The 63,350-nt window shown below is 43.3% G+C and overlaps 2 protein-coding genes and 1 long non-coding RNA gene across 5 annotated transcripts in view; 1 reads left to right on the top strand and 2 right to left on the bottom strand.

Moving 5' to 3' along the window:
- Positions 1-6,512: 6,512 nt before the first annotated feature.
- Positions 6,513-22,518, bottom strand: PABPC1 (poly(A) binding protein cytoplasmic 1). Its single transcript, XM_064647500.1, has 15 exons — positions 21,835-22,518; positions 17,116-17,309; positions 16,908-17,023; positions 14,948-15,087; positions 13,578-13,672; positions 12,080-12,217; positions 11,888-11,983; positions 11,202-11,474; positions 10,926-11,019; positions 10,659-10,769; positions 9,496-9,650; positions 8,972-9,056; positions 8,662-8,792; positions 8,288-8,383; positions 6,513-6,952 (listed from the first exon to the last, which is right to left on the bottom strand). Exons 1-14 carry the CDS (start codon positions 22,025-22,027, stop codon positions 8,291-8,293), a joined length of 1,914 nt encoding a protein of 637 aa, XP_064503570.1. The 5' UTR covers positions 22,028-22,518; the 3' UTR covers positions 6,513-6,952; positions 8,288-8,290.
- A 407-nt stretch (positions 22,519-22,925) lies between these two features.
- Positions 22,926-47,108, top strand: LOC135410745 (uncharacterized). Of its 2 annotated transcripts, none has more exons than XR_010428848.1 (6): positions 22,926-27,469; positions 28,077-28,170; positions 28,251-31,213; positions 33,278-33,437; positions 36,378-36,608; positions 41,351-47,108. It is a non-coding gene; the product is annotated as an uncharacterized LOC135410745 (long non-coding RNA). The 2 variants fall into 2 exon arrangements; XR_010428851.1 differs by having other exon boundaries at positions 22,930-27,469; positions 30,958-31,213.
- A 10,227-nt stretch (positions 47,109-57,335) lies between these two features.
- YWHAZ (tyrosine 3-monooxygenase/tryptophan 5-monooxygenase activation protein zeta) overlaps positions 57,336-63,350 on the bottom strand; it is a 25,553-nt gene continuing 19,538 nt past the window's right edge. For both annotated transcript variants that reach the window (XM_064647455.1, XM_064647465.1), the window contains exons 4-6: positions 62,026-62,189; positions 61,842-61,937; positions 57,336-58,392 (exon numbers count right to left, since the gene is read on the bottom strand). In XM_064647455.1, the coding sequence (XP_064503525.1) occupies positions 58,333-58,392; positions 61,842-61,937; positions 62,026-62,189 (320 nt within the window). In that variant the 3' untranslated portion in view covers positions 57,336-58,332. The remainder of the gene's footprint in view (positions 58,393-61,841; positions 61,938-62,025; positions 62,190-63,350) is intronic.

The raw sequence follows: 63,350 nt of genomic DNA, 5'->3' as shown, positions 1-63,350 counted from the left end.
GGAGTTTTCTACTGCTGTCATTCTAGGTTGGTGGTCTCATCTCATCTTATCTTCCCAAAACTGTTTCCTGAAACTGCAGGAGGGGCAACTGAGCTACTTTTGGTGGCAAATCTCTAATAGTGGCAAGAGACAGGATTAAGGAAGCTTCCAGTTACAGATGTGACAATGTAATATGCTGGGGCCCCACTTCTTGAAGTGCAATCTCTGTTTTATGTCATCTGCTGACTTCAAGTTTAACCTAGAACACATGTAGCCCAAGGTCCCAGTTACTGCAATGTGACACAACTGGTTAGCCTGCCCAGGGCATCAGTTTTGTATTTTGACTGCTTAGATATTACATGGAACATTTTTAAATGTGCTCAGAGCTATAAGAAAGTATGTATCTCTGGACAGCTATAGCCAGTTGGAACACAACTCAACTAGGGATGTTTCTTTAGCAGGTTACATGGGAAAGAGGAGACTGGCATAGATGTACTGCTCTTAGTTCTTAATGCGTGACAGAACCATTATGTCGGCCTAGCTTGTCAGTTCTTTTTTTTCTTAATGATTACATACAATTCAAATACAAGTGAGAAATCTAAGCTTCGAATTACTTCTTTCAAAATAATTTTTAAAAAAATATTCTTCCTTTGTTCCTGTTGCCCAAGTCCTTCAAAGGGAGTTACAACTACATACACACCTTGCGGTCTTGGTGTAGCTGAAAATATTTGTTTCAAATTATTCACTTCAAATGCCACATCCTAAGGATTTGTAACCCTGCCAGCTGTATTTTCATTTGGATATGGCTACTATTCTTCATTATTGACCACATCCTACAGCAGGTAAGTGAACTTTGCTTCACAGAGGTGGTCACACCACGTGGACTCACAGCAGGAATAAGGCGTACAAGGATTTCCCATGTTTCAAGTCTTTATATGAGAATAGTAAATAGCTCAACTTCTCCAGGAGCTGAGCTACAGACTCTCAGGTCAGCACTCTGTCAGAGAAGACCTGAAGCGTTTCCCAGCCAGACCTGGTCACCTTCCCATGTGTCATGGTTTGAGATAGTCCCCAAATCCAATTCCCTAGTTCCATCCCCCCTCCCACATCTCAACCTAATGTGAGATGGGCTTTTCCAGACAAAACACACCAGACTCAAAGTGGGGGAAAGGGAATATATTACAATGACTGTACAAATAAATACCATATCACATTATATACATGATCACAGCTATCTCTACCATGACATATAGTATTTACAATGGACTGGATCTCTTCTCCCCTCCAAATAAAAGTCCAGGAGGGAAAGAAGGACAGATCTCTTCCAGTCTTTATGCAGCAGCATCTTCTAAGGCAGCAGGTTCTGTCTGTCTTCTCCACATGCAGCAGCTGATTGCTGGCTTTCTGCCAGCACTCAACGAGGGAGATATCCAACTTCCCTCGGCCCCATCGCCTCAACCGAGGGGTCTTCCGTGGGCTTCGTAACCCCAGACAAGGTCGTATCACCACGTCATATCACGAAGACGCAGGGGGGTCTTCGTGACGGTCTGGTATCTTCAGGAGACTCAAGCTCCTTGCTTGCAGGGCCTCTGTGCCCTGTCTCTCAGGCTGCCACCAGGGCAGCAGTGCAAGGGGGGGGAGCCAAGGTCAACTCCCCCTGCATTCCATCTGGCCGTCCCGGTCCAGCTCCGGGACACCCTGAGCTTCTCAGCTTCTCTCTCTCTCGTGCTGCATACTCCAAGGCTCCTCTAAAATAGGAGTCCATGTCCCTCTTCTCCAAGAGGGTCTCCAAGGGAGTTTTGGGGGATCTGGTACAGTCTCTTACCCCAAACTCTGTCTCTCTGCTGCTCTCTTCTTCTCCTCCCTTTCCAGGAGTCTTCTCTCCGGTGCTGCATGTTGTTTCTGCTGCTTCTTCAGTTCAGGTCTTATCTCTGGCTCTCTGCCACTGTTTCTCTGGTCAGTCCCGGCTGCTGTTCTGTGCCCATGGAGAAAACATTCTCCCGGCATAACTACAGGCACCCAGCCCAGCTTTATGCTGTTCCAGGCCCCTGCAGCCCCCCAGCCAGGGGCTGGGAGGCCCCAGAGGGCCCAAGGGGCACAGAGCCCCTTCCTCGTGGCTCACAACATGGCCACCTCTTCTACAACAACCAAAACTACAACTCTTCTCTTCCGGTGAGTTTGTGAGATGTTGACATTTCTGCAGGAGCGCCCATTGGGTAGAATTTCAAAACTTCTAGGGGTTTCCACCCCTTGGGGTCTACCACTTCTCTTAGCCTCTGGGGGAAAACAAGATTCAAACCACGACACCATGGCTTTCCATTACAAAGGTGGTATAGGGCTCTTAGTATCACTTGCCATGGTATTGATGGGGCACCTACCTAACTGATGTAATGGGACATAGGATGTGGTATTTCTCTTTGAAAGGACCAGTTGATCAAAGGGAAAACGGGAAGGAGGCAAGAGAGAGAGAACAGTTTAATTCACAGTGCCCACTTACATTGTAAAAAGTAATTGAGAGAACTGAGACATTTTAAGAGTAGCCTCTGATTCCAGTAAATCCAAGCTTGTGCTGAATTTACTCAGGAGGCATTTCTAGCCTGAATCACCTCTCAGGGAGTCATTCATGGGAAGCCATGAAGAGATCACAAGTAGTTTTAACTACACCAGCAGGGAGTGAAACTGTTGCTTGTGTATGGATATAGACTCCAACAGAAGAATCAATCATGGAAATGGAAGTTCCTACCTAATCCCAAGTAGGATAGCCAAAACCATGTAACTATGAAAGTCTAGTGAAAACTGTGGTCCCAAGGACTGTGGCTGTCTCTCTCATGTCAGTTTGGACCACGACTCCTAGACCTGTTGAGGATAAATCTTGGTTGTTTTGGGTGGAAGTTTTGGGTTGTGTTTTCTGTTTTGATTTGTTTTCTTTTCCCCCAGTTATCCCAAGCAGAAATATGTCTATTAGAGGTAGATTTCAGAAAACCTTTTTGCCCAGACTCCTAACCCGAAATGGTAAGTGGCTACCTTTGAACATCCAGTCCATAGCAATCATTACCAATATTACCAAGAAGGAATTGCAAGGTGCAAGAACTGAAGATACTGTTTATTCAAGGGTAGACAACTAATTAGCATAAACTGGCAATATGACATTGCTGGACTCAGGAACATCTTAATTTCCACCACATTGCCCCCTCCTCCCCTAGGACCCAGTGAAATCTGAATTCCCTGGACTTCAGAAGAAAAGCAATGAAAATGTCTGCAATTCAGATCACCTCTGCCCCAAACCTTTGATTTAGTTGCTCATAAAGCCACATTCTGCTTGGGAAAGCGGATGGAGAATATAATACCATTCATTCATTCAAATTGCCAGTTATTCCAGGAGCACACTTTTGGCTGCTGCTACACTCTGAAGTGTTTGCTGTGGTTAGGATGGAAGACAGGGGAGGACTGAAGGAATGGAATACCAGAGGATCCAGCAAAATCAGCTTAGCACTGGCTGGCTGCAGGGTGCAGAGGATCAGTGTAAGCCTCTGACACATGCTAGAGGGAACGTGTGGCAGCAGGAAGTGACTGCCAGGCTGCCTATTAACCCAAGGGAACAGTACTCTACTGCTATTGCATAAATCGATTTTTCTGCATTGTCCATTGTTTTACAGTAGCACTCCAAAGATACATTAACAGAGGCACTAACAAATGCCTTGTTTACTATCTTTAAGATTTAAATATAAAATAAAAGACATTCATTAAATAGGCATCTGTGGTATAACAGTGGGGAATTACCATGTAATCAACAATGGGAAGAAATAAACCCAACCAGCTCAGTTTTGCTTTCTTAAGCCATCATAATCACCTCAGCAGAATTGCCTTACTGTTTCCTTCCATTACAGAAGTTACCCAGTATTTCAGGCTGGTACTTGACACACCCACAAAAGTCTTGTACAAACTGGAAGACCTTCTCTTTTCTTCCTTTTTCAGTTTCCCCATAGGCAAGACATTAAATAACTTGCTCATTCTTACAGAACAAAAATTAGTTTGGTTAACTCCAGCAGACTCACTGAAGAGAAAGCTTACCTAGGGAAACAAGCAGAAGTGAAATGGTCTCTTGCTTTCCTGTTAGGGCTCTAAGACTCCTGAAAATAAGTAGGTCTTTTTATCATCCTTTAGATAGACCTAAAATGTTTAACATCATCTGATTCTTCAGCGTTTCTATTATGGTATTAAATATTTTTAGGTCTTTAAAACTGTCTCCAAAGTTTTAATGTTTTTATAGTTGATATTACATAAAATTAAGGTTGTACGTTCAACCTTTTAACATGTGTATCTTGTTTTAACTGCCTTTTTTGTAGGATTTACCATCCAATTTCAAAAATTCTTAATTCTAGTCATACACCTCACAAAGATTGCAAATTAAAGGCTATGCCAGTCTGCCTCCATCAGGACAAGACTGAATGTAAGAATTATACAAGCTTAACGTAATGCTTTTATAGTGAAACGAGGGATTTTAAAGAGGATTCATTTACACCAGACCAATTTCACCTCTCTGCTAGGCTTATTTCTCAAATTCACTTAACAGAAAAAAGTCTGAAAACCTTTGCACAAGGGGGTGTCATCTCAGGGGAAAAATTAGGGGCCTCTTGAGCTGTCTTTTGGGGGGACTTCAGAAAGACTTGACTGCAACAGATCTGGAGAACACTGGCATACCCCCACCCAACACAACATGGATTTCAGAGAGACTTCCAGAATGAACTAACACCTTCCTATGAATTCCATATAATCTGTATTATTTACATACAGCAACTGGAGCCCCACTGGATTGCAGTGGCTAAGGGTCATGCCTTCCTCCATGACTAACAGATGTTTGTGCCTTTCCCCAGCCCAGCCTGCCAAGTTTTTATCTTTTCTCTGTAAGAGGAGAACATCTCATTTTCATTACCTCCTTTCTCCCTCTGCATTATCAATTTTGAATAAGCAGCTTATAGAGCAAATTACGGGCTAAACTGGGCAGAAAACACCTATTCCACAAGCCTACAGTAAGTAGTCCCTCCTTGAAGGGAAAAAAAAGAGGCAAGGCAGCAACAACAGGATAGCTTATCTGTGGATGGGCAACTTCTATGTATCTGCTAACTTAAGTGAAAGTTTGTTTTACGAGAAAAGTTCTTGCTACTGTGTCTTGGTTATGCACGTAACACATGCTTAGTTACACATTTAGGCGTTAAACCTGCAAAACTTTCAAACTCAGTAAGGTCCTGTAACAAATGAACAGCTCATGTGCTAGAGCTGGGTTTTCTTGCCTTTGCTCCCATGTGCCATTTGTCTGGACACTGTTTCCAGTGACTAACACACAAACCCCTGAAGATCCTATCAGCCCCAAGTGGAGACAAAATTACTTCTGTGTTATTGTACTCTAGATCAGAGTTAGTGCAAAAGGCAATTTATTTTAAAAAAACCACTTCCCTCTCCTGCCACCTTGTTTTTTATGACAGTCATGTGTAAGAATGAACAAGGTCACCTTTTGCAGGATGCAGCAGGTTCCTGGAGCCAGTAAAGCTGCTAGAATTATTTTACCATTCAGAAATTTGATAAAAAGCTTCACCCAGTTTTGTGTAAGCTCACTGTATGCAGAGCTCTGTGACACATCTCAAGTTCATGAAAAGATATTTGTAGTGAGTATTAAGAATTTAGGAACAGCACTGAATTTGAGATCCATTTTCAAAGCTGCTGATTTAAAGTACCCTAACTGCATTCTTTCTCAGGAATAATTCAATAATTTAGCTGCCAAAGAGGTAGCTGAGATTTTCAAAGTTGCCTGTTAAGAAGGATTTTTCACATTAAAAAACCCTGAAATATAGAAAAACTAAAACCAACTGGTTTCTTAATAACAGAGCAAAAAGACAGAAGCCATTTGCTTGCTAGGGAACACAGGATTAGAAATACACATGAAGAAGTCCTATTCACAGGATTTTTACTATGCAAAAAGTATGATCTTTTGGTTTCTGTGCCAAGTGCATTAGTTTTAGCGCATTATCACCTGAAGCCTCACTTTTTTTTTGTTCTAGGAATGCCTTGTCTTCATATGTTCACAGTAATAGAATTTTGCAACACTGTCTATTGCAGCCAATCCTCGCTCATTCATCTACGTCCCTCCGACTGCCTCCACCTCAGGGCTTGTTGGTCATCTAAAGACACAGCTGGAGATCTTTGTAGAGATTGTTCCTTCCACCAAAACCTGTGAGAACAAGCACCATGTGTACATTTCCTCCTGGTCATCTCAAAGCAGGGTATTTTAAAGGTCTATTTCTAATTAGATAATTAAAAAATCTCAGACACTGTTCCTATTACAGATCTAAAAGCCAGATCTCACTGCTCTTTTAATTGGTTTTAATGCCTAAGTTTATATTATCAGTAACAGGTGCCTATATGGAGGCTAATCTTCTTTATAAACCACTAAAACATACCATGGAGTGGGATTTAACTTGGCATTCTGAATAACATTATGAGAAGTTCACTGTACAAAAGAGACCATCACAAGTAAGTCAGTGTTTAAGGAATTTTTATTAAACCAAGAATTTTATAATCCAAATTATGTTTCTTTGCTCAGCTATCAATTCCCACTGTCAACTAAAACAGTGGTGATATTCTGAGCTTTTACACAGTAAAGAATTACAAAATTAAAGAAAGGAATGCTTTAAATTTTTGTACTGTGCTGAAAATTCTTTTCCCCGGGTTTATAAAACATTAATTTGTATTTTTTATTTTACTATTTTTTTAAAAATTTTAAATCCATAAGTAATCTAGGACTAGCATTTGTTTTGCTAGCCCCGGCGTTGCTCTGTACGTAAGCTTCAAAGTTTCCTTTCCTTTTTTTATTTCTTTTATATTTTGCAATGTTTTTCTCAATATTTAATAGTTTTTCCATGTTTAGATTTTTTTTTCTTCGGTGAAGCGAAGTTCTAGATTGTAGTCCCGGATCTTTCTGCAAACAAAAACAACGCTGTTAGGTTCTAAAATTAAAGCAGCATCTTATGTTTCCAGATATGCTTTCTGCAGTTGTGTGCCAGGCAGCATCCTGGGCTTTCATGGAATCGATCATACCACAGGTCTTTGCAAGCAGAGTATCAGGAAGTAAAGTATGCAAAGTCTGTGATCCTTGGTAAGACAAAACTGACTCTAGAACTGAATTGTACTTCACATGTCACAGCTTCAGACAATGCCTACGCACAATGTTTGTTACTGTGACTAACTTGACTGCAGGTCACCTCAACTCTTAAGGCCAGCAGACTGAGGCTCATTGGATAACTCCCCTAGTAGTATTTTCAATTTCCAGTTACTAAAACATAATGGAGCAGGTGGAGTAGTGGTCTCAAAGTCTGGGCACTTTAGTTTAGGAGAAACAACTGATTCAGCACTTGGTATCTCCAGTGTGAAACTGTCACTAGCAAAAAAAAAAAAAGAATATGTAAAAAACATGACTCAAATTCTGCCTTCGAAAGGAAAATTGCAGAAATTAAAATATCAATAAAAAAGAAAATTCTACATGATCAAACGTTGAATTCATCTTCAAATGATAGCTACAAATGTGAATAAGTTCACAGACAGGCAAAACTTAACTAGACTGAATAGATAATAGGTTCTTTTTTATCCTCAACATTTGAGGATATCGATTATTAGAAATTATTTTAAATATTGATTTATTATTATTCACATTTTCCCCTGTCAAAATTGTAAAGGTACCACCTTTTGGCTCTTTCTGTTGTGCACAACTAAGATATCAACCCCACAGAAGGCAATAAAGACAAATCAGTATTTTAATTGACATCAAAGTTAAATTCATGCAACTGTGAGGTCAAGACAATATATAGTTTAGTTTTCAATTAATGTATAACTTTAGATTTTGGCAAGTATATACAAATTATAATGTAAATAAGCTATTTTATTTTTAAGAAACAATGGGGTTGGACTACCACTTTAAGCTTACTTCAATTCCACAAGTTCCTCTCAAACAACAGTATGAATAGTAACATTTGACAGAACTGCCCATTTTTGCACACATGCCTAGAACTAATTCCAGCTAATTATGCTGTTAAAACTAATGCTCTAGTACTAGCTAAATACACAAGACACGTCAGTAGCTTTTACTGAGAGCTACAGAACTGGACAACCGGAGTGAGCACAGAAGTTTGTTTACCAAAGCTGCTACTTTCTGTGGCTGCAAATGATACAGGGCCTGGACACATGCTGCTTATAAGGCCATAGAACACAGGCTATTGCCCCAGTCAACCTATGAAACTACAGCGCTCAGAAGACTTACCTATTAAACACTTGGAACCCCAGTGGGATTATTAACTGCCTTTTGAGCAGCCTCTTTAGCTTGGTGGGCTTGTAGTACGGCTACAGCTTCATCAACCTTTTAAGTAAAAAAAGAAAAATTAATAAAGGGAAGCTTAGCAATTTCTGTCTATTTAAGTTAATGACGCAGTGTAAATTTTACACATAACAATGTTAAAAAAAAACAAAGAAGGATAACATTACAGTTCCAGTCACTGCCACCCTGTGAAGGAGGATACTCTTGCCCTGAGCCACTGTTGCATTGCACTGCTGCTCCACTGTGCCAGCATAAACACTTGTTAGATCAGTGTAGATTTAACCACTGACCAAATTAGTGTAAGACAAAAGTCCACCTACCTTCGAACGAAGAGACTCAGGAGACTCGAGCATGTGGAGGAGTTCAGAGTTGTCAATCTCCAACAACATCCCAGTGATCTTACCCGCCAGAGTAGGGTGCATGCTTTGAATGAGAGGGAATAGACGTTCACCTAGAGAGAAAAAAAAGTTAATCAGGGACAAATCTCACCTGACAAACGCAGATTAGATTTAAGGGAAAAGGGAAACAAATACCTTGTTCTACTGCTAAAACCATTTACTCAGCATTTTAAGACTGATAAAAGAGTACTTTGGTTGTCCTTCTGCATAGAGAAAGGCATGGTATACATACCTAACATCTGCTTTTGTTCTTGTGGAGGGGCAGAAGCCAACATGGAAGCAGTCAAGGGTTCCTGACCTTGCACATGGACAGCAGGCTGCAAATTAATTTGACACCATTTGAAAATTAAATTCTAGTTCATAGTTAGGTACAGCTTCAAATATCCAACAACTCAGCATAAACAAGGCCTACACTGTCAGAAGCATGGAAGAAATTACAACTAAGTCAATTTAATCAAATAGTACTGGTTAGAGTTGAGTGATGCTAAAGATTATTATCAATCACTCCATTGAGGAGCGAACACAGGAATTTAGGCTAATGTATCAAGCAACTAGAAAATATGAAGTAACACGGGATCACATCCTTTCCCAGATGAACTTGAAATATACTTAATCACCAACACTTTTACTCTGCTGCCACAATGCAGAACCTGAATTCTAGAATGACAACTCTTAATTACAAGTGCCTCCCTCCCCTCCACCTTCCTCTGCAAAAAACATCAGTAAAAGCACAGAGCAGTTCCTAAAATTCCATACCTGCTGCATAGCAACCTGTGGCTGTGTGTTAAGATGCTGCTGAGGATTACGGACACCTGCAGCATATTTGTACTGTGGTACTGTGCGTACAGCAGGAGTAGCTGCAGTAGCTGCTGCTGCAGGACGTGGACCCATTGTTTGTGTTGATGTATTAGCTGAAAAAAGAGTAACAATTCTGTATGTAAATAATAATTATTATTTTAATTTAGTCTAAACTGTACAAGTTAAAAGCATAACAAGCCAACTCGAACTGAATACCTAGTTTAGGTATTGTATTATAGATTCATCTCAGTGATATTGTCAACTGTTGTACCAGCAGTCATATCTGAAACTTCAGAGCTCAAAATTTACTGGATGCTACTTTCACTTCAGTCATGAATTGCTTTTCACACATGCTATTGAAAAAAGAACTGTAAGAAAACACCCACTTTGGTTGAGTATTAATTTAATTTCATTCTAACCTAAAGGATACTTGATTTCCTGAGCACATTATGTCAGTCATTCTAAAAAAAAAAAACAACAAACCTTTCAGGAAGCAAATAGCTGTCTAATACATTCTGAGAAAATTATGCCTCCAGAGAGGTTGCAGACTCCCCATCCCTGGAGGTGTTCAAGACCAAGCTGCATGGGGCTTCGATTATCTTGGTCTAGTGGAAAGTGTCCCTGCCCATGGTAGGGGGGTTGGAACTAGATGATGGTTAAGGTCCCTTCCAATCCAAACCCCTCTACGATTAAAATCAATTCTGGTTCATTCATTGATGTCCAGATTTTGCATATATGATACTGACTCACAGTATTCTATGGTAAAATAATAAGAGCTAAAATTCTATCATCTCAGTAATTCTACATGTGACCTATTAAAATTGCCACAGTGATGTTTAGAAATTACAGAAGGCATCATACAGTACTACTAAAGCACATATAATAAGAAAAAAATGCTTCATCCTAAAGAGGTGGGATCACAGCTAGAGTCTTCGCTGGGACAGTTTTTAAGAGCAACTACTAGAAGGTGATACTAGCTTTTTCATTTAGTAAGAGCTGGAAAAGGAGGGAAGTGTTACCACATGTGATACTGAACTTAAGAATGCTTTTGAGAGATCATCCTGATCCAGCAAAATTAAAAGAGAAGTTTAATACTTAAAGTTTGCATAAATCAAACTCACCAACACGCTGTGTTGACATGACTCGTGGAACTTGTGAAGAAGCTGGTCTCATGGTACTGAACGGTGGTCTGGGTGCTGCTGGGCGGATAGCACCAGGCATGTTTTGGAATGCTACAGTTTAGAAAATATATTTGTTACACGCTGAAACACTGAATGGTGACAGTATGACAAAGAAAAGACTGATACGTGAAAATATACTTAAAAGTGCAAAGATAAACACTATGGAGCTTACTGCAATCACTAGAAAGAAGTAAAGAAGTGACTTACGATGAGGTCTGGCACCCTGAGCAGTCCAGCGAGGACTAGGTCTAGCAAGCTGAGCGAGCTGATTAGTAGGATAGTATGCAGCACGGTTCTGAGTCTGCCAAATAGAAAAAACATTGCATAACTCTGTGGTCTGTGAAGGCCTCGTTGAACAGTCATCACCCTTCTGCTATGAGATTAGACTACTGAAATTATGGACACATGCTACTAGTTTTATTTACTGTTAAATCTGAACAGATTTTATACACGGTACAAAAAATTCAGTTTCTCTACACGTACCTGTGGGATAGCTGCCATGAAGTAACCTGAAGGAGGTGCTGGCTGGTAGGGATTGATTACAGGATTAGGTACTGCTCTTACACTCGCCATTCTCTGCATGTACTGGTTCGTGAGATGAGCTTGGCGCTCCTCTTTACGCTGGGCTAGAGCTACATATAATGGTTTAGTAGCCACAATTCTACCATTCATTTCTGTGACTGCTTTGGTGGCTTCCTCTGGTGACGAAAAGCATACAAATCCAAATCCTTTGCTGCGGCCACCTTCCATCATGACCTGTGAGTACAAAATTTAGTTTTAAAACTAAATATCCTGTGGCATACCTACTCAACTTGTATGAGTCTCTCATTTCAGCTTATTAGAAGTGAGATCACAGGTTTGTTTTACTGAATTATTTACAGAAAGGAGTATTATCGCTTAATTAATAGGTAGCTGTTAACTAAATATAGATGAAAATTTCAGTGAAATAATAATGAGCACATTATTGCACTGAAAAGATAATTTCTTACATTAATATCAGTACGAGAAAGGATGATCATACAGTTTTTAATCTGAGATGTACAATAATCAAGAAAGCAGATGCCCACGTACATAGTGGGTCACATCTGTTAGTCAACGTAATAATTTTCTCTGGTGAAGGATCATTGCTCATTTTCAGAGAACAGATGAGCACAATCTAAGAACTTTACCTTTGCACTAGTAATTGTACCAAATGGGGAGAATTCTTTTCGGAGACGCTCATCATCAATCCCATCATCAAGATTTTTCACATAAAGGTTTACACCCTGAGAAAACAGGCAAGTTATTTTTGAAAGCAAGTGTTCTGTGTAAGTCTCAAAATACCACACAATAAAGTTAGTTCTCTTGAATTAAAACTGAACCTGGTATCTGGTGATCCTGTCCTGCTTCATTTGTTCAAACTTGCGCTTCAGCTCCGTCTGTCTTTCCACCTTTTTCTGAGCCCGGCCAACATAAATTTGTTTCCCATTGAGCTCTTTCCCATTCATCTCATCTACAGCCTTCATTAAAAAACAACACATTAGCAATGCTTTGTACTCCAGTGTTTTTCAGAAATACAAAAAAATGCAATTCAAATATAAAAAGTTAAATACAAATTCCAGAAAAAGAGCCAATCTATCTTGAAATATCCCGAACTGAAACAAAATACCCTAAGATTTCCCTGCTTAAGGTAACATGGAAATTGCTTTCCGAGTATACTTCTGTCCTGTTAAAGACAAGTCACAAGGATGCAAAACTTTTTTATATGAAGTTGGAAGAAAAACTCAAGTCACACAAGAAAAACTACTTCTCCAACCTTATCTTGCTAAAGGCAGAGAAAAGTAGGCAAATTAAACTGAAAATCTCTAATTCACTTAGTTCTGTTTTTAAATACTTTTAAATAAATCTGAAACTGTAATATCTATCAGATTGTTTATACTATATGTTAAGCTACAGATGGCATATATGGCTTTTTCTTAAAATTTTTAGTCTTTCATTAAGGAAATATTTTTACAGAGATACTAGAATTTTGTTATGTAAAACCCCCAACATGTGATTTTATGTACTGTAAGAGAAACAATTCATCAATCAATGTAAGACTGAAATGTGTATATATAAGACAGGATTTATTCTAATCTCTCACTTGTACACATCCAGTACTGACAAATCACCAAAATGCCTTTTGAAAAGCAAACTTTGTCGCCATTTGCTCTGTGCTGAGTTTCTCTCCTGATGCTATGCCCTTACTGCCACAGTCAACTGACGTATCAAAGCAACCAGCTGACAAAGTTATACAGCATACTGGCATGTTATAGGCAAATACATGAATAAAGGACCCTTCTTCCAAAGTTATCCTTCAGAGTAAAAGCAACATCACAGGGCTGTATAACTATTTTCTTACAGCTGTGCCAAACATGCCCTATAAAACTAATGGTTTTCCTGCTGACTTTGCAGAGCTGAAGTTTGAAAACACAATCCTTTCTGCCTTGCACAAACATTTTGTGCAACCAAATTGGATCCAATGATTCATCTCAGTTTTGCAGAGATGTAGTAATTTACTGTGCTTGTATGCTGCCCAGCATGAGTGAGTCCAAATATCATTGAGACCTTTAAGCCCAAGTAAACCTGGCTATTAAATTATTCAAGATTCCCCATTTCTACACTAGTTCCAGCTGTCTCAGGGCATCTTGACTTAATAGGCTCCTCAGATCAACGAACATTTGCTCATAGGAAATCACTCTAAATGACAGAAACTGTGCTAAGTCATTTAGGAAGTGAACACCCACTTTTGCAGTATCCTTGACCAATTAAAAAACCTTAACGAATTTGCAAGATTTCAAATCACTCAATGAAACATTATTTGGGTCTCCATAAGCTTACTTTTTGGGCATCTTCATGTCTTTCAAAACTAACGAAGCCAAAGCCTTTGGATTTTCCACTCTCATCAGTCATAACTTTCACACTTAGGGCAGGACCTAAAAAGAGAATGAAATACTTATGCTTCGTATGCAGAGTGTACTCTCTTCACTTTTTAAGCATCTTTTTTAGAAGTCTTAATATCTAGTTTATTTCACTTGTGTTACAAACTAATAATAGCATCTACTAAATGTCATCCATTAATATGAAATTACTAATTTGCCCTGATAATGAACTTCAGCCATTATAGCTGAAGTCTGCCCTGCTGAATTTCTTTCCTACTGTACTTTCAACCAAAATGGGATAAGAATTTCACCTCAAAGTGAATAAAATTTTTTTTTAATCATTAAAAATGACAACATTTAAAAAGCGTTAGTGCTTTCATCCTTTGAAACAGGTACTGAAAGCCAGAGAGGAGGCCTTGCAATTGGGCATGTGCTTCACCATTTATCCTGGTTTAAGGCCATCCCAGTTCAGCATTTCCAAACCTTTGAAAACCTGCAGTTCACAGCCCCAATTGGGAGTTGCCAATTTAGCTGTGGTATCAGCTAAACTCACTACTGTTTCAACCACAGATACTTCAGTAGCAGAAAGGAATTTCCTGTAAATGTTGCTTAGAGCTGCTACACGATATCTCTTGTACAAGGCTTTCTCTTGCTTTACATCATATCCATTGGAGAACAGCAAAAGTATGGAGGAAAAAAACACCCAAAATAAAGCTGTGATTGAAAACAATATGTGAAAAATCTGTAACTGCAATAAGGGGTTTGCCATTTCCTGCTTCAGTAGTGACACATCATATACAGTACTAGATCATGGTCATATGTCTGCCATAACTTTGTCCTGTGCATAACCAAGGATCAAGGCTGAATCATATAGCTTGGCACTGGATTAGCTCCTTATAATTTGGTATTAGGTCAAGCATCACAATGTGACTGAATAACAGAGGTAAGTCTGCAGGTCAACGAAAGTAACAGTAAACTCATTTGTAACTCTTCCTGTGCATTCATAACATCAATCTGTATTAAACCAGAAAGCACTCCCATTTGCAACTTCCAAAAAATTGCAGAACCCATTCAAGACTGTTTACAGACACACTATTTTCAGATTATTTCAAGCAATTCCAACAGCAGGATCACATACGCTATTCTGCCTATTTAAAATTTGGATATTACTGCACCTTTGAATCCGAAATGGAATTAAGTACCCTTTATTACTATTTTAAATAAACATCAGACAGTCAGCTGATTCCTTGTATTGCAAGGCACTGTACAGATAAGATACAAGAAGTAAGCTGAAGTTCACTTGTGTTTATAAAAACTTTAAGACATTACCAAACTTGCCAAAGAGTTCCTTAAGTCTCTCATCATCCATGTCTTCTCCAAAATTTTTGATGTAAACATTGGTGAATTCTTTTGCTCTAGCTCCAAGCTCTGCCTCACGTTCCTTGCGTGATTTAAACCTTCCAACAAATCTAGTTGCAGAAAGAACAGAATATACAGATTCAAGCAAGTCCGTCAAGGTTTAAAAATTTACTTTAATCCTTTGGCATAATATTTTTCATAATCAGTCTTGTTCACTACAGGTATGAAATTCTTTAGATAAAACATTTACAATAAAACTCTATGAGAAAAACAACTGCACTATCCTTTGCTACATCAGCATGTTTGTCACAGTTACTATGCAAGAAAATGCTTTCAAGCCATTGGCGAGATTGTTCACTCTTACAAAAACAGCCTTTGACAACAGGAGCTGGACAATGGAAAGAGTACTAAGTAAAGAGGCTAAACAGAAATTCTAGATATCAGCATAATCCCTCTGCCAAACTAAAAACTTGGCAGCCTTAAAGCAGTTACTGCTCTCTGATCCAGTTATTAGGAAAGGGATATTTAACTAACCTCCCGCACTCCCTCATACACCTTCCCAGCCTATATCAAAGACTTTTTAATAGGCATAGTGAAATAAAATAGTTCAACTTGCTCTTTAGTCACATTCCATTGCAGATTGGCTGGGAACAACGAAGGTCAGTTCATACTATCAGAGAAAGAACAGAACCTGAACACAACATTCTGCTGCCCAAGGACCTGCTCTGGCACAGACTGTACATGGCTGCCACTGATTTCCAACTGTAGCAGACTTTTGCTTTTAAATTCTATTGTATTGTCTAACTTTATAGTTTCAAATTTGGCAAATGCATTCAAGTAGCAAACAGTAACTCAAAGATTTTAAACTTTGACAACTTTACCCAATTTATCACAATCAAGAAGAGTAAGAACATTAGTATTTTCAGCAGATTTTGATAGTGAGTGAAGTGTTTTGACTTCTAAAAGCCTAACCTGAATAGAAATTCAAAGCAAAATTAACTCATTATGTATTTTACCCAAATGCTTTTATAACTACATGCTGACCTTTTTTTACTAATTTAAAGTTGTATAAAGATGGACACTGAACAGAAAAGAAAAACTCCACAGTAAGTCAGTCAAGATCAGAACAAGCACGAAAACTAGTTTCAAAATACGTGTTCTCCCTATATCTGGCTTGATCCATCCACCTCTGTGTGTAAAAATAATCCATGATGGTAACTGATACCAATTTCTGTTATCTTTTTTCCAAACATTCTCACATATTTAGAGAGCTGTTCTTTTGCAACTCTACCAAATACCAGATTGCTTAGGAATAGCTGTGAGGCACACTCATTTTCCCCCCCAGCTTAAATATCACTAACCAAGTAGCCAAATAACTCTTTTCCTACAGTGTATAACAGTGATGATGTTTAAAACATTATACTTCTCTCAACTTTATTTTCTGCACCCTAGATATGCCTATTAACAGACATTCATATAAAAACATTAATGTTAACTGACCACTCTTCAGTGCTAAGTAACTGTAACTCTAAGTTTAAGTTTCATCCAAAAAATGGATAACACACCTATCTCACAACTCTTATAAAGAAAGTATTATTCAGGATACCCAATGGATTGTATTTTATCTCAGACCAGTAATATCAAAAAACCACAGAATTTCCCGAATCCTCTCCTTACAATACTGGCCTGTAAGACAATTAAGACAAAGGTTTCTTTCTCTAGGGTCCATTATTTGCCTTTTTCAACTTAAGTCTGCACTTACAATATGTAGGTGATCCAATTCATAGTATCCCTAGCACTAAAACTCTAAATCTTCTTAAAATTAGAAACTTTTAAACAACCTGCCTTTCTTAGGCTAGCTTTTAAATCTCTGCCTCCTGTAAAATGAATTTCAGTTTGTTGATCCCCAACTATGTATTTATGTACTTACACTTTGCGGTCATTAAGCAGCATACCATTCATTTTTTCAATAGCTCTTTCTGCAGCTTCTTGTGTCTCAAAATGTACAAATCCATAACCCTTGGATCCATTTTCATCACATACCACCTATTAATGAAAAACCTTGTTGTAATACCCATGCAACGTTTCCAGCGTAAATCAAGGAGTTTGTGTGTCAAACCAATTTATTTTCCACTAACCTTACAAGATAGGATGTTCCCAAAAGCAGAAAATGTGTCATACAAAGCTTTGTTATCAATTGATTTGTCCAAGTTTTTGATGAAGATGTTTCCTACACCGCTTTTGCGTAGAGATGGGTCGCGCTGAGACCACATGATGCGCACTGGTTTGCCTTTTATGACATCAAAGTTCATGGTATCCAAAGCTCGTTCAGCTGGAAAAACATTATGGAATTAGTAGAAAACACTAAAGTTACCTTAATAAGCACACAAATACCATTTGGAGTACAATTCTTAATAATATTTTTACTATTTCAAGTTCAGAACCACCACCAAGATGCAACCCCAAACCTCCAATGTAAATAGACCCCCCTCTGTTGTATGCCAGTAAAAACTGGCAAAAACTCCTCAGCAAAAGCTGCACGTAGGAAGGAGCACAAGTCAGTTGAGCAAGATGTAGAAACCCCAGTAGCCTACAGGACTGGAGCCCACTCTGAAAAGATGGTACAGTGAAAACGCATGGAGTGGTGGCAATTACAGAAGTTTAAACATTTGTGAAAATCATCTCACCTAGCCCATATCATGTAGATGTAGATTGTGTCAACAAAAACGCTTTTAGAGGTACAACTTGTGCCTATATGAGGCCTTTTGCAAACATTAACATAAGAACTCCTACATCACCAATACTTCTAAATTGACAAAATTTCTTTGCGCTAGGTGGATGTTGAAGCCTGGTTCAGGCAGCTGTTCCACACAACTCTTTCCTTAGTGACCAAAAATCTGTGATGGAATTCCAGGTAAGAGACAGATCAAAGAGATTCAAAACTAGCACTTAATTTTGAAAATCTGAAATTATGTAAATATTAATTAAAAGCTCACGATGAAATACTTTGAACTCAGTTAAGTAGGAAGCATTAAAATAGCAAAACGAAGTAACATAAACCAGGTTTTGTTACTCCAATAGAGTAGTTTTTCCAGCAGAACTCTGTAACCAACTTTCCAAATCCTTCATTTAAAATCTCACTATATTTAGATGGGGAAGTATTGAGACTTGTTCAGTTTTCACAGTTCCCTTCAAAGCAACAAGATATGTCCATCATGCTTTGAGTTAACAATGTATTTAAACAAGAAAGAGCAACAGTTCTCAAGTAGGGCAGCTTCTTTTCATCATTATTCCTGTATGTCTGGAAGAACACTGAAAAAAGTCCCAGGCAATACCTGAATTCACATCCATTGGTACTAACTCACTTCATTGTAATTTGCATATAGCAGAACAATATGATGTTAGCAAGACTGAAATCAGCTTCATGTTAGTTTAAAAACAGCACCCATGGCAGCTAACTACATGCTGTAGTTAGCATTACTTTACTTGAGAGGACCAAGGGCCAATCACATTGTACAAATCCTTGTTTAATGTTTTTGTTCTTTAAGTGCTGCTTTTATCTTTAGCTGTGTTGTTGCATATCATGGCCAAAGAAAATTTGCAATGAACTACTGGTTCAGCTGATACACCAGGTTTTACACCCTTTCTCGTCACGTTTTCAGATTACAGTGAATTTGGAGATTATACTCTCTGAAGGACGTCTGTAGATGTTAAAGAGACAGACATCTAACATTTTCATGGGGAAAAAAATTACTGGTACTATTACCATATTCACATGACAATAGCCACAAAAATTACATGCATTGTCAGTTTTCTAAACAAGTTAATAAAGTTTTCAAAAACATTCATATAAATTAAGCAGAAAAGACAACCTAGATACTGATAATAAGAAACAAAAATCTCCGGAAAGCTTTAAACTTAGGCAGGGGAGGTGGGAGGAGATGAAAAAAAATGGAAAAAAAGAACTGTGGATATCAGACTGGCCACAGTAGAAACATATAAGACTTCACTATTGCCCTAGAAGTCATTAGAATTATTACTGACAGTACTAACAAAAGTGCCAGCAACAAACAGTTCATTATTTCCAGAAGTAGTAACCGGGCTTCCTTTACTAGAAAAGGGGCTTTTCTAATTCATGCTAATTGCTTCTAGAACAATCCTGACTGTCCTGAAAAATGTTTGTTCCTAGACACATTTCCCAATCATCTGACTCAAAGTGGGTCCATATTAGCCTTTGCAAACATTACCACTCTTGACTAATAGTGAGCCTGTGTCTTAGAACAGTGAATTTCTCCACAAGGACAGCCTGGAAACTCTCAACAGCTCTCCTCATCTCTCCTATGGAACAATATTACAAGAGATTTAAATATTTCTGGCTTAACCAACACCACATTGTCATTCCACAGCAGATTTTTAAAACATTACTAGAACCCATCTGCAACTAGGTACAAATAACTCATTAAAATTCACAACTAGTGAAACTGGCTGACTTTCATCACCTTTCAGCCATAAAAGGCTGTGCTGGCTGCAGGAGACAGCTCCATTCAGCAGCGAACTTGTTACCAACGGACACACCTACCCGGGCTGTACTTCTGCTGATTCTGCTGGAGCTCTGAATGACTCACCAGCTCCCATTTTAGTCGTGAGCAACTGGACAGTCCACTTTAACAATTTCAAAATCACACAAAATATATCCTTAATGCTAACCCACGCTAAAAGCAAATAGCAATAGCTATTTGCTAAATAATTAACCTCTGGAAACATAACCTTTCTAAAAATTCGAAGTAGTGCAGTTTCAGACTACTCAAGAATATTTCTAGTTTAGTGATTAAACAAGATTGCCTGAGTTTTACTCCAGACTCTGACTCAAATTCAGAAAAGTCACAACTATGAAACATGTGCATACCTCACAAATGTGTCATCAGGTCTAATTAGTTTTTGGAAGAGCTTTGAGATCCCTAGTTTACAGACAGCTGGTAATGCCAAGCACACCTTCAAAAACATTTTTCAAAACCCAAGCTAGTTGTTACTGGCTGTTTAATAGGCATAGCCTGAGATGTAGCTAAAAATTTGGCTAAACCAAGAAAAGGTAGTTTGGAATCAAAATGAAACCCACATCACTGTAAGAATAGCCACTCACCCTCAGAGCTCCTATTTCAAGGTTTCAGTAAAGAGACAGAATGATCTGCAAGACCAGTAAATACTTTTCAGGTATTTGCCAAAAACATCCAATTCTAAAAATGTTGAGAAAAGTATAATCACACAGTGTCATTGAAGCATATTGTAAACAAGTGCTTCCAGATACATGCCAGATGCAGGTTTCATACAGATCAGAAATACTTTTAGCTGAACTGGACTAGTTATAAAAAAAATACATGTGTTTCCCAAAGTCAGAAAAATAGTTATAACATCTGGAGTAACAGCACCTTTCTAAGAGGCAAGTTCTCTCTGAATTAAGTTCTGCTCAGGTGAAAAAGCTGTATTTGTTCCCACCTCTGTCAAATTACAAACCAAGTCACAAAATGTACTGGTTGCTCAACTAATGACAAAGTTGGCCCCTACAGGATTCTGTCAGTACTAAGGAGGAGAAGCATTTGAATTACCTTCAGTCTCTGCCCTGACATTATCATATCAATGTACTGACCTTTCTTTTTGAGAAACTGTACCATATGCTTTTATTGAATGAAAGCAAGTATGTCTAAATAAGCACTCAAATTGTCTCACCCTAAACAATGGCTGAATAAATCAAAAGCTCTCTGAACGGAAAGAGCTGATAACAAGTGGAATATCTGCCTATTAAGATGAGGCACTAACTTTTACTACTTACATACAGATATCATCGGTACACCAAAGACTGATCTGATAATGGCTGTATGCTAAAGCCAATTTTGAGAGCCAGTTAATCTAATTGCTTAAAAAGTTTGTAATTTAAGTCTCTCACTTTTATATGCTTGAAAATAAAACCATTACAATAGAAAGCTGCTTACTTAACTGTACTTGAAATCACTTATATTCTAATGAGCAAATCAGTATTTTTCTGTAAATTGGACTCCATAAAACTTAAAACCAGTCATATTTGGTTCTTTTACGGAAACATCCTCCAAGTGAACAAGCTGTATTGCCAACATGGCCAGAACTACATGGAAAGTTTCGTTATCGATATAACTTTAAAGAAGCAGCAACACTTCGTGAAAAAGCAAGTTTCATAAAAAACACAACTCGGGAAACACGTCAGAGAGTTTACTGAGAAGAGAAATGAATCAGAGGACAGCTTGGGCCACAGCCACACGAGGAGCGAGCACAAGGAGGCCCGAGCAGCTTCATGCCCTTCCCGCACGTGACAGACCTGCCATGGTGCTCCAACAAACGCTCCGGCCTGGCCGCCTGTGAAACTGCCCGGCCACGCCGGTGCGTCCTACTTCCTCCTGCCGGCCTCCGAACCACGTACTCACACACGCCCAGCCCCTGCGCGGTCATTAAAAGGCGCTAGGGACCGTGATGTTCTCCCCCAGCCACCCTTCACCTCGGACGTACGTGGAGAGCCGCCTGCACATTCACCCACAGCCCCCTCCCCGGGAGCGGGGGCAGCCCCGCCGGGCCCTGGGCGCTCCCCCGCCCATCGCCGGGGCCCCGCGGCCGCTCCCGGTGCGCCGAAGCGCCTCCCCCCCCGGCTCCTGCGGCCGCCACGAGGGGCGGGCGGCCCGGGCCGCGTGTGAGCGCCGGCCCTGCCGCCAACTTCCCCCCGCGCCCCGCCGGGGCCGCCCCGTCCCGGGCGGTAAAATGGATGCGGGGCGGCGGCCTGGGCGGCGGGCAGGGGACAAACATGGCTCCGCCGCCGCCCGCGGCCCGGCACTCACCGTCGGCGGGCTGCTGGAAGTTGACATAGGCGTAGCCGAGCGAGCGGCGGGTGATCATGTCCCTGCAGACGCGGATGGATAGGATGGGCCCGGCGGGGCTGAACTTCTCGTAGAGCATGGCCTCGGTCACGTCGGGGTGCAGGTCCCCCACGTAGAGCGAGGCCATGGGGTAGCTGGGGGCGCTGGGGTTCATCCTGCCGCCGTCTCCCGGCGCGGGGGGGGCGCTGACGAGGCGGAGGCCGCGGCGGTCGGTGCGAGCGGGGCCGGCGGAGGCGGCGCGGGGCCGCTCGGACTCAACGGCTGCGGCGGGTGCGGCGGATGGGCGGGCGGGGGTCGGGGCGCTCCGTGCGGGCCGGGCGGAGCTGGCGGCGGGTGCTGCGCTCGGCGGGGTCGGGCTCGCTCTTGTGTCTCCTCTCGGCTGCGCCGGGTCCGGGGGCTTCGCTTCACCGGGTTATTTTATATCAAACCGGCCGTTTGCAGAAAGGTTGTTCGGGGAGGTTGGATGAGGAGAGAGGATTATTATTTTTTTTAAAAAGGCTTTTTTAAGATTTTTGGATTTTTTTTGGCTTTTTTAAATATTTTTTTTAGTAATAAATGGTGCTGCGGGGCCGGGCCGGCGTGTCCGGGTGGTCCGGAGCACACGCACTGCGCACACAGCTCCGACGGCGGCCGGGGGACAAGGGGGCGGCCACCGCCCCGGCCGCGCTCTATATATACTCGCCCCGCCCCCCGCCCCCGCCGCGCCGCGCGCCACGCACGGCGACGCGCACGCGCACCCGCATGCAGGGGCGGGGACACGAGCCGCGGCCGGCACCGGGAGGCGGCTCCAGCGCATGCGCGAGGGCGCGGCGGGGAGGAGGGGCGGTGGTGCGCGGGCCGCGCCTGCGCACGGACGGCGTCACGAGGGGCAGCGCGCTCGGTGGGGGTGGCTCGGCGACACAGCGCGTGCGCGGGGGAGCGCGCACATGTGCGCGGCGCGGGGGGAGGCGGGTGGGCCCGAGTGCGCGTGCGGGCCGGGTGGGACCAACGGCGGGGGGCGCGGGGGGAGGGTTAGCGGTCATTGCGCGTGCGCCGCTCGCCCCGCCCCGCCCCCGGGGAAGGACGCGCGCGCGGGGCCGGGGCGGGGCGGGGCTTGTGGGGGCGCTCGGCGCGTGCGCGGGACGGGAAACGGGGAGCGGAGGAAAGTTCGGGGCTGGGGCGGCTCCGCCGTGGGTGTTGTCAACAAGCAATAAGCTGCTCCTAGCGGTGTCTGCGCTCTGCTCTGGCCGTTCCTTGAGTTAAACGTGTTTTATCGCTGTGTTTTGTGCCAAAACGCTGGAATTCGGGCTGTGGGCTGGGTGGTACCGGGAGCTTCCTGAGCATCTTTTCGCGTCTTTGTGTGTGTGGCGTCTCCGCCGTCATCCCGAGCAGTTTTCAGAGGTGATGTAAGGCAACGATAGAAGCTTGTCAAATCAGTGTCTTGACTTGTGCCATATACAGTATTTTTCGGGGAGAATCACGCACAGAACCACAGAATGAATTAGGTTGGAAAGACCTCAGATCATCGAGTCCCGCCTGTGACCGAACACCACCCTGTCAACAAGACCATGGCACTGAGTGCCACGTCCAGTCTTTCCTTAACCACCAAGGCAGTCCTACGGATTTTGGGAAACCTCTGACAGGCATACTCTTATTTTTAGCGAGCTTCTCTAGTCCTAAAAAAACCCCTGAAACCTTTCACAAGAAGTGAAAATATTTTCCTATCATTTAGAATTATATGGGCTTTTTTATTACCAGCTGATTAAATATGTTTCAGATTTTCACAAAATAACAAATCAAATAAAATTTGCTTCTTTCCTGCTAAACAAGTGTGCAAGTACTTACACTTGTGCTAAACATTACTATGAGTGTAAAGGCAGGAAGGCAGATTGTGGATATGCAGAAGTATTGGGGATAACTGCTCTATTATGTTTAATGTAGTTTTTCTTCTGTATGTCCTTTTTCTTGTTCGTTCTTTACAGAGCTTCAAGAGAGCAAGAATGGTCTGCAGTTCTGCACTTTATTTTATTGTCTTGTTTTATGTTTCATATGTTGTTTTATTCATCTTTGATCAGCATTTGCCATTACAGGTTCAAATAGAGCTAGAGAGGTGAGTACTTGTGGAATTTTGCTGTCACATGTGAAGGATTCCCCTTGCACTCAGCAACTGCTGCAGTTTCACTGCCCTTGTTGGAGGTGACCAACCCCGTGGCAGAGTTGGCATCTCCCTGTGTCCCCTGGCAAAGTGTGACGTCCTCATTCAGCCCCCACCCCACGCTGGCTTTAAACAGGTACTGACTTGCACTTGGAGCAGCTGACAAATGAACACGTCCTGCTGTAGCTGTGGTGGCTTCTCTCAGATGAGTAAAGCAGATGGCCAGAGTCAGCAAGATCTTATAGTGAGGTTTGATGTGTTAAAATTTAAACTGTGATTTTTATAGGAAAAAAACCTTCTCTAGTTTAAATACTGGTTTATAATGCCCTCCCTAGGATGTGTTGTGCATTGTTTCTGCTCTCTCCCTTCTTACATGGTTCTGCTCTTCAGTATGTCTCCTTTCCCCAGACTGTCCTTTTTCATACTGCTGTTTTCTCTGTCATTGGCACTTGGGCATATTCTTATGTTTCTTCTTCCGTTGGCATGTTCCTGATCTTTCTTGAGAGTTAGGTTGCTCCATTTCTGCCCTTGGCACTCCTGGACGATGGCAAGATAGAGCCCAGAGCATGGTAAGGCATATCTCCTTCCTTACCCAACTTAATTCTTTAAATTTGCAAGTTCTGTTCAGCAGAAAGGGCCTTTCTGGTGATCTTGCAGTTAGCCTCTTAACACCGTATGACTTCAGAGTTCTCTAACACTAAATGCTAGTGAGGCAGTAAAAATGCACCCTCAGCCTTAGATGGGTATCCAGGAAAGTTCAAGTTATTGTTCAGAAGCACTGGAACTTTCTAATTAATCATGTCCAATATTTGTTCTTTTGGCAAAATAGTACATATGCATCTTGGGTCTTGTCCTCATAGATTGCACTGCTTTGGCTTTGACCTGAAGCAAGGATGTAACTGTTAGTTTTGATATCTACTCCCTCCCACCACCCCCCTTATAATCTCAAAAGTATTAAATGGGGCTTTATTTATCCTTTATAAGAGAAAACCCTTTTGAAGCAGGAGACAGGTATAGTTAGCTGTGGTGCCCAAAACAATTATCTTGTCCTTCTCCTGTAGCAAACTTAGTTTTCAAGATGTGGCCTAAGTGTTTTAAGGCAACAAGAAGGGACGATTTTGTGGTTGAGGCACAAGGTCTTCATTAAACTTTAGATTCTGGTCCTGCAAAATTCTGCTAGTAATTTAGGATTAAATCCCATAGAGGACTTGGATGCTTGTGCTCAGTTCTGCCAATTGCCCACCCAGAACTGCAGTCCAGAGCCCTGATGAGATTTAGGGTCTGTGAGGGATCCTGGCAGGAGAGCCCTTATATTATCCGATATTTTCATCTGGGTCCCTCCAAGATCCACTGTAGCTCTGCTGCTCTCAAATTCCATATGGTGGCTGATAAAAGTTGCTGTAGCAAGCATGTCTCATCAGCCCAGTGCATGTCCTGTCGTTGCAGGTGTTACACGTGTGTGGCTGGGCCTGGAAGTTGTCCTTCTTAGCAGACACTGCTGCTTTGAAATGCCAGGTTTGAGGTTTAGCTGGAAGACATAACTCCGTGTTTCCTTTGGCAGCTTCAGGGAATCTAAGTCAAACAGGAATTGAATGAGGGGCAGTAACTGTTTAATTGTAAATCTTCAAAGTGTTTTTGCAATCAAGGTAAAAGTAGTTACCTGATGCATGTGTTGCCTCCTTTCAACTCAATATTCATAGAACTAACAAATAGGGAAAAGAATAATTTTTGCACAATATTTTTCACTGACAACAATTGATTAATATTTCAGGCTACACAGGTACATGTTTTCTAAACATAAGCCCTACCAAAGTTAAATAAAGATCCTTTGTAACTTAAAGCTCTAGGCAGATACAAGATTTTTCTTTAGTGCCAGTGGTATTATGATTTGTGAATGCAATTATTTTTTTTATTCTAGGCTATCGTGGAAGTAGAGGAGTTATTGAAATTTGTTCAGACTTCAGTAAATTTTCTCTCTGTTGCCTAGGAATTATGACTTTTTGATACATGATAGATTGAACTAAACTGTTGAAAATTATACAAAACCAGCTTTATAGTTAGCCACAGGAAGCATTTTTAAATTGTATCTGTCAAGTGCCAATATTGAAAATCAATTTTTTATTATTTAACACAGATGATAGTTAATGTTAAAAAGAAGGGTTTATTATTCAAAATACACAAACTGTTTCTGACTTCAGGAACTGCTTGATCATTTTCACATCTCAGCGTTTTCCTTTTCTGTTCAGCCACAGAGCAATGCCATTTGCTAAAATGACATTGTGAAAGCTAAAACCTTGATGGTGTGTGTTAAAGAGATAAGGAAGAACATGTACCTTTTGAAGGGGAGTGCCAGTTTCTTTAAACTGAGTGCTGGGCTGATAACACTGTTTGCTTTTGGTAGCCTACTTAGTCCAGATAGTCTTTTCAGTGCTAGATAATCTTTTCAGCCCAGCCAAACTCAAATTCTGAGTAATTTGTTTAATAAAAAAAATGAAAAAAAAAAAAAGGAAAAACCCCACATCAAGACCTTAGGGCTCTGTAATTTGAGTTTTCTTGAATGTGGGCAAAAGCAATTTTGCTTTCTTATTTTTGGGAATATTCTTCATTCACACAAAGAACTGTATGTCTGTTTCCTTTACTGAACTTGTGAAGGAGAAATCACTTTGGCAACGAACAGGGAAAGAAGTGTCATTCTCAGGCAGTCATGACACGGGAAAGGTAATAGTTAATTACTTTATAATGTGCCTGAGGCAAACAAAGCAACAGGTTTGTGCAGTGGAATTGTTTTTTCCAATGCCAAGTGCAGTTGAGGAAATAGGAAGGTACTGAGCTAAGTTTGGTCAGGACTGTTGCAGCATTTTCCCCCTCATAACACTTCAAGAGTATACTCTGTTTCCCTCTCCTCTCTCTAAGAACTGGTTAATTATTAAGCCTTGGGAGATACTGTCAGGATTGGAAAGATGGATGTGCCGAGGAAGAGGTACCAGAGCCAAGGCTGGGCAAGGAGGTGCTCTGGGAAGACTGACTGGAGGAGAGAGACAGTGGAGAGCCAGAGCAGGGCAAGTCCATGCCCAGCTGTCACAGACTGCTCTGATGACAGGCTCAGCTGCTCTGGGCCTCCTGATGGTTGTCCTGTCTCACCCCTTCTTCTTTCCCAAGAGTGAGCTTTGTGCTGCTCCATCCGTGTCCCTAATACGGCCACCTCTGCTCAGCCACATCCTCTGCCAGATACAGTCCACCCCCCTCACTTAGAAAACCACCAAATCAAGGTTTTGTGAAAAACAGGTTTGTGTTTCCCTCTGCCCTTTACTAGCTAGAATCAGAATTGGTTAGCTCTGAGGCTTGCTCCCTTCATCAGTAGCTACATTATTTCTTCCTTAGGAGCCAGAGTAGTCCAATCAAAAAAAATATGAGTATCATGCTGCTGTTCCTGATTGTCCTCAAAGTTCCACATAGTGACTGGTAAGTGTTGTGTACTTGGGAAACAGTTATTGCCATATTTCTAAGCACCTAGACTGTAGACTGTTAAAGATGCAGAATTTGAGGGAGGAGATGGTAGGGAGTGCAAGGAAGAGACAAGAAAGAAGTGTGGTAGGTGTTCTGACTCCATTCCCTCCCCAAATGAGAACACTGTATCCTCCTGACTGAGATTTTTCAAGCTTTTTCGTAGAAATTCTCCAAGGATAGTAATTCAGTAATCTCAAAGGCAGTCTATTCCAGGGCTTTACTCTCCTTAACTTGGAAATTATTTTCTTAATCTCTGACCCAAGTTCCCATTTTTGCAGTTCCTTCTAATTCTATCCCCAGTAAAAGCGCAGGACATTTTTTTCCCTTTTTTTTTTTTTTGGTTTTGTTTGCTTGTTTGTTTTTTGTTTTGGGGTTGGTTGGTTTGTTTTTTGTTGTCTTTGTGGGTTTGTTTGTTTGGGGGGTTGTTTGGTTGGTTTTTTGTTTGTTTTGGTTTTTTTGTTTGTTTTTGGTTTTGGTGGGTTTTTTTGGTTGTTTGTTTGTTTGCTTTTTTTTTTTCTTTTTGAAGTACTTTTATTCTAACAGAGACATGTCTGTCTTCCAGTATATGCATTTGAAAGTGTTCTGGTCTGTGGTGCTGGCTCAGGAAGCGGGTCAGACTGGAGTGAACTCTGGCATGAACAGATAGTCTGTTTCAGGTGGGCATTGCTGAATTAGCACATCTATGGGATAGTGACTTTTGTGCCAGCATATGCCAACCTGTGATTCTCTATTTCAGAGGGAGCTGCTATTGCTGTGCTACGTGCACACTGTGTGCATGATGAAGTGCCAGCCCTTTTGTGTTGTGGGAATTTTGTGTGTATATTCCCTTTACAAAAGGCTGATGGTGGTAGCATAAGAGCATGTTACTTGAGAGAAAACATGGACCTTCACTGGACCAGCTGCAGTTCATTTACTTACCATGAGAACCAAAAGGACCAAATAGCAAAATATGCTTTGGGCAGTTTACTCCTTTAGCTTATAAACTTATCTACTCCTTTAGTTTATAAACTTCTTTATCTGCTCACTATGACTTGAGATTTTCCTTATGCAGGACAAATTTCTGTGCTTCTTACAGATGATGCTTTGCCCCAAATTTTTCTCACAGGTCTCAGTCCAGGTCCCTTAACAACTTTATTGTGATCCTGCCACCTTTGAATTAGTAGCCTGTGATTTTCTAACCCAGATCCTGCCAATATTCTCTGTACCTCCTGTAGCGCAGTTCTGCAGGCCCTGACAGCCTGTGACTAATTATCTCTGTTCACATGGTGAGCCAAAGAAAACTGCAGGGACTGTCTGATAACGAGTTGCAGAGAGGAAAAGCAAAAGTCAAAACGAAACTGAAGTAGAATGGGATTCACAGACCTGAGTGAAACTGAGGGAGGACAGAGAGGCAGGGTGGATGGCAGGGCTGGGCCAGGCTGGGCTGTGTGTGGCCACACAGTGCCTCCTGCAGCCTGGTCTGAGCACTGGGGCTGGGTCCACGTTGGCAGCGTGGCATGGGAAGGATGTCTGCTGAGGAAGGAGCGTGGAGAGCATGGAGACACAGCTCATGCACAGCATGAGGAGTTGGCTGGTGACAATAAGCCTTTATGGGACCCTCAAAATGAGAGTCATACGTGAATGAGCTTTCGTTGAGTCTGTGCTGGCTTGATTGAACTCCCACTTCTCACCTTGGTCAATACCTATTGGCTCCACAATGCTGCACCCACCTAAGGATCTGCTTGCCAGGCTCCCCTCTCCCACTACCAGCACAATACCTGTGCTGTGCTCACATTTCCTGAGTGAATTTGCATCAGTGGCAGGAGGATCTGGGCAAGCATTTCCTGGAGTTGGACACAAGACCTGAGATCTGAGGCAGGAGGAGACCTGCACATAGCAGAGAGAAGATGTGAACAGGATTGAAAGGATCTGTATTTGAAGGAAGCTGGTGACATGGAGAATAAAGGGGCAATTGGAGAACAAAAAGGAACAGATGACAAAACATCCAAGATCTTGTGCAGGGCCAGGAGTTGTACTTGATCTTTGTGGGTCCCCTTCCAACTCAGAGTGTTCTGAGGTTCTGTATGTGAGTTGCCATGAAGCCCTGACCCAGGCACAGATGACAGAACCTGCATAAAGCTTCTGCCTGTATGAGTAAAACTGACAATTGTTTGGGCAAAGTGTTCCACCATGAGGAGTTTATTTCAGTAAATACTTCATGTCACGCACTTTAACGCAGCTTTAGGACATTGCAGCCCAATGTACTGTATAGTCACTTGTGAAAGGAGCCAGATTGCTTGCCCATAGCATGATGTGGACTTTCTGGCCAAAGCTGACCCTGTTCCCCTCTCCATTACTGACACCACAGCAGTTTTCCTCTTGGTTCAAAGGGATTGTACTGGCCATCAATATCTGCCTTATCAGGCTGCTCTTACCTGTACGAGGTGGAAAGTAGGGTGCTGCCATTGTTACATCTCATAATAACTGTTCTGTTGAGGTGAATTTTGTGGTGTCTCTGGCTTCCAAAGCATTTTGGGTTACAGTTGGGACCCATTATGGCCCAAACTGGTGTTTTTGCAGACTTGGGAGTGTGGCCCTGCCCAGCCATCCTTTAGAGGGCACTGACTGATCTTTTGTGGTTCCACTGTTGGCTGAACATACCCAGGGACTGGTTGCCACTGAGAAGGACTATTCCCTGTTCTTGCTCCCTTCTTCCCTTGTCCTCAGGGCTCTCTCCTGTTCTCCAGCCCATGAAATCCTGACCACTTCCCTCTTAAGGGCCAGTTGGTTGTGTGGTTGGATTTTATTTTTTGCAGTGAGTTAGTTTGGGATGTTTTAGTGACTTAGATCTATTCCCAGAGTCAGAGCTGATACAAGATAGCAGCAGGGTGTGTGGCCCTGGGACAAAGGGAGGCTGTCCCTGTGCTGATAAAATGCTAACTGGCCTTATGGCCTCCTGTGGAACTATGTCGTTTGCAGCACAATTCTGGAGGAATAATTAACATTAATCTTTTGGTCACTCTGTTTTGCCCCCAAAAATGGGGAGAGTAGAAGCAAAGGAGAAAGATTAAAGGGCTGAGTGTTGGTGAAAGGACTGGAGAGATGATGTGTCAAGAGGGACTTCCTGGGGCTGGGAAGCAGATTTCAATGACTGCCCAGAGGAGGGGGAGCAGACCCTTCAGAGCAAGGAGTATTTCACCAAGAGCTGTAAGAGGTGCCTGGGGCAGGACTAAATGTCTAACATATTTGGTGTGTGTCCTCTTTCACCTCACAGAAGGGCAGGGCCCAACTGGTGTGGCAAACAGGTGGTGGGTCTCTGGCTAAGCACCATGGTCTCTCTGAAGACCCAAATTCCCATCCCACTGCTGCCAAGTTATCAGTGTTAGATAAAACATTCTTAGTTTTTTTTGTTCTGTAAGGTCATCAATTTAGACCCCTAGGGCTGTCTCCATCCCTCTTTCCAGGTTTGCATCTTTCCCCTTGCACTTCATATGAATCTGCAAGAAAGAAAGTGAGCAGAGGAAGAAGAACTCTGGGCTGGAGGTGGAGCAAGAGCTCTCCTACCAACTAAGATAACCACAAAGCCAAAGTGCTCATCTGGAGGTGGTCCTTGGCTGGGGCTGTTCTTCTCCCAGCTGAGAGCGACTTTGCTCCCCCTGGCAAGGGAGTCAAACCTGTCCAGTCACCTGCAGCCCCAAGGGACAGGTAACAAAATGCCAGGTAAAGCAAAAGTTAACAAATTATGTAACACTGAAGAAATTCCTTATCTTTCCTAGGAAAGATGACAATTCACTGCCTTTGACACTGGGGAGCTGAAGCAAACAGACTGTTACTCTCAAGCATGTGTTGGACTAGGACTGCTTTAGTCCCAGTCATCCCAGCAGAGGAGCAGAGCAAAAGCACTGGATGCTGTAGCCTGTGGCACATGCTGCTTGCTTGTGGGTGGCTTAGAGGCATCTGAATATTTTGGTGCTTTTCTTCTAGGAATGTGCTCTGAGCATCCATACCTGTGTCCATCCATAACTTGCATGCACTGCCCAGCTTATGGGCGTTCTGGTAAGCAATCCCAAACCCTTAGTTGTGATGGTATGTTGTTCCCATGCAAGCTCACTGGGAAGCCTCCCAATAACTGCTTGGTGAGGGCTTCCTTCCTCAGGCTGACGTGTTTGGTAGATGTCGTAAGAGAGCCAGACATGGGTGACTGGGCCCAGAGAAATGAATTACCAGCAGTCTATTGCAACACCAGCCTTGCTTAGCCTTGGCCAGAACTGGGTGCCTGCAGGTGTGATGTGGTGCAGCACGAGCTCTGTTCCACACTGAGCCAAGGGGCTGGGAGGAGAAGAGGAGGGCAAAGCATGTCATCAGGGCTGTTTATAACTCATCCCAAAGGGGACAGGAAGAAAGGGAGCATGGAAGTGATTACATCTAGCCCAGCACTACAGACTAAACTCAAAATAAGAGCTTTAAAAACATCTCTGACACTCTCTTTGCTTGGCCTTCGTAGTCTGGGAAGCATCCTGAGTTGCTCTGAGGCAAACCCTTTCATCCTGGTTCCCATTACATTCACATGCAGCCTTGCCCCAGATCTGCACTTGCTCTGTCTGTACAAGTGACAGACCCCCCTGAACAAGCACAGAATGTTAGCTGTCAGCTGCTGAGGATGTGGCCTACGGACAAGCAATATGCTAAACGTGTCTGCTTAAAGTGAAAGGCAAACCATTAAATGGCCAGTGATTCTTAACTGTGGTAGCATGAGCGCAGTTAAACCCAAAGAGAGAGGAAAATTAAATGGAAACAGCTACTAAAAATGTCATTGCAAAAGCAATTCAAAGAAATATACAAAGAAAAAGGAATTGTCTTTTCATGCACTGCAAACTGCCAGTTTTTAAAAGCATCAGGAAACAAGCTGTTGAGTGGTGAGATGGATAAAAACAGGCTTCCAACCTCTGCTGAACTGCCTGCCCCATTGAAATCTCACTGCCAGCAATACTGCTGCTGTGCCAGAGGTGGCGGCATGGGCACCCCAGCTGTGCCTACATGTTGAAGGGTGGCCCCTGCATGTGCTGAGTGGCACGTCATTTGCCACCAAACCCAGCTCCTATCAGGTGAGCTCAGCCTCCCTTCTGTGGACAAGGCTGCTGATGTGGGTCTCTCTTTCTTCTCTGCCCAGCCACCAATTTTCAGTAAATTTATCAGAACTCCAGTGTATCTGGGGCATCTTGGCCAAATTTGATCAAGGTTACCCTAGGGATACTGAGGACAAAAACAGGCAATCAGGCCTCAGGATTATACAAGCCTCTTGCCTTTATGAAATGCAGATTAAAAGCACTCAGAAAAGTGGTAAATGGCTCTGGCTGTTGCAGGGTGTCAGAGACTGAGCTGGGTGATGCACTTTGTGGCACAGAGGCACTCAACACTTTTGCCAAACATGACACTGAATTGGGCATGCAGCACTGGAGGGGATCCAGTCAGCACAGGAACAGCCATCCCAGTGCAGATCTTCACTGGGTGGGAATCTGCTGCTGCCGTCTTCCCCTGCTCTCAGCCTGGGTTATGCCTATTGCAAGGTGTAGAGGTGTTCCACAGGTCAAATGCCCCAGTGCTGAGAGCAGGATGCTCAGGTACTTCAGTGGTCTTGAGTGAGATCTTCAGGAACACGCACTTGGATTTGGATAGACAGAAATGCAAAGGCAAACAACAGGGCTTTGATAGTTACAAGAATCTGACTTAAACATGGATATAGACTGGTTTCTTCTAGTTGTTGGTTTGGGTTTTTTTCCCCAGATATTTTTCTCCATAAGAACAAGCTTCTCATCCAGCTGCACCTCTCGGCTCTGCTGCTGATGTTTTCATGCTCTCTGCCTGTGGTACATGCTGCATGGGCATGACCAAGCAGGTATCAGTACAGAGCACTGTCAAACTCCCAAGGGATCTGCAGTAAACAGTGAGTACGGAGATCCAAAATCATCTTCCATATCATGTTAGCAAAGAACAAAGCCCAGTGGCACTGATGCTAGCTAGCATAGCTGAGCAGGGAGGGATGGGTGAGTTCTGACTCCTCCATGTCTTTTCTGACAGTACTGCTCTGTGGGGCTCATCCCTGGTTTTGTTCAGCAGTCCCTGTGCTCCTTTGTGTTGGAGCCAGCTTTGCATGGCAGCAACACAGCTTCCCTGGAGTGAAAAGGAGGTTAACAACAGCCTCTGCCTCCTGCAACAGTGCCACTGCAGTCATGATACTGGTCTTCAAAAACAAGTTGTCACTCTTTCGGCTGTTGTGCATAAAAGCAATCCCCCTCTCCATCTTCACAAGAGCTGACTGGGCAGCTCAGATCTAACAGCTTATTTTCTCCACAGGGGCACAGCCAGGATATTGCCAGATTGTAATTAAAAAACTCCCCAAATCCAGGTGGAAGTAATTGCAAAAATTGCCACACAAACTAAGGAGAACAGCTCCTTAGGAGCACAGGCTGGAGGCCAACCAGCTAGAAAGCAGAAAGACCTGGGGGTCCTGGTAGGCAACAAGCTGTCCATGAGCCAGCAGTGTCCTTGTGGCCAAAAAGGCCAAAGGTACCCTGGGGTGCATTAGGAAAAGGATTGCCAGCAGGTCAAGGGAAGTGATCCTGCTCAGCCCCGGTGAGGCCTCACCTAGGGTGCTGTGGCCAGTAATGTTTTCCAGTTCAAGAAAGAGAAGGAAATACTGAAGAGAGTCCAGTGGAGGGCCATGGATGTGATTCACAGACTCACAGGTTTAGTTAGGGTTGGAAGCGGCCTCTGGAGATCATCTAGTCCAATCGATTAGGAGTTTGGAGCACCTCTCTTATGAGTAAAGGCTGAAGGAGCTGGGACTGTTTAGCCTGGGGAAGCTTGGGAAGACTGAGAGGGGACCTCATCAATGTTTATAAGTATCTGAAGGGAGGATGTCAGGATGATTGAGCCAGGCTCTTCTTGGTGCTGAACAATAGGATGAGAGGCAGAAACTTATGCAAAGGAAGTTCCACTTGAACATGAGGAAGAACTTCTTTACTGTGAGGGTGACAGAGCACTGGAACAGGCTGCCCAGAGATGATGTGGACTCTCCTTCTTTGGAGAGATTGAAAAGCCACCTAGACACAATCCTGAGTAATGTGCTCTGGGGGATGTCTGAGCTGGAACTAGGTGTTCTCCAGTGGTCCTTTACAATCTTATCCATTCTGTGATTCTGTGAAGTATCCGCAGCTACCCCTGGGCTATGAGAATGTGGAGCTGAAAAACAGGACTGGCTTCCCATGGCTCTTCATTCTCACTTTCTGAATAATCCTGTCTATTTTGAGAGTAGAAACAATCCTGTATTCTGCTCCAGAAGGATCAACACCAGGAAGGCATGATCATCCCAACATAGACAGCTCTACAGGAAGCTCTGCTGCTAATCAGCTTTGGCTTTTCTGATTTCCTGTATGACTTTATGTGTTTGCCTCACCTTTACTTCTTTGTGATAAATGAAGCATTTGCCACTGTAGCCAAATGGTTTGGTTTGGGGGCTGGAGCACTGAAATAGAAGTCTTTCTCTTCTGCATTTTGTTACCTTGGAAAGGGATTTGCCTTTACGCTCCACTTGATGTTCAGTTACCTGTACCTGGCACCCATCTCAGCTCTTCAGTTTTCCAGCCTATCCCCTTTCCATCTTTGTTCTTATCACTGGGTCCACATGAAAGCCAGCATTTTTTATAGCCAGGATGTACCACAAATTCCCACTGCCAGGGAGCGAACAAGAGCCCTGACATGTATTGCTTGGTTTATGAGAACATGGGGTTGTATGGTGAGAAACTGCAGCAGGCAGGTGTGCAACTCCCTTCCCTGAAGGAAGGAGTTTGCTGTTACCCTAAACAGAGCAAGTCTGAGCAGCCAGCATCCTGTACTCCTTCCACACTGTCCCCGGGCTGCGCCATGGGGGAAGAAGACATGGTGGAAGAAGATTTTCTGGATATGCTGAGTCCTGGCTAAGACAACAGACTGCCAGCACTTTGTGCAGGCAGGGCACAGATTTGCACCATTTCCGAGCACCTCTGAGCAACCTGCAGAGAGTACTCAATGCCAGCCAAAGGGTCCTGGGGAGAGCTGAACCCAGCTGAACCCAGCTGCCCATGTGGGTGAAACCCCTCGCTTCCCTCCCTGCCAGTGCTTCCTGGTGGTGGGGCACTCTGCAGCCTCCCTTTCCACCCTTGCACTGCTTACACCACATGAATCTGCAAATTGCTTCTCTTCATCCCCCTTTTCCCCTTTGCAAGATGGTCAGAAGAAAAGCCCCACCCAACAATTTCCTGTTCTCTGAGTTACTTTTTTTTTTTTTTTAGTTTATTGTGTTGTCTTTCACTCAGCCTCCTGCCAGATCCCTAGCTGCTTGCCTGAACAGTTTGAAGCCCCTAGATTGCTGCCCCACTCTCTGCTGGCACAGAGGTTTGTGGCCAGGTTGTGGTTGCAGAACACGAATTACCAGCTCTCAAGAGCCCGGCACAGTTTCCCATGTCCTAGCCCTCCTCCTGCAAGCAGCTACCAGGCAGGTTGTTTTGAGCCACAGCCTACTTTTAAAGTGTTTCCTATTGTTATTGTGGAGATTCTGCCTTACTTTTTCTCAGTCACTGAGGAAATCAGCTTTAAAGACAAACTGGGAGCAGAGAGGTACAAGCTTGGTCTTATTTAGTGCAGAATATGCCATGTCCCATCAAGGGGCTGGAGCACATGCTGCCTCTGTGTGCCGGTCATGAACCGGATTGTGCCATAAATCTGCACCCAGGGATGATTTCCATACTGAACACCAGTAGTTATCACAACTAACATGTCAACAAGGGCATCGCTTGAAAAGAAGCTGTGTCCTGTATTTTTGGCGCAGTAACCCTTTCTTTTCCAGAGTGGCAGGCAACCAGCCAGTGCTCTGATGGCCACGCTCTGCTGCGAGTGGGATTATGCTGTTGGAGTCCTGCTGAGAAGTGCAACTGATCTGTATGTCTGCAGCTGTGGTGGGCTGGAGGAGGTGTACTGAGCACTCTGTACTCAGTCAACGAGATCAGGTCCTCATGCCTGTGCAGATGACCTTCACATCAGTGGTGGGATGAAGTTTGGCTTGGTAGTTAAACCAGGAGTGAGTATCTTGGCTAAATACAGATGTTAGGGTAGGGACACAGGATTTGAAGCAATCAAGCAGCAAGTCAGAATAACAGAATAGAATCGAAGAACAGTTTGGATTAGAAGGAACCTTCTCTGGTCATGTCGTCCAGTCCCATTGCCTTGGTCAGGGACATCTTCAACTGTATCAGGTTTCTCAGAGCCCTATCCAAACTGACCTTGAATGTTTCCAGGGATGGGGCATCCGCTACCTCTCTGGGCAACCTGTTACAGTGTTTCACCACCCTCATCATACAAAAATTCATTCTATTTCAAATTTCATCCCATCTGCTGAGCTTGGCCTGACCCTAAACTAGGTAACACATTTCAGATTACCAGAGCTCCCTAATTGCTGTCCATCAGTTGTAACTGATGTGTTGCTTGTGCCACCAGCAATGTGTGTTAGTCTGAAACCCAAAAGAAGGTGGGAACCCATTGCAACCACTCTGGAATACCAGGCTGAGTCTTTGTCCGTGTCTGCGTCTGTCCCATATCATGAGGATCTTGCAATGAAGTGCTCTTATACATCTGTGTCTCCCAACACCTTTGAGAAAATATGCAAGCAATAGAATGCTGCTCAGGCTGTTTCCTTCACTATCTTCTGTGAACACAGTTACACCCTTAATGAAGCAGTCCCAAGAGGAATGAATATATGGTACCCTCTGTTACCAGCTTTGGTGTGAGAGCCAGCCCATGGAGGCTCCTCTGGCTCTCCTCCTGCCATTCTTTAGTCCAATATTGTAGTAGTGGCACAAAGACTTTCTCCCTGCTGTGAACAGGGATTATCGTAGCCAAGCTACATTATACATCATCATCTCAAGTGTCGGGAAAACCAGTTAAAAACAATGACCTTCTCTATCTCCGGGCTCTTCCCCTGTGCCTTTCAGGTAGTTGCACTAGGAGAAACTGTGTTTCCTAAAAGAAGAGCCTTGTTCTCCACTCCTGTTTTGACCAGGATCGAGTGTCAGTGGTAGCCTGCCTGCTGTGTCCCTAGGGAGCGCTGTGCTTGGGGCCTGCCCTGCCTGAGCAGGGGGTCAGAGGGCTGCTGGGGATTTTCTGCCGTGCCCTGCCCTCCTATGTCACTCTGAACAGGAGCCAGGAAGAGCTGGCCAGAGGCATTGGTGCCAAGATGCAACTCCCAGGCACTACTGCTGCTGCTATTTATAATTTCTCCTGCCTGTACCATGATATCTCTTGCTTTGTCATTGTTTCCTTTCATAGGAAGCCTTTTTTTTTTTTTTTTTTTTTTGTGAAATGCCTCACTGATTTCTATAAATAAGAAGGGTGAGGCACATACTGGAGCAACTTAAAATGTCTGCAGTGAAAACCAGTGTCACAGACCAGAGGTTTATGGACTGTGACTCACCACTTCATCCCTCCGAAGAACCATTTCCAGAGATGGCAGTATTTGTCACTTGATGGCTCCTCCTTTATGAGTTGCTCGTGGCCTGATCCGGAGGGTTCTGGCTGCTTACACTGACTTCTGTGGGAATCTTCACGTGCTTTATTGTCACTTTGCTGGAGCAAGGCTGGAGTGCTTGGTGTGTGGTGTGACAGAGCCTTCCAGGTGGACCTGTCTAGTCACTGTCAGTTTCTCTGACAGCAACAAAGATCAAAACATTTCTCTGAAATCCGGTAACAATCCAGGAGGGAATAAGATCCTATCTGCAGGAGCTTGCCTGGAGAGCTGAATGGAAAATGATAGTCCTATGACACCATTTACAGAAGGCTGGTGCAAGAGCTTTATGGCTAATTAACACTTCCTGCCTTCTTTTTTGAAAAACAGAATTATAAATTACAGGTGGGATTGATCCAGAAGCTGGGATCCAGAAGCTGGGATCTCAGAAATTGCATATGTTTCTGGAAACATCTGATTCATGTCCAAAATTTGCTGTACCTACAGCAATTTGAAATACATACATTTGAAATACACTTCACTGTATTTCAGGACTGAGTGTGGGAAAATGGGCTCAGTTTCCCCCAAAGTTCAAGCTGTGCGGGTCTGGACACCTCTCTTATTTCACCTGTACAACTACTACTTCAGGGGCAGGAACCTGTCTGGAGATGTCCTGAATATGTAAACCAAAGATATTTAATTATTAATAATAATTAATAATGAAAGAATCAGAAAGCAACTTGGTGTTTTTTCAGGTAATAGCTTTCATATCCCTTATATTAATTAACTTTCACAAGTGTACTTTGAGAGGCCTCTCTGAGTGGCTCTTTGCCATTGCCCGTAGCAGGAGGGTAGAGAGCTGCTCTGCAGGTGCACGTATGCCCATCAGCAGGCCCATTTGAAATTCCCTCAGATAAGTGAATGACTGCACATCAGAAGTCAGAGCAAGATCTAACTGATGTTTATTTGACAGACTGAATTCAAGCTGCTGGTTACGAGTCTACATCCTTAGAGGTCCTTTCTCCCAGCAGCTACAGAATCCTCCCTGAAGACCTGGGCACCTTATTCCTCTGAAACAACAATGTAGGGTGGAAAGCCACATTTGGGGTGTGTTACTTAAAAGGGAGTTTAAGAAAGCTGTCTCTCCTAACTTGTCCTGTGATGTCACACATGTAGGTGACCACAGCAATCCGAGCAGCTTATTTTTCTGTGACAAAGCTGATTGCTCCTTAGGTGGGCTCTCCTTCAGCCTCCACTTTTTAAACAGTTAGTTGCCATCCCTGTTTTCTAAGCAGCGAATCCATGCAACACAGATGCCAGGTCACGGCTCCCCTGGCTTCCTCCCTGATGCTTCACACCCTTCAGAGGTTTTAGAAAGAAAGTAACAGCAGAACAGGGAAGGCTGTCCCGAACCGCTGCTCTCGTTTTGCTGATCTCCAGATTGCCATGTCCTGCAACCTTCAGTGGCTAAAGGAAGCATGCCACTACACCTTTTAACTCACTTTATTTTCCTGGCAGTGCTGCCCCTCTGCCCAGGGGAAGCTTAGGTCCCTTGGATCTCCTACCATCCACTTTCTTGTGGCACAAGGTGGGGACTTCCTTTTCTTTCTGTGTTAAAACGTGCAAAACGATGGTTCTCAAGGATAGCGTCACCTCTAAACCACGTGGTGCTCTGGAGGAATGTTCAAGATAACTCCCAATTGAATAGGAATAACTGAATCAAAAAGCCTCAGCCTGCTCCTACCAGCCCGGAGTCCATCCCCCCAGGCATGTCCCCAGGGCACAGCCCGTCTCTCTGCAGGCTGACAGTGCTGTGCAGGGCAGCTGTGCCTCTGGGCTGGACCTGGGCTGGGTGCAGGCAGAAGACAGGCTGGCATTGCTGCTGCCATGGCAGGTGAGGGAGGCTCAGCAGCAGGGTTCCTGGCTGGCTGGAGCTGCCTTTCGAGGGCCACCAGCTGCACATCCCCTGTACCACAGTGCTGGGGATGAGATGGAATGAGATGTGTGGGAGCAAAAGCAGCCTGTCCTCCAAGCACTGTGCTGCGGGTGCTGGGTGATCACCATGTTCATGCTCGTAATCCCACTACCAGCTTGTGGACAGTGACTAAATAACCCCAGAGGCAATTTTTACCTTTCACAGCACATGAGCTCTTTTTCAGCAAGATGACGTGGCCCTTGGGAGGTTCCGGCACGGCTGCTGAAAACCACCGCTTCCTTCCCCTCTCCCCTCCAGCCCCATCCTGTCCCGTTCCCTGGGGCAGCCGGTTGATCTCCCCAGTGCTACCTCCAGCCCCTGGTAAATATACCAAGTCTCCATTCCAATTTTGTGCTCCCAATCCCTTGCACCCCCAGGTGAAGGACCTGGATGGAAAAACGTGGCCCGGATAATACCTGCTAAACGCACGGAGAGGTCTCAGTGTGGCACGAGGCTGGGGAGGAGCGTTTCAAGGCCCTTGACAGCACATGGTCATCACAGCTGAGCAGCACTTGGGCACATCACTGTTGGTCCCACTCCAGGCAGAGGTGTTGGAGTAAAGGGCAGGCACATGGCTGCCCATCTCTCACGTGATGATTTCTTATTATGCTGGGGAATGTACCTGGCTATTTTCCAAAGGATGCTGGCAGCTTTCTGAAAGCAAATACATGTGCTCCATCAAGAGTGATGCTACCTCTCTTCTTCCAAAGGGGAGAGAGGTGAGCCCCAATTAATCAATTAGCACTGATTAACCAGGAGGAAGAGGAAAGCTGGCTCAGATAACATATCCCTGCACACTGAGTAGCAGAGCAGAGGGTGGTTCAGGTCAGGGTTCTTCTCAGTGATAGCCTTAGACACATGGGGTAAACTGTTCCTGGCTGCTTTTGAGTAAGCACGAAAGCATCAGGGCTGGGCAGGGTTGCCCTGGGAGAGGAAGGGATGGGGAGCAGGGGCAGAGGGCCAGGGTCAGTGAGGCACAGTCACCCCATGGGCTTGCAGATTGCAGGCAGCTTACAGGGCTGCCTTTGGGACATACCTAAGTTCTCCCTGGTTCTCAGACATTTATGCTTTATCACTTTGATTCCTGGTTTGCAGCATTCTGACCTGCAGAGTGGCAAAGGCAGTGCTGCAGCCCCAGGTTTGCTTGGTTGTTTTCAATGCTGCATTGCAAACAGACCTCAGAGGTGCCTGTCTGTAGTGCAAAACCACAGGAGCTCCTCCAACCTCAGGTCCTCAGCCAAGCTCCCAGAAATCCGAGTTGCCTCTGCAGGTCTGGCCCCATTTTGTTGGGATGTATCAGATCCACTTCCTTACAGACTAACAGCTGGGATGCACTTCTCTTCGGCAGGGAACTCTGCTGTATTTTGTCCAGTTGAAATTGATGGCATTGCTGGAGGAAGGTGATGGCTGCGTGGGTGAATGGGACCTGACTGCACTCCTGAAGCGACTCATGAAGGAATATGGGCAAATCCACTGCCTGCCCAGACTGAGACACCTCTGAGAGCCAAATTTTTATCCTTCACACCCTGAGCTTTGAGTGCAGCTGTGGCCCTCAGGTCCTTGGCTAAAGTCTTATTTTGCAAGGGAACGGCAGAGACAGATCTAGTGAAAGTGTCTTTCCTGTAATGGGAGAATCTTAAGGTGAGTTCAGCATTTGCTGAAAGGAATAGCCTGGTATCTCTTCTACACTGCCTTATGAACAGCACAGAAGTGCTTATAATTTTAATACAGTATTTTGTCATGTCATTATTAGCGGGAGCAAAACTTAGAGCTGTCAGTGAACTCTTGATATACTTGTAATCCCTCCTACCTCCAGCAGAAGTTGCCCGTACCCAGCACCTCGGCAGAGGCAGCCTGAGACAGCCCCGTGCAGCCCTTCCTTCCCCAGCGTGCCGGGCTAAGGCTGCTCGGGAAACCTGGGAAGAATAACACGGTGTATTTGCTGCAGTATTTTAAGCACAAAGACATACCAGGCTATGATTATCTTCCATGTGGATGTGAACACATGGAACATAGTGTAATTTATGGTTATGTTAACACTGCAATGCATGAGCTGCTAAGGTGGCTGAGGATTGAGCGTCAGCAGCAGCCTGCAGGTTGGATTGCAGCAGGCATTGAAGTTTGAGGGATGCTCAAGGGCAGGTTCCTCTTGATCCTTTGATCTGCATGGCATTTGGTGAGGTCTATGTGGAGATGGTCATCTCACCCTCTGTTTTCAGCGGGATAGATTGCCCTGGGCTTCCCCAGGAGTGTAATAGGCAGGAGTGGGTGGGGACTGAGAGCAAGTCACAGGAACAGTCCTTGCAGTGCTGTGTGTGCCTCAGCCTAATGCAAGCCTGATAATTAGGATTGCCATTCTCTTTATTTTTAATTATGAGGTAGCACTTTATTGTGGAGGGCAAAAGTAACCCTGTAATTAGCCTGTGTGATTACTCAGTGATTAGCCGTCTCTGATGCTGCAGACACCCAGGAGAACCCTTGGCACGCTGTCACAGGTCTACGAGGGTTGGACGGGACCCTTGGCAAAATTTCCCCATCCTCCTGCTGAGGCCAGGCACAGACCAGGCAGGGATGAGGACAGCATGAGGCTCCAAGCACAAGTGGATGACCTCTGGCAGTGAGGTACAGCCATCCAAGAGACTCTGGCTCAGCTTCTGTGGGCTGCTGAAGCCTCATCGTCCCACATCCCCAGCGCACTGAATCCAGCTTCTTTCACCGCACAGGCAGAGGCTGGGTCTGCCAGCTCCAAGCCCCAGCCACACTGACACCCCACGCTCACTGGGAGCAGCCTCCTGACATAGGGCATTGCTGAGCACTGCAGTGACAGCAACATCCAAACGGTTGAGGGCATCAGCCGAGAAACTAATGTGTTTATAAAACAAATTGTTTAAGAAAGAAAGAATCGAGGGGTGCAGAAGGCTGCTGTGAGCGCCCTGTGCTTCTCAGCCATCTGGCCCTAGTCCGTGTTGGTCCCTGGGGTTGTTCCTCCCCAGGAGCAGAAGATGGCATCGCCTCTGCCTGGGCAGGTTGCAGCCTTGCCTGCCTCGCTTGGATCTGAAGGACCAAAAAGTTTATGTGGTCACTGCAGCGAGAGCCAAAGGGGCTTCACTGGGCATGAGGGAGGAGAGCTGTCCATTGGTGCAGGGAGTGGCTTGGCATCAAGTGGCTGCCCAGTGCCCTGCAGGCTCATAGCTGGGCTTAAAACATGCTGAATGGGTTAATTTTTCCTTCTGCTGACAAGCCCATGGCAGGTGGAAACCCTGTTCTCAGCTCAGCCTCCACTGCTGCCTGCACCCCACGCTCTGCTGGGCTCGCGTGGGGGTTTCTTGTCCCCTTCTCTCACCCCCGCCACGTTTGCTTCTTTAGCTGAGCCATTCTGGGGGCTGGCTGGTATTTCAGTCACTGAAGAAATTAGTAACTGATTTATGTAACATCTCGCGTGACTGACTGCAGGGTCTTCACAGAGATGCAACTGCGAACAAGTACGCTATGGGCAGAGTAAGAAAAAGCGGCCCAGAACCTCCCCCACAGTGAACCGTGGGCCAGGCCAGATGCCACTCCACTGTCTTGCAGTGGCACCTGTACCTGTGCAGTGAAACAGGCTGTGTCCTGTTTCACTGCAGCTCAGCTCTGCAGGTGAGGGCCAGCAACCACGTTACCGTGTCCTTCCCAGGGCCAGCCAGAGCAATTTCCTGCCTTGAAAAAGTGCTTCTTGTCCCCTGTTTGTACAGGTCTCAGGCCAGGCCCCATCCCAGCAGCTCAGCACTCAGCACCGAGTTGTCTCACCCAGGGCCCGTTCAGGCTGGCGTCACCTGCCAGCAGCATCTCTCCTGCCACCTCTGCTCGGGTGCATCGATGCCCAGCAGACAGAGGAGGCTGCATGCTGACAGGCAAGCTGCATTTCAGCAGCAGCTGGGTGCTGTCAGCTCTTGCTCCTCCTGGCTCCCTGCTGAGACTTTGGTGTCTGTCTCTTACCTCCAGTCATTGGTGCTCATGGTGGGGCAGGAGAGATGGTCACCCCACACATGTATGGGGAAACCTTGGCAGAGCAATGATGGGACACTGGATCTCAGTGTTCCCTGACTATCCAGGGGTTGAAGCTTTCAGCTTGGATGGTCCAGGGGCTATTTTGAGCATGTGTGTGTCTCTGGACTGCTGGTGGCAGACCTGACATCCCCGTGCAGGAATGGAAACTCCATAGGTTCAGCAGGGGTGGGCGGGAAGGCTGAGCAATGTGCCAGCATCCCTCTCAGCAGCTGTGATTCAGCAGTGAAGTCTAAGCAGGAAATAACAAAGAAATGCTTGCAAATTAAAAATGCTTTTGATGTGAATAGAAATGGTTATAACAATCTGGATTTTTTTTCATGTAAATAAGGCTCAGAAAATGTGTTTTTTCAAACTGACATGCAGCCAGCTCTAGTAGGTGTACCCATCTCAGGATAAAAGGAACAGAAGCCGCTCACTTGATGAACCTGAAAGCTTTCTTAGAATTACAAAAGGAATAAATGATCTTAATAATATTAACTCCTGGGTGGTCACCTGAGTCTTTGTGAGCAGTATTCATCACATCCCAGACAGTGTAGTTTTAAGCTTGCACAAAAGACAACTTCAGATGTTCTCATGATCTCCTTTTCAGCAGTGTAAGTTATTGCTAATACTCAAATTTAATTCCACCATGAGCATGTCCATTTCAGTAATCCTTGGTGTGGGAAGACCACCACTGCCCTCGCCAGTGAAGGAGCGCCCTGTGGCAGCTTCCCTTGGCCTCTGCTGCAGCTCAGCCCAGGAGCATCCTCCCCACAGGTGTCTTGGAGGGGGTCTGGTGGACAACAGCTGGTGAGAGGAGAGGAGAGGAGGGGCTGCGGGAGCTGGGACACTCACCTCTGCCACAGAAACAGCTGGACAGGAGACGTGGCCCTTCCTCGGGCCTCCTGCTGGTACCAGTCACGACAGTGCTACTTAGAGTGGCTCTTGCCCAGAGTCACGGCAGCTTAGCATGGCATAGGCCAAGCAGCTGCAATCCTAATGTCAGCTGTTGAAGCTGCAGTATGATCATGTTTATAAACAATGAAAAATAAAGTCTGGATTGTACTTTTCCTTCCAGAAGCGTGTTTTCAAAGGCAATTTTGCAGACTGTCTTTTGATCTCAGGTGAGGGATGCCACTAAATTTTGCCATACTGACATTGGTTCAGCAGCTGTTGCCAGTCTTCTTGATTCAGGAAATCATGGTTCTTCACCAAAGGACTTATTAAAATGCAAAATGATTTAGGCTTTTTTTATCTTACTGCACATGTACTTCAGGAATTTAGGAATATTAAGAACCCCCAGAGACTACTTTCTTCTCTCCGGTTACTATGGTTCATCTTGACAAGCAGCAACACCCCCACTTGCAGGCACCTGCTGGCAATGCCAGAGTTTTGGGGAGCGACCATGGCAAGTGGCAACAGCCCTGTGTTGTTTCTGGAAGAGGTGCTGGAGTCAGAGCACTGCAGTGGGGTTGTGGTGGGTGAAGTGTTTTAAGAAAAAACATCACAGGGCAACAGAAACTGAATTAATTCCCCACCGTCCCTTTGCCATTCCTTCTCCTCCAACTGAGCTGGTAGGAGACAGCAAATGCTAGAAACTGTAAAATTCAGTTTATTCACCCTGGATCCTAGCCATGTGCTGTGGAAAGATTCTCAAGTGAAAATGCAACAAGAAACACTGTGCCCAACATTCGCAATCTAAACATATTGGTTGTCTCTGTACAAACCTTGCAAGGCCTCTGTCTCCAGCTTATCCTAGTTACCTCAGCACGCCCCTAAAATCATAATCCTGTGGCAAACATTAAGAGATCTCACCAGCACGTTGTTTTCATCAAGTAACAATGCAACACAAGGATGAGATACATCCACTGATGAAAACCCTTTACATGTATCGTCTATGAACAGAAAGTTCACCTTCCTCTCTCCTTAGGGGAAAGCTAGATTTAGAAAAGTGCTTTTCTACTCCCTAACCTAGTTTCTTTTCAGGTATAGAAAAAACTGTAAACATTTTTAGGCTTAATAACTATTTATATCTTATACAGGAGTAGAGACTGTGGAGGGCAGGATCCAGCACTGTATGACCTCTGCTTCACACAGGAGTGGCTCATGGATGAATCAGCCCAGTTTAGGTCATAAATGCTCACATAAAATACACCTTTGCTCCATGTGATGGAGAAGCATGTGGCTGTTGCAAGTCTGCAGGCTCAAGCTCTGCATGAAGGTTGTGGTTTCCTAATGGGCTGTGATCAGAAAGGGTGGTCCTGCACTCTCCTGCTGCTGACACTGGTGTCTTTGTGTGTTGGTGATCAGGGGCTCCATCCAGTAGAAAATACAGCTTGGTTTTCAGCTGCATCAGCTTTCTGATTGTGAAACCACACAAAGAGGTGCATAGGATAGCCCAGTCCTCCTGGGAAAGAAACACAGCAGAACTGTAAATCTTACTCTCCAGTGTAAACTACAACTTTTGCCACGATGCTTTTGCTCTCCAAGTGCAGCTGCATGAGCTTCCTGCCTTGTCAAGCTTCCAATCCAGTTTCTCTGAAAGACACCAGCAAGGCCCCTACTGATTTCAGAAACAGCCAATTCCCCACTGGGGATGGAGCACATCACAGCAGCAAGGACCAGACTCTCTGTGCCTGACCTATCCCTGCTCCGATGGGCAGCTGCACAGGGGGACCACGGCTCCTTTCGCTTCACAGGGGAGAGGAGGTCAGTGTCCTGACATGCACCACTCCGAGCAGGTAGCATCAACACGCTGCAGACAGCTTTGAATTAACAAGAAAAACAAGCCCAGGTCCCATTTGCAGATTTTCCAAATGCTTTTTCTGCTTGAATACTCACTCTCCGCAGCATTTGGCTTTGCACGTGTGATAGGTTGAAATATCAAAGGTTTATTATCTGCACAGCTCCTCTGTTTATTCAGAGAGTATGATTTTGGCAAAAAACAGCTTTCTGAGGCCCTGGGGTGTCTGCAAGCACAGGGGCTGCCCTGCTCTGCTGCCCTCCTACCCCAGCCACATAAGCACAGAACTGAGAGAAAACTGCTTTCCCCACTGCTTGGCAGCAAGGGAACTTGTTATTTTTTAAAAACAACAGGGTTAGGAATCTCCCTGCTCCTCAGACTGTCGTATCCAGACATGCAGAGGATGCCCTTTCTGGGAGCTCCTTGTGCACACCAGCTCGGGAGTGCTGACAGAGCTGCCTGCTCCCAGGGACAGGGACCTTTAAACACATGGAGCCTGGCATTGGCATGGGGACAAAGGGCAGTGAACAAGGCTGCACACAGGAAACAGAGCAGGCATGTGTAAGACACAGAGGGGCAGCTCCTCTGACCTCATCAAAAACATGGGTTCACTTGCCCACCAAAGGAGGGAAAGGCATCTCCAGGAAATCCCTGTGTCTGTTCCAAACAGGGTTAGTCACCCAGGTAAAATATCCCATTCTTTTGTGATGACTTTAGAGGGGGCCACAAGGACTTTTACCACCCTGCACATTAAAGCCTGCTCCTGGAGGCAGGTGAAGGGGACACTCCTCTTTCTCCATCTACAGTACCAAGTCCAAAGGTTATATGCTTTACAGTTTGTCGCCGTGGCCTCTTTTATGCTTTGATGCTGAGGATACTGTCCAAGGGTCTTTGGGCTCAAAAATGCTCCATTAGGCTGGATGTGATGTTGAAACTGGGGAGCATGACATCTTTCTAGTATGTGACCTGCTACACCAGACACTTGCTGTCATGAGACAGATGATGATGCTGTCCTAATAAGCATGGCAAAACCAAAGATTACAGGTATTCTGGACAGAAAACATGTTGCTGCTCTTCTAAAAGAGCTGGAGTTCATTATTTACTACAGAGTCTACAGATGCAGTGAACAACAGCTGAGAGCATAAACCCCCAGGGCATGTGTTTGCTATGCCCCCTCATAGAACCCAGCACAGCATTTGCAGCCATTATCAACAGCACAAACATCTCCTGAGAGATTTCTCCTTTTCTCTCAGATAATTCTGCATCTTCTGGCAGTTCTGAGAAGCAACACACCCTTCTCTCAGTGCTCCTTCTGCAGCTACAGAATAGTCAGATTTCTGCCCAGCATCCTCAGGCTCTCCGCAGAGATGCAGCTGAAGGTGGGTGTCAGATACTTTCAGCAGTAGCTCTTAAGTAACTACAAAAATACTCGGGTTTTCACCAGCAACATAAGCAACATTTTCATTTTTTGAAAGCTAGATATTACTCCTTGCTGTAATACACCACTGAAATTGCATTAAAGTATCTGATAACTTCTTGATCTGTTGTTTAGGGGTTTTTTTGTGTTTTATCATCAGATGCATATGGTCTTAGCATAAGGAGCTTCAGCCTGTGACACAACTGGAAACCTTAGCACATGCCATATAATAGGAAAGACGTAATTAAAGAGGATCTTGTCACAAAAAATTCTATCAGAGTCCCTTCTGTAGGGCTTGCAAGTAAAAGAAAAATGTATCATCAGAGCATAACAGACATTTCTTGAATCAAGAAAAGGTCATCTGGCTCATCCCTCTTGGACATCTCATGTTCTTGTGAAGGATACTTAACTGGTTCTTCAATTTATTCCAGGAACCTTGTTAGGGAGTGTGATATAGCTTTTGCTCAGTATGTGGCATGAAGTCTGCTCCAAATTCAGCTTACCCTTCCTAAAAAATATCTATGATTTTGTTTAAGGTTTTAATCACATATTGAAGTTTCTTGTTTGAATAATAAACATTTTAATCAAACATTTCAATTAAAATATCTCTTATATGAATTTAAGTCAAATCTGGCAGCCCTGAAGACTGAATTCCATTCTTTAGCCAGGGAACAGGAGCAAGGCAGAATTTCTCTGCCAATGTCTCAGGTGTGACCTTTAGGGACAGCTTTCAGGGACAGAGAGAGTTTGGGGCTTCTTTATTATCCTTCCAAGAAAACGTGAATTCCTACTATCACCCCACAAAACCTGGAGAGCACCAGTGACAGTGTGACTGCAGCACAGAGAGAGAGAGGGCCCCCTTGGCTGGCCTTTCATGGGTGACCTGTGCCATCACCAGTCTGCACTGGACACCTGCAGGGAATCTTCAGCTCCTTGCAGGTTTATCCCTTGCAATGCCCTCCCAAGTGGAAGAAGAGCTCACAGGCAGGGGAAGGAGGTTGGTCACATCATCATCCCTGGTTCAAACAAACTGAATTCCTGGGGAACCATTTTGGAATAATGCATCATTAATGACAAAGATAGTCATAAACTTACACTCTCTCCCGACAGCTCAGAACTGGCTCTCCATTTCCCTGGTTGCTTTGTCATTCACACCATCAGCTGGGATGTTCATGTTCCAAAGCTTTAATGACCATAATGCCTTAACTGACTAATCTGCAAAAATGACCCGGGCGTTCCACTGTGCTAGCCTGCTGGGAGGAGAACTTTATGGCTTTGCTGAAATTTGCTCTGTGTTTCAGAGAAGCGAATCACAGACAGGGATGGAGCCCTGGGAGTACTTCTGTGGGCAGCAGCAGGTGCTGAACATGCCCACGGCCAGTCGAGGTGCTCGTGGAGACAGGAAAGCAGCACAGCTTAGGTCAGGTACAGAACCAAGAGAATGAGCTCTTGAACTTCTCCAGGGAAGAAAACTCCTTATCATTTTGCAACAAAATACCATGTATACAGTATTACCAGAAGAAAGTGAGCAGGCAATTCAGTAACTGGCTGCCTTGTTTCATCCATTTGATAAAGGAAAGGGAAGAAAAACATTGAAACTCAGAGATAGAAAATCCAGATTTTTTTTAGTCTGAGTAAAGTTTCTTCTTAAGACAACTTCTCAGCAGAGCATAGCAACTTATTTTTCTCTTCTCGTTGTTATCAATCCCAAGTAGGATAAAGGAGAACGTGCCTCATGAATCACTGTGGCTCTTTAGAGGTATGAGGCACAGACTGGAGAGGCTGCAAACTCATTGAAAACTTTACTACTGTGATCATTAGAAGCCACCCTCCTCTTCCACACATATATTTTCTGACACCACCAAATGGTCATCTAGGCATCAATTTTAGCCTTTTACCAGACTTTCAGGGATTTCCCTAAGTAAAACCAGTTTGACTAGAAAGCATCTTGGATCCATCTTTTACATTTCCATGGGTTTGGAACATGAGATACTACAAAAATATTTAACCAGGGACTTTGGAGATTTTTTTCCTATTATTAAGCTTATCCCACCATAGGAAAACTCTCCACTGTACCCCAACCATCAGAGGTATTTCCTTCCCTTCTTGAAAATCCATCAGTTTCTGCTTTCCTAATTCCACACTTCTCTCCCAATCTGCTGACACTCCTGGGAAGCCTCAGGGCTTCCTTAGGCAGTTTGTCTATCATGGCAGTTGTTCCTGACAGCAGGAGCTGGGGAAAGCAGCTGGGATGCAGCCAGGTAGGCAGCAGGCAGGTAGCTCCAACATGATGGCTGGAGATTGTTCTTGGCTTGTACATGCTGCAATTGGGAATTTCAAGTCTGATTTTCATTTTATTTTGCAAGCCTATTCAAAACCTTGGGCCTTCCTCTCCAGAGCATGGAAGAATTGTTTCCGGTGGATATTATATCACTGTACCAGTCACTGAAGCAAAAACTCCCTTTGCTGACCAACATGGATAACAATTTTGAGCCCTTGCAGTAATGGAAAAGGAAAGACTGTTGAGTCTGTGATGATATGTCCAGCACTCATCAGGCACTGACAGGTTTTTTTAGTAAAGAAAACTCAAAATCAGTAAGGCACTCCCTTTAAAACTCTTATCTGCACAGCATTTGATATCTTCATTCTGATGATGATGTCATTTTACAGGTTCCCCTAGGACCTTAATTATGTCCTGAATTTCTACTGGGGATAGCAGTACAACCAAAACCAGATTTTCATCAACATCTCATCACAGTTTTGTCAGTAACATAAACCTGATACATGCTTAACATATAAATTCGTAATTTAGACAAAGGCGGGGAAAAAAGTAAAAAAACATACAAATAAACTCTGCTTCTCTCTGAAGGTCACATTTAATGAACTGATCCCATTTTGCAGTAAGTCCCAAGCATTTTTCTAGGTCATGTTCCATCTAAAAATTCTTGTGTGTCAAGTCCACATGTGAACAGTTTGTTGAACACCTCCCAGTCCTACAACATAGCAGGGTCCCACTGCACATGCTACTTGAACTATCCCAGCTCAGAGGGCTGGCTCAGAAGTTGGGTGTAATTTCCTAAGTGCTTTGAGGTCGGACTCTTGCTACCTCGCTTCCCTATCTCTCTCAGCACGTCTTCTTACTTCCTTTTGTTTAAGTATTGCTGTCAGCATTTTCTCTGCTTACCTCACCAAAGTGCTTGTTTGCATTCTTTGTAAAAAACTATTTATCTTCCCAAATTCATAACACCACAGACTTTTTTTCCCAAACATTTAAGAAACATAAGCTGTTTCTATAACCCAGCTGTGCAACCCGCTGTTTTGTTGCGGGTTTAGCACACAATGAATTTCAAGCCTGACAAAATAGACTGGAAAAAGATGGATAGTCCACAAAATTTGCTATGCAAAAGTTAGACTTCTTTAATACTACTGATGGGCAGCAGGAAGTAAAACCCATCCTCACGCCTTGGCAGATAAAGTTGTGCTAAAATGGCCGAATGACTGTCAACCTGCTTCATCTTGGAGGAGGAAATTGCTAATTGCTGATGTTTGCTGCTCTAGGTAACAGACCTACACTTCTGTTTTCTGCTATTACAGGGTAGGCACTTTGCTTCAGTACTTTTTTGCTCTAGTGTAAGAGCCTGTCACCCCTCCATGGCCACTGCTCATCGACACATGGCAGGATGAGAACGTGGATGTGAATGGTCTGGATTCACACTGCAACACCTGACATCATCTAACTTGGGTGAGACCTCAGCTATAAGAGCGAGGAGCTAACCTTCCTCTACCTTGAATAGAACTGTGAAGCCATGTACAGAAACGCTGCTAGGTCTCAAAACATGCTCACAGATGTTTTGCTGAAGTTCAGTGTTTTCTCTCCAAAGCTTCCTGCTGTCCCCTCTGGTAACCCCAGGACACATTAAGCAACGGTGCATCCGCTGAGAAAAATGCTCACTCATGAAATGCCACTTGCTGGCAATCCAGGGACAACTTCACTGACCTAGAAGGGTTCTCCAGCTCCTTTTGGCAGTAGGAGTTGGAATTAGACATGCTGATGCTAAATGGCTTAGCATTAACAGCAGAACAGCTTAAATACCCCGCCCCAGAAGGTTAAACTGCAATGAGCCTCTTAGAAAACAGTGTAATGCAACAAGCACCAGGCTCCACAGCATAAGGTTGGGGGGATTGGTCTTCCTCTCTCCTCACTGTGTGGCTATATAACAGCAGAAAGTGTCAATCCAGAGGAAACCATTTCCAAGTATTACTTTTGACACGTAAAGAAATAAAACCATCACATTTAGACACAAAGAAATAATCTGATGGGATTAAATTTGACAATAATCTAAGAATAAGGATATTTTACTGTGATAAGGATTTATATTTGAACAACTCTTTCCTCTTTAAGGAACCTAAAAATTTCGGCAGCTTGGGACTTGGCTTTGCAAATTCACATATGTTAAGAAGCTGTTGTCTGCCCCTGCTGTCACCTGGGGTCCACGCATGTGTGTCAGCCTGCTGGGATGGCAGCTCACGTGTATGATATTTAGATTTTGTGTAGCTGGCACTCTAATCTACAGAAAAATGGCACTGTCAATGAATGCTTCCAGTATGCAGATACCACTTTCCTGATGAAATGCTCCAGCTTTAAAGCACTACAGCACAGTTTATACGAGGGATCAGGATTAAAAGCAAGAAGAAAGAACAGACCTAACAAACAGTAAGGGAGTAATCCCTTCCACCCAAACCAATGTTTCTTATCAGGCAAGAAATGTTTGGTCAACAAAAATAAATTGCTAAGTTGCTTCAGAGAAACACAACTCCAGTAAGAAAAAAAACTACAAAACACACTTACCCTAAGAAAGAACAAAACAAAGGGAAGGTAGTCTATGGTTAAAAATGCTTATTTTCTTCAAATCCCTTTTAAAGACAAGCCCCAGACATGTAATCCAGGGCATGACATATTTGAAGTTCTGTCTTTGAAACCTCTTCTTTTTGCCTTCTTCCTCCCAGTCAGGAGGAATGGGTCTGCAATGAATTACAGCATTCCAGATCTTCCATCAAGTAGCTGAGTTAGGGAGGCCCTATATGTTTCAGCTTCCTTCAAGGCTACTTTCAGCCACTACAGTCTGGTAACGTCTGGAGGCTTTGCCAGGAGGGCAAAGCAACCATCTGAGCAGCTGCTTTAGAAAGTTTCTGTAAAAAAATAATTTTCTGCAGAACAGCTCTACCAGAAAGTTCTCCAAATGTATCTAAAACTGCCCTGCTCACTACAGGAACCTTGGATGTTCCAAAAATACAGGTTCCTGAGAGGCCAAGAAAAACTGCATAGCTTGCACAGTGAACCTCCAAAACCCCTAGGAACTCCTACTTCCAAGCCATAATTGTTGCTGTATTTTGCCTGGGAACATAATCTGAAGTTGTCCTTTTCTCTCTAGTTCTAAAAAAGCAATCTGGCACGTAGCATGATTGACTTGGCTCTACCCTGTATGTATTTCACTGCTAATAACTGTTAGCCCACTGGAAAACCAGCAGGTGCATCCCTCATCTAAAAGGTGGAGATAAGGGATGCCTAGCTATGGTCTCACCCCAGGATCCAGGAGTCCTCCCACACCAGCCAGTGCTAATGGGATGACTAATGCCCCTCATGTCCCGGCTCATCTGCAAAGCAAATCTACACCTCCAAAATAGTTCATTCTGCATCAAGCACCCAGTTAAAGATGGATATGCTTTGCATCTACTGAAGCTACAATTCAGCCTTGCTGAGCAGATAATTTGACCCTCCACTCAAAGAATGAGTGATAATGCAAAGTGCTGACTCCAGCAAAATCACACCAACCCTGAGACCAAACCAGGAGAGCTGCCTCAGCTTTTCTGCTTTCAGCTGGAAACTGAATTACACAGGACAGAAAGTCTTCAGAGCACTTTTCTGTCACTCATCTGTCAAAAGCAGAGCTTGGGGACAGCAGGACACAATGTAAAGAACATTAAATTGAGCTTAATTATCTGGATTCATATTGAAGTCATCTCTTACCATGAATACTTCTGATTTTTTTAAAAAGCAAGTAGTTGTTATGGCAATTAGCACTTGGTAGGTTTTAGAAATTTTGTTGTTGTTATTTCAGACCCAGCTACAAGAGGATAGAAAAAAAAAAAGGAAAAAAAAAAAACTTTGGACAAACAGTTTTGTTACAGAGGAATAAAGCAACCTTTACTGTATAGTTTGCAACCTAAGGTACTCAAAAAGCATGCCAGGGTCTTACTTATCACAACTAGCAGCTCCTACTACTATAGGTAATGTCAATTTTTCCACGGGTGGGGTAGGCAAAAAATTATTTTCAGTTATATCCACAAGATTAATGCAAGGTCTCTGAATATAACTCAAATCTGATACCAATTGTTTAGAACAGTTCCCTCAACAGGTTCCTCACATGAGCTTTGAGGCACCTTAAAACCACACTAGCAGCGAATACTTTCTCCTGTTTGAAAGGGTACTTTGAGTAACCATTTTCAGAAAGGCTGGGGTTTCCCATCTTCCAACAAATTTCAACTGCACTTTGGAAGAAAATAAAGCTACTTACCATAAAAACAAAATCCCAAGAGAGAGTTGGAAAAAGAGGCTGCATCTTGACTTCCAATACATTTTCTTATCCACAGGGCTGTCCTTCCTTCCTTCCTTCCTTCCCTCCTCTGTCCAGAATCTGGAAAGCCTGCCAGGATCTTGCTGAGCTCTAAGTTGCTGGAAATGAGGAAGCACACCCTGTTACACACTGCCCACTGCACAGACACTTCACCAGCAGAAGGTAACCGAGCTACCTGCCCTTCCAAAGTAAAAGGCAAGTAAAAGGCAGACGCCACCTGAGCTGCCAGAGGCTGCTTCCACAGCACCTTGAACTTGCATCTTTTAACCTTCTGTATGGCCACACTGTCATCCTGAAAGGTTTCCTCTCCAGCAGGGGCATGAGGCTGCAAGGAGGAGAACACTCCCAACCCCTCCTTGTTTTGCCTGTTCAAGCTGTGCTGCCCATCCATCATTTGTAGCTCCATGCAGATCCTGCAGGAATGGCATTCTGCACTGCAGCATGTGCAGTGCCAGTTCTGCACTCAAAGCTCAAAGCATTTGAGGCCCCTGAAAGCATTTTTTGCTCAGCAAAGCAGGAGGCTCTGCTGCAGGCTGGGGTATGTGCTGTGTGCGGAGCAACACCACTGCACTTCAGAGCAAGGACTCAACATACATGAAAACATGCTTGTAATAAGAGCAGGCTGATTGCTCAACACAGAACACTTTTCCCATCATCAAATACTGTAGAGCACTCAAGTGGAAGAATGGGGGAAATGAAGACTCCAGGTGAACCTTCTGTGGTATTTAAAAGATCAGCCTAGCTCTTGAGATCAAAGAAGACTTTCTTAAACAAAACTCACCACACCATCCAGTGACATACTATGTAAAGATACCTTCAGAATTTGTGTTTAAAGACACAAGGGTAATATATTTTTTCTGCTGTATTCCACTCATTTGATTATATATTTCAGGAACACCTTGATTTCTTCACAAAACCTGATTACTCAAAACTTTCTGGAACAGTTGGATAAAGGTAAAAAAAAAAGGCATTTTTCAGGTCACATTGTTTCACACAGCTAAAATTTAAACGTTTACCATGCAAGTTGAAAGTCAAACCCTTTCAGTATGGGAAGCAGGTAATGTCTTCATTAAAGCCTCTCTAAGAAGCAGAACTCAACATTTGCTATAGAGTGAGCTGTGGTCTTTCTTTTTCTAAAAGTGGAGCAAATATCCCCAAAGGAATTTTTTTAGTCACGGTCTGCCAACTTGCCTCTCTTCCAGACTGGAATGCAGCCCTTTGTTTTGTAAATGTATTTGAATACTGCTTTTTGCTTTTGACAAGTGCTTTTATGCATTAAAGAAGTCACTGTTACTTTTTTCAGTGGTGACTGAGGGATGTACCAAGATTGCCCTTAGAAAGCCTCCTTAACCTCTGCCCTCCATACTCTTCCCTTCTGTTCTTAATCAGATTCTAATTTTTATTATCTACTGTAAAACTCTCAATTCTAGGAATGGTGACTAGTGTCCCTAACTAGCTTTTTGAAGGTTTAAGATTATACTAACCACCTTTTCTACCAATCTTGATGCTTATATACCAGGAAAAAGGGCTTGGATGCTTCTGGAAATGGAACATCACAATCTGAAAGCAATGATGTATTTAAACTTTTTTGTTAAATACAACAAAAAGGCTATACTGAACCTGTAAAAAGTAAGACCTGTAACTTGCTTAAGTCAACTGCATTTGCAAAGGGGTAAGGCCATGGAGTTTACATTCAGTGAGTTGGTTCATCTTATTCGTCCAGGTATCAGATTAACCCAGTAACACAGAGGTAACTTTTCACCCAAATAAACATTATCTAAAACTAGAAGATACTTACACTGTGCTTACAGGTGGAGCTCAATCAAGAAAAAGGCCACTCAAACTTCCCTCATGTTGACTACATAATATTAATATTTTAATACAGTTCAATTCTTTTCTAAGATACTCACTACTTGACAGAGATGTGACATTGTTCGAAAATTAGTCTCAATTTCTCTGTAATTATTTCCTTTTCAAACCAAGTATCTACAAATGCTGTAGTTATTCTGTGAATACCATCAGTGCAGACCTCCCTGGGGATGAGGAAAGGAAGAGCATAGTTATTTCAATACTCTAGGGAGCCTTCACACAAACTGTAGTGTCTGAATCTTCTGGACAACAGAGAGGCTCCTGCTCAGTTCTCCTTTAAAGAGCCAACAGCAGCACAACAGGGGTTTCCATATAAATAGACCTATTCCAAAAGGTCAGCCCTTAAAGAACTTTGTGTGCCTTTTGCTGTAAGTCTGGGGACCATTCATGTCTGTTAAGGTATCTCCAGAGTTTCAGCTGTTCAGTCAGAAGGTCGTAGGCATCTAAAAGTTGTAAACCACTTAGAATAACCTTAAAATCAGGTATGAAGCATTCAATCTCAACTTCCCTGAAATTAACTAAATGCCTAAATGTGTATTCAGATTTTCCATAGTAAAAATATTTCCGTATTGAATTTGTGTATAATATTGTCATTACTCTAAACGGTGTGGGAAGACAGATGACATGAAATCTACACCAAAGGTAGTTGAAAAGTCCATTCATAAAACTTTTATTCCACTTACATCAACTTAATACACATGTTCTGAACAGTTATGCTTGGATTGTTCATGAAAATTTTATAAGACATTAAACAAAGCTAGCCATCATCTCAAGTTATTTCCCTGTTAACTATTTTTACAGCACATGCATGTTAGGCAAGTATCAAAAAAAAAAAAATCACAAAAGCAAAAAACCTAAAAAAGTTAAATACATGGGTTTTTGTTTTACTGCTGTGCTCGATATACAGTGTCATTATGAATATCAAGCAATTCATTTTTACTGCATCTTTACTTGTACATTTGTTCTTAGGTTGCTTAAACCATTTAAATACAAATAAAATGTGTAGCAAAAATAATGAAAGCAACAGCAGGTAACTTTACAAATAATGGAATGTGAACCGTTTCTCTGTCCTTCTCTAGAGAAAGCTGACTGGGTTATCAAACTGTCTTAAGGAACACTTCAGCTGCAATCAAAGATGTACACTTGATTGGAATATTCCACAGATGTCACATGTTCACTTAACATGCAATATCTATGGGACATCAGTTTATTCACAGCCATTGTGTGCTCCAGCTTGAATATTCATGCTAACTACACCTGTGGCTGCAACATTGATTATCCCTTTTTTCCATCATGACAGACCAATATGCAAGCAGTCATCTTTGCCTGACATAGAAAGCTGTTTTAACACTGGCCTTGTGGGAAGCCACAATGTACCAAAAGTACTATGCCAAACATGTAAAACTTGTATAAAAATTTCACAACCCTATATTGGCCACCTCAGATGAAAACATTCCCCAAATGTTAACTGGCTCTATTCCCCTAATATTAAACAAAACCACATGGGAAATATAGAAATCCAAATAGAAGTAACATAAACCTGTCAAATCGTAAACAAAAACTATTTGTGGGACAGCATGGATGACAAATGGTCTACTGTTTAAATTTCAGAATGAGGCAGACGGAAGTTGGAAGGCTGGTTAATTCTCCCCTCCTTCTCCTGCTTCGGCTTCATCTCCTTGGGTATCCGATGTCCACAACTGTTTGGGGAAAAAAAACAGAGTAAAATATGTAAGATATTAACACTTATGACTAAAAATTAATAAGGAATTGTTAGAATGAAGGCCTACGTCTTAAGTAAGTTCTCAGAGGTCCTATTAAGCAATGTGGAAAAAGAAAAAGCACACACTAACATGAATGTGTTTCTTGGCTATTACAAAATGGAAATCCAATCCTAGGTGACACAACCCTATGCTGTACTTAATGAGCAAGTTCATGAACAGTCAAAATCAGTCTCACACCCACAAGGCTCACTAGAATACAACTACAAGCAGGCAAGAATCAGACCTACAGAACAGATAAATGCGAATCAGGAAGTAATGTAACTGGTTTCCCCTCAAGCAAGTTTTACACATCTTTCTGAAGGAAGAGCTTAGGTAAAGGTGTCTCTCCACACCCAGTGCTACAGTGATTGTTACCTTTTCTTCAGAACAGGCATCTGAAGGTTTGTTCTGCTTTTTTAAACAAAAACCACTTCACCAAAATCTCTATCCCTTGGCTCTGTTCAGTTAGTTGTGCTCCCCTTTAGTGACTTTCAGAACACTGAGCTTCCAAACTTGGTGGGCAGGGTGAGGAGGGAAAAAAAAATCAGGCTAAGCATGCAGTATGCAAAAAATGTTATTTTCAGCTCCATAAAATCACACTAAGGAGCCATACAGCAAGATTAAGTACCAAGTAAGGAAACTAAACATCAGTTCCAGAGCAACACCCAGGGCAAAGAAATTATTTTGTGAAGCAAGTATCTAGCCATGCTGGCTGCTTCCAAACTATTACCAGTCCAGTATGATTTGTAATCTCTCACTTTATGGAGTTATAGCATCATTAACTGAATCATTCACTCTCTACAGCATAAGGTGGTAAGACACAAAACCAACTAATTCTCTCTCCACCTACAGTGCTATGCCACTAAGGTCTCACAAGACGCTTTCTTTTAAAAAAAAATCTACCATCAGAAGTATTTTATCTTTTCCAGGAGTAGAAGGCAATAGAGAAACCTGCACAAGCTCAATAGTCTTGTTCTTGCTCTGAACATGCACTCAATCTTCCTTGCTGAAGCCTTAAGCAACAAATTCTTCTACTGGAGACACAGCACACCAGTAGTCTGGTTCTAGACCTGCACTACATTCTATACTACATTACTACATTAGTCCCAATTTCAGTGCTATTCTTGTAAGGAACAGCTAGTAAGAGCAGTTTTATCAGCATTTTATCAGAAGCTTCTATCCTAAATCCTCACCTCTAGAAAACAGAATCACAGAGTCATTTAGGATGGAAAAGACCTCCAAGATCATTGAGTCCAACCATTAACACTGCCAAGTCCACCATTAAACCATGTTCCCAGGTGCCACATCTACATGACATTCAAATACCTCCAGGGATGGTAACTCGACCATGGCCCAGAGCAGCCTGTTCCAATGTCTGACAACCCTTTTGGTGAAGAAAATTTTCCTCATGTCCAATCTAAACATACACATACCTTTATTCATAAAAAAAAGGGCCTGACTGCTATGAAAGACGGATTACCAATTTTACCAATTGAAGCACAGTTTAACAAATCTGCTAGGAAAAAAAAACAACCTCTTCAGAGGAAGGGATGCCTTTTATTTAATTAAAAAAATGCCCCAAACAATTTTGTAGCAGAGCAAAGAAATTATCTAGCAATTCCAGTAAAACAGATTTTCACGTGATACGTTAAACAGCCCTTTGAACACTTCTCTGCCTTCAGTCCCCACTGAGAATGAACCTAGACTCTTCTTCAGCCATACAAGACTCAAGGAAAAACAGAATCAACAATTGAAAAAAGCGCTCCTGCACTGAACTGATCAACATGCTGAATCACTGTCAAAAGCCCACCTCCCTCACAGACTGCAAGACTTGCGTAATTACAAAAACAGACCTTTTTTACATTTATGAAATTCATTGCAATCTTTGTCAGTCACACACATAATTAAAAGTTATTTTCTACCTCAAAAGTTGTGGAAACACATGGAACCAGTACACTCATACAGATCACGATAAGCATTTAAGGCAAGACACATAATTCATTCAAGAATATAGAATCTTGCATCTCTCTACAGCTTTCTCCCTTATAATGGAAAGCTCACATAAACTATCAGACCCACTACCATAACAACTCGCATGCTATGGGAGCTCAGTCCAACTTTTGCTCTTGTGTGAAACAATTTGCTTTCCAACTGCTACAACAAGCTTTACATTATTTTTACTGGGAAGCCAGCAATTAAAGTCAGCCTCTATTCTCTGTTTCAATACTACTCATTCAGAGGACAGCTCTTGAGCAATCCCACTCAAGGGGACAGTACACACAGACATTGAGAGCGATGCCAACCCTGTATCTGTCTCCAATACAGAGGTTGAGAAATCACTTCCATTTGTTTTGTAAGCAACAACTGGAATAATCACAAGTAGTTTTTGCAGCAGTGTTAGGTTGGCACTCCAGTGGAAAAGGATCCAAGAAACAGGGAAATTAAATGTTAGACACAAAAACAGAAAATATGGCAACTTCAATTTTAAGCAACAGTACAATTTCTAGTTATGGTAAAAGCAGTGTCACTATTTTGTAAAGTTATCTCTGACGTAAAGATATCTCTGATGTCAGCTGCACAGTGTTAACAAGGGGCTGCATGTGGCCACAAGAGGTGCTTATTTTTTCAGTTCTTGCTTGCAGCTCTTCCCCCCACGGACTGTGGAGCGAACAATGCCAATAATTTCACGATTGCATGTTTGCTTACACTTAGTTTCATTTGCTTTAGATATTTATCTTTGCCAGTCTTAAAGTTCTAAGTAGGTTAAAAAATCCTGCACACAGGATGAAGATTTTGATTACTGACAACTACAGACAGCTGTGAGTCCAAGGGGAAAAAAGGACTTAAGACAGTTGTTTTACAACTGCCATGGAAAAAGCCTGCTAGCATCACTTTCCATTTCATCTCTACCAAAATTAAAACCAAACAAAAAAGCTCAAACAACAGGTTCTTAAATGGACTTGTTAGCTTTGTTTGCAGTTTTCAGGTAGGATCTACTTGCACATGCAATCACATAGAAAAAGCTGTATGAAATTTGACATAAGTTTTGAAGAGGCAAATGCAACTGCATTCTCAAATGCTGTTTAACATTAGTTAGTAGGTTTGCTAGTCACAGTCCAGATTGTATCACTTAAACATGCTAGATTCCTTGAATAAAATAACCTGAAAAATGTAGTCAATTTGCTATCTGTCAGAAAACCATTTTAGCAGGTAGACAAAAATCCCAAAAAACTAAGCAGGAGAGAGACTTAGCTCAGAATCATGATGTACTGTAAACTCATTTGTGAGTGATAAGACACAGCTCCAGAGCCGTGAACAAAAAGGACAACTCTGAGTGCCACTAAGACCAATCCCACCATCAATATGCAAACTTTGATGATACTCACTGTCAAGTTGTCTCTCAGTAACTGCATTATTAGCGTGCTGTCTTTGTATGACTCTTCACTTAATGTATCAAGTTCAGCAATTGCTTCGTCAAAAGCCTAGCGTTATAAAAACAAACAACTCCATTAGCCATGCCACAAAAGGTTATGCAAATACTTTATATGCAATTTCCCCCCTTAGACCTACCGTTTTTGCAAGGGAACAGGCCTTCTCCGGGGAATTGAGAATCTCATAATAAAACACGGAGAAGTTCAGAGCCAGACCTAATCTGATAGGATGTGTTGGTTGCATCTCCTTTTTACTGATTTCAAAAGCTTCTTGATATGCCTGTTGTGATTGCTCCACTATCCCTTTGGGGAAAAAACAAACACACACAAAAACCACAACAAGTAAGTAATTCACATACTGTATCCAGACATACAATCAGGACTGTGTTCATGCTTGCATGAACAAAGTGTATTAAGACTGAATGCCTGTTAATGAGCATTTTACCTAACAAGTTGCTATTTCATGAAGATTCTATTAAATTACATTTTCAAATTATTAAAAAAAGGGAAGTTGTCACTGACCAATTCACAGGTTTGAGTCTTTCCCTGCCACCCTGGGACTACTTATATTTAGGAATGTTTGCAGCAGTTTTGTAGCACTTAAGCAAGATAAAACCCACCACCCACATGAAAATGTACAAACCCAAAGTTTTAACTACGCACAGGTTTGACACAGTACCACAATTTCAATGTGTTTAAACACTGCCATGCATTAGATCCAAATTTTAGTCATGGGAAACATTGGTGACCTTTGCTTATCATGCTGAACCCTTTCAGTAAGCCATCTATGAGCTTCCATTCAAACTGTTTGGCAAAGATAGTGTGGTATACGTCAACCCAAATTAAATACATATTTAAAAGCTTCCAACATAGTTCTATTTCCAGTGCAGATACGGAGAGCATTTTTACCTCATTTAGAAGTTCTAGTACTTTGAAAGGAATAGAACTTTGAAGGGAGAAAAATTAACAATTTGGCTCCCTTTTTTTTCAGAGATTAATCTTTTGTTACTCTTAATTGGTTCAGTTGTACAAGTTATAAACACTTGGCAAAAAACAGCAACTACAATGTGTACACCAAGATTGAAGAACTCAACAGTTTCCATTCTCACTGAAGGCACGTGAACTTAGGAGCAAGCTCTGCCTGCACAAGTCAGAGATCAGGGCCCAACACAGCCTACAAGCTGGACTGTGCCCTTGATAGCTGCAGGGGCAAGGGAAGGGCTGGATGCTGAGCACAAAGGGACAGTTGTTCCTGTGTGCTCACCATTGTTAACAGTATGTGAGAAAAAGGTGGGCAGGAAGTCATTCAATTCAGATGCAAAAGGACTCCAATCCTAACATTTCTGGATCAAACCAACATCATCTCTGCAAGACATACACTGAGGCTGAGAGGGATAAATAAAAAAATGGAAACCCACCAAAAAGTGCTCAGCCAGGAGATTAGGTTAAATAAAAACAAAATTC

This window comes from Pseudopipra pipra, chromosome 1 (assembly GCF_036250125.1).
Source record: "Pseudopipra pipra isolate bDixPip1 chromosome 1, bDixPip1.hap1, whole genome shotgun sequence".
NCBI classification, from domain to species: domain Eukaryota; kingdom Metazoa; phylum Chordata; class Aves; order Passeriformes; family Pipridae; genus Pseudopipra; species Pseudopipra pipra.
This window is presented reverse-complemented; position numbering and strand designations above follow the sequence as displayed.

Coding starts and splice junctions, on each gene's coding strand:
- PABPC1 (XM_064647500.1), bottom strand. CDS start 22,027: ATGAACCCCAGCGCCCCCAGCTACCCCATGGCCTCGCTCTACGTGGGG. Junction 11,020..11,201: donor TCATGGCAGCTATCCCACAG/GTACGTGTAGAG, acceptor TCTATTTGGCAG/ACTCAGAACCGTGCTGCATA. Junction 8,793..8,971: donor AGAACAAAAGCAGATGTTAG/GTATGTATACCA, acceptor TTTTCTCTCTAG/GTGAACGTCTATTCCCTCTC.